The sequence below is a fragment of the Cololabis saira genome, chromosome 17 (genome assembly GCF_033807715.1).
Source record: "Cololabis saira isolate AMF1-May2022 chromosome 17, fColSai1.1, whole genome shotgun sequence".
In the NCBI taxonomy this organism is placed as follows: Eukaryota; Metazoa; Chordata; class Actinopteri; order Beloniformes; family Belonidae; genus Cololabis; species Cololabis saira.
This window is the reverse complement of record NC_084603.1, coordinates 30,188,675-30,260,763: the sequence shown is the minus strand read 5'-3', so window position 1 is coordinate 30,260,763 and position 72,089 is coordinate 30,188,675. Positions and strand designations below refer to the sequence as shown.

The window sequence follows — 72,089 nt, the reverse complement described above, 5'->3', positions numbered from 1 at the left end:
CCTTTGTTGTTACGGAAACCACACTGAAGTCAATGAAATTCAGATTTCTGGCATCATGGGAAATTCTTGGTTGTGCGTGTCCAGTTTTCCAGCGTGTTGGCTTTGGATGAATAGCAGCAGTGTTTGGTCGGAGTGGGGCTGAGTAAACAGTCATCACAGACCCGGCCGCCCTCGGCCGCGCGCCGCTGTGTGGGCTCCGCTCTGCATTAGTGCCACAAGCAACGGGTTAGCAGGCCCTTACAAGGCCGGGCGGGAAACCACTCACAAAACAACACTGATAAGATGCAAAGACTCATTGAAGAGATCACTGATGCACAATTAGTCTTCATGTGGCTGCTCAGTCACTGAAGAAGTGGCTCATTTGCAGTATTTCAGCTGCTAGCTTGCAATAGCAAGTTTTTTCAACAGTGCAATTAAGCTTCTCGTTAGTCATTTTGGTCGAGACTTTTGTGAAAATATGACGCTTTTCTTTTGTGTTGTGACTTGTTTATTTAATATTTTTACTTAATTTCTTCAATATGGTACTTTTTATGGTAGATTTGCACAAAATCATGAAGTTCCTTTTTTATACTTTCAATACACTGGCGTTTTTTTTTTGTTTAAACTTTAGGTGCAGACTGATTTCTGCGATGAGGTCGCCAAGCATCTCATGATGATGTAAAGCTTCTTCCAAATATCCTGTTTTCATAATCTCATTTCCTTTCATGGCATGAAACCGTTTAGTTCTGCATTTTGAATAATTTTAATAAAAGAAAAAGTCCTTTGAAGGGATAAAATTCAGTAACAAGTTGAGGAAAACTGGTTTAATTCATAAAGTACTTTTTTTTCCACAGGGAAAAAAAACTCATGAGACAAAGTTTGACTGACTTGAGTGTTTTGTGCGATCAATGCTTTCTTTCTTCTGTTTTCTTTTCACTTAGAACAATTTGAGAAAAAAAGTGTCAGTCGCCTCTACTCAGAAGAAGCACAACCACAACCACGCTGGAAAAGAGGAAATCCCCTCTTGACTCGTCTAAACGCTTGTCTTGTCACGCCACTCCGTCACGAACAGCATGGTTACACAGAGACACGATAAAAACCAAAGCTGTCGTTTGTGAAGTCGTGGAAGTCGTGGGCTGCGTGGGAGCAGCCGGGCTCGTTTAGTTCCCCACAGGAATAAACACTGACGCGGAGGCTCTTGGGAGTGGAGAGGCCCTTGTGTCGGCTCGGCCCACCTCCCACTCCACGGCAGCACTTCACAACATGTTTGTGTTTGGGAGGAACTCTCCGCCCGCTCATCAACGACTCCCGCTCATTAACTTCTCCCAACCACCTCTGTTGCACAAGCTGCCTCCAGGCCTACGGGCACGACAGCTGAGCAGGGACTGAAAGAACAAGCGGAAAGCGGCTGAATTTAGTTACAGGGTGGTAGTCTAGTGGCTGCAGAGGTGGGCTTGAGTCTGGAGGACCCAGGAACGGCAACCAATGAACCACCTCGGGCCCCTGAGCAAGGCCTTAACCCTAATTGCTCCATGGTGTGTGTGTCTCAGATGATGTAAGTCACTTTGGATAAAAGCGTCTGCTAAATCAGTGTCTCCCAACCTGGGGTCCAGCCCCCCCTGTGGGGGGCGCCAGAGATCTCTGGGGGGGGGGGGGGGGGCGAAACTTTGTCTGCTTTGAAGATATGCAGTTGTAAAAATTATATTTGCGCATGTTAAATAAATAGAAAAATCATAATAACACACCTAATGGAATACTGTAATCCAAGTCTGTATATAAACCCACGTAGTATTTTATTTATTCATACTACTACTGTGGTTGTTGGAGGAAAAATGTTGAAAAATATTGCCGTCATGTTAAAAGACACATTTTTCAGAAAAAATTTTATGTTTTTGTGCGTATTTTATACATTGGTGACACAAAATGAAGGTGAGAAAAAAAAAAAGTCATATCTGTACAGGGTAAACCAAAGAGAAATGTATCAAAAAAACATAATTAAAGTTAACCCATTTTTTCAATTAAAGGTTTGTAACGAATCACTTTACTCTTTTGCTGCTAGTACGTACGGGTCGGGGGGCCCGGCTGGTCTTAGACACAAATAGGGGGGGAAACAAGGAAAAAAGGTTGGGAACCAGTGTGCTAAATGACAGTAGTAGCAGTAGTTTCCTAATGTCTGTGTCTGCGCTCTCGCTTGGGAGGAGCTGGGAGATCCACCTTGAGATGAGCTGGGTAGGGGGGCTGGCGAGAGGCCAGTCTGGGCTTCTTCCACCAACGCCATTTGTCCATTTCAAGCCCTCTTTACCAACAAGCAGCTCTCTTCTTTCTTTTTTTTTGAAACATGTCTTTATTAGATTTTCCACATAATACACAACAATACAAAAACCCCATTTGGCAGCACAACGCAAAAACACACAACCAAAAACAAGACAAGGGCAAGGATATTAAAAAGAAAAGAAACGCATTAACAAAATGAACACAAGCTCGTAACAGAAATCGTAATAACAATAACAAACTCAATAGAAAAAATAAATAAATAAAAGAAAAATAAGAGGCATAATTAAAATGTAAGTATAAATTATCTCCACGATGCCTCTTCAGGTCACCTCACCGTATATTCATGCTTACAAGGCCTTATCAATATCACCATTTTTAAGAAAAGCTTTTTATGATTTTCCCCATATATGACACAGTAGGTGAGCTTTTCTAGAGCCAGGCATGACGTTAGATGTCTCAGCCAGAGGTCTAAGGTTGGACCCTTAACATTTTTCCAGCCCAAGGCTATTGATCATCTATTCCAGGGGTCGGCAACCCAAAATGTTGAAAGAGCCGTATTGGACAAATAACCCAAAAAACAAATATGTCTGGAGCTGCAAAAAATTAAAAGTCTTGTATAAGCTTTAGAATGAAGGCAACACATGCTGAATGTATCTATATTAGTTATAACTGGGGGAAGATTTTTTTTTTTCCATATGCACTTCAAGAGTCGAAATGTCGTGAAAAAAGTCGAAATGTTGAGAAAAAAGTCGAAATGTCGAGAAAAAAGTCAAAATGTCAAAATGTCAAGAAAAAAATCAAAATTTCAAGAAAAAAGTCGAAATGAAAAAAGAAGAAAAAAAAGAAAAAGAGAAAAAAAGAAAAAAAGAGAAAAAAGGAAGAAAAGAAAAAGAGAAAAAAAGAAAAAAATATAAAAAAAAAGGGAAAAAATAAGAAAAAAAGGTCAAACATTTTTGAAAAAGCTCCAGGGAGACACTAGGGCGGCGCTAAAGAGCTGCATGCGGCTCTAGAGCTGCGGGTTGCCGACCCCTGGTCTAGCTCGTAGTAAGCATAGGTCAGCCATTTTTTTTTCCTTATTGGACAAAGCGCAATTGTCCGGGTAGGCACTCATAACACACAATTTAGGGCTTAGAGGAAGTGGGGCGGAAATAATTTGCGAGATATATTACGTCACCATCCTCCAAAATGTTTGGATTTCGTTACATTAAGCAGCTCTCTTTTAATCCAGACAGGGTCCATGTAAAAACCCTGGCGGCGCTGGACCAGGGGACACTCTCGGCTCGTGGTTTGGGTGTGATTTAAACGTAATTACCAGGTCATATCTGTTTTCAGAGCCAGCTTCTTCCAGCTAAGACCCTGTGCCAAAGTAAAACCCTTTATATCTTATAATGATTTTAAAAGAGTGGTACATGCGTTCCTAAGCAGCACAGCTGGATCCCTGTAGTTCTTTGTAAGGGCGTCCAGAACAGTCCTCTCTTTGTCGGCGCTGCCGCTCTGCTCTTAACTGGGTGTATGGTTCCAGTTTTGGCATCGCTTCACTTCCTGTCCACTACACCACGCTTCTTAAAATTAAGAAAATAATCCTTCAAAGAAAAGTGAAACTGATATTGTACCTTGAAAATGAGGTCTTCTGTGGTTGGTGCATCTTTATCTTCCTGTCGGAGCTCTGAGGTGTGAATCAGTCTGAGATCCACTGTTCCTCTTCTCTGCCACAGCTCATCAATACAAAAAAGAACCACCGAAACTAATGTTTTTATTTAAATGTTAGCTCAAAACCTATTTCTACCAACCAGGTTTCCCTTTCAGATGAGCATTGACGTCATTATATCTTGATGTGCATCATTTATATACTGTTCTTTTCATTTTTAGCCTGTAAAACACTTCAATTGTTTTAATTAAATTGCCTATATAAATACATTTTCTTGGGGAGAATCAGAAAATACACTGAATATGGCAGAAAGTCCACGTTGTGCACTAGTCCATAACCATATAGTTATATTATGTTCTATTTGCCCTGGCAATGCATCAGGGATTTGTGCCAAGGTACAACAGACATAATGCAGCAGCGCACAATAACACGCGACAAAGGCGGGCCTCGAGTCAGGACCAGCCCTTTCCTGTGTCAAGAAGACAATACCTTTGTGCAAAAGAAAAAGAAAGAGAGGATATTTGATTACAACAGGAACGTTTCTTTCATATTTAACCCCTGAAAACACATGTATGAAGTCTCTGCAGGATGTCAGTGGAAACAGACTGTGGTCTGACCCACCTCAAGGAGGTTTGCTGAGGGTAAAGTTTGCACTTGCTTTGCATGCAAGATTCTTATCTCACACACGCACTGCACGCGCTCACGGTTGACTTGGTGTCCACATTTTTCTTAACAACCTCTCACTAAGACGGTTCAGTCACTAATTAACAGTTTGACTTTTATCAGTCTGCCATCCTGACAGCAGGAGGGGAACGCATGTCACAGATTGGCAGTTTCTTCCTTATGGGCGAGAGAATTCATGGGAAATCACACTCGCTGTGTTTCCTGCAGGAAAAACTAGACGGGTGGCATTTTCTTAGATGTTAACTGATTATACGGCACTCACAAGCGCTCTTATCTGTGAAGGAAAATGCATTCCAGCAATTCTTCTTGAGATGTGCTGGTTGAAATCTATATTCTGTATCTCTGCTCCGATAACTCGTTCCCACATTTCTCAGAGAACAAATATCACATAAAATAACTAAAGAAATGTTTTTGTTGCAAACACGTTTGAGTTGGTGTTTTGCTCCTTTTCCTCTGGTCATCCATTAATTGTGCAGTTCAGAGTGGATTGTTTAAGAATGTACTGTACGAGTAAAGTTCATCTCATCCCATTTGTAGGATTAACTCAGTCTTTGGTTTAGTTTATAGTTTCATTACTATGTCAGAGATTGTGCTGTGTCTTTTCAGAGTCATCTATACTCGTATCAAGTCCCTGCAGTCCGGAACTAAATTTAACACATCAATTCAGGCCAGCAGAATGACACATATTTTCACATCCAATCCTTGATGAGAAACCCACTAGTTAGATTTCTGCTGCACGCCACAGGGGGGTTTCAGCTGCTGTTAGTGGGTTACTGTGGGTGTGACGCGACAGGACAACTCAAGGTTTGCCCCACTTAACTTTGCAACATTTTCCACACTCGACAAAAAGCCCACTGTGAAAAAATACAGTCTTCTCCAGAGAATGTATGAAAAACATGCAGAAAACATCAAGAGTATTTGACAGACGAGCTTAAAAGTGTGTTAAGTTACTTCAGCCCTGGCGAGCAGAGTCTGGTACGACACACTTGTAGACAGCTGGAAGGTACAAGTACAGTTTGGAGCTAAGCGATAATAAAGTGTGATGATGCCCCCAAAATGACAAAGAAAGACCCACTTAATTATAAAGCTGATCTGTAGTTTATAATTTAAAACTATCCATATTTGTAGGAGGTTTAGGTAAAGGATTTGGTTGAGGTGGGTTTCCATTTTCAGATGAAACATCACGCTGTCCTTTCAGCCATCCTGTCTCTATTACAGTAACGGACCTAAGGTCCACTGAAAAACTAATTGTCAGGGTTTGACACTTCCCCCCAGTTTTTGAGTTTCAGTTCTGTCCCTCCTGTTTCCAATCTGCCCTGATTGTTTGCACCTGTGTCTCGTTATCCCCTGTGTATATCTGGTCTTGTCATTCCCCTTCTCCCGGTCGGTCCGTACTGTTTCTACCTCCATGTGTCCTGCCACGTTTTTGCTCCAGTTTTTCAGATCCTTGTTTTGTGTGTTTTTTGATCCTGCTAAGCAGCGCTTTGTTTTTTATTGTTTTTGTGTAATAAACCCTGCTTTTTTGCAAGTCCTGCCTCCTGCTCTTCTGCGTTTGGGTCCTCTACAAACACCTACCGTGACAGAAATAATCTACTCTGCCTGCTGCTGGACAAAATCATTAGGAGCCATCCTCATTAATGAAGGTAGGGCACTAACAAGAGTTAGCTATCTAAATGCACTGTAATTAAAATCATAGTCAGCTCTATCCACTGATAACTGCAAAGGGAAAACCCACTGCCACAACAGCTGTTATCCAAAGTGCTGTTTTATTCAGATCCTCAATGTACAAGATGTTAGAGGTTTTGTATGTAGTTCCTGTTTTATTTTGAAACCCATGTCTTTGTTTTTCAGTTATGTCTTGACTTCCCTTGCTCCCATATGCTCTGATTGTTTGCACCTGCGTCTCGTATATTGTGTATATGTGTATATTTTGTCTTTCCCTTACTCCCTGCTGGTCCGGACTGTTTCCTTTCTCCATATCAGGTTTGTGTGGTTTTTGCCTTGATTGAGCCTGAATGCTCTTGGGCCCGCGTCGAGCCGGGCATGTTTCCCAGAAGTGGGAATCCTCTTCCTCCATATGTGGCAGAGTTTTCTGTAAACTCCCAGACAGTAATGTATTCTCCTGCTGGGTACATGCTTGCCGTAAACAAACAAAAAGCACTGCTAAGCAGGATTCAAAAAACACATTAGCATAAACGTGGCAAAAACTACACAAACCTGACATGGCACATGGAGTATGGAAATGATACAGACCAGCAGGGGAAAGACAAGACAAGATATACACACAAGGCTTGACAAGACACGGGTGCAAACAGTCAGGGCAGATGGGAACAAGAGAAGTAACTGAAACACAAAGGCTTAAAATAAAACAGGAGCTAAATACCAAAACTATGACAGAAGAGGCCTTTAGTTATCATTTTCTAGATTTTATATAAATGTAATCAGAGTATATTTCCACATTTTAGCCCCCCAGGTTTCATTATAAAATGTATGCTTTCTAAACCTAACTGTACAGTAGTACTTTCCTAAACCTAATCTAGTAGTTTTGGTTCCTAAACGTAACTACAAAGCTTTTATTGTTTGAGCTTAAACATGCAGTATCATGTGGTGGCTGTGGAAAAAAACAAGGGAAACCAAAATTTAAAAGGGAAAGAGGGAAAAAAGGACAAATAAAATGTTCCAAAGACGTCTCCAGTCCCGGGGGTCAACACAACAGAGCACCTCGTGCATATCTCTGTGCCTAGAGCTTGACCAGAAAAGACAGTATCTCAGGAAATGAGAACACGCTGGCAGTGAAGGTCAAAGATGCAAATGTCTGGTTTGGAAAAAAACAGAGAAATACAAGAGCTCACATTTAAATTGCTCTACTTGGTTTTATCTGAACCTCTTCAAATTGATCCGGTTGCTTTCTGCTTCTGTGTTTTGTGTTTTTATCTTTGTTCTTATTGTATACTATTAGGTTTAGGAGGTTAAATGTAGATCTCCTGGCCTTAGTTCTATCATTGATTTAAGTTTTGAATGTGTACTTTGCTCTCTTGAACTCACAGTATCACCTCACGGTCAACACCAGCAGGTCACAATTTCTATCACAAGCAAACTAAAAGAGACAAAGGTGGTTATTTCACTGTGGATGACTTGTAAAGATTACTGTCCCCTTTTATAGCCATCACAGTAGCGTTTCCAGAGAGCGTCTCTGTTTCCCCCTCGGCCCGCCCTGTTTGATCTAAATGTTTGTCCGCGCGGCCTTTTGTTTACATTTCTGAAAATTCATATCCACATGTCCCCGTATTGATTTCCTCCAGGTACTTTGGCTTCCGGAGCCTGAGTGTTTCACTGCTTTGTCTCCGTGTAGCGCTGTCCTGGGCTAACGACCGTTTCTAACCCGTCTCCATGACCAGCGTGGCTCTTGTTGGGTAATGTTTGTCTGTGGCAGCTACGGTTACACTATTTTACCAAGTTTGTGTTTCAGTTTCACTTTTCTGCATTAAAATCCATCTTTTAATAGTTGTTATCTAGTTATATAACATCAGTGGAAGTGCTCCTGCAGCAGGGCTAAAAGCCTTTGATGGTTTGTGATGCTTTCAGGGACTCCCCAGTCCAGCCCTCTGTGCGCCGCTAGAGCTTTTGTAATTCAAAAGTCAATGCCATTATGTTATGAGAGCCTAAGTGTTTTGTTGTGAGCATCAGTCTCCAAAGCGAAATATATATGTACATCCCTGGAAAAAAAAAAGAAAGAAAAAAAAGCAATGCCAGCTTTCAGTTCAATTCAGTTCAAAAATGCTTTATCAATCCTGAAGGGAAATCGATTGTTGCCATTTAAGTCTCCTCAAAGAGTCACGTAGATGTTGATTGCTGTGAGCAGAAAGGATCTCCTGCAGCGGTCTGTATTGTTGGAGGGTTTTTTTAAGCCTCATTTACATTCTAGTAATTTGTGTATTCTTAAATTGAATCTACTCCCCAGACTTTAGGAGTAGCGGTGCAGGATGTCAGTGCACTACAGCATGCTTCCAGTTCCCAGCAGGTCTGACTGCCGATCACCTGAACCCCTCCGTGTTCCCACACTGCCATCAGGTTCGACTTCCAGTTGAAGCTTGACCTGTGATTTAAGCAGCACCATCTTAAAAGATAGCCGAGTTAAGCATCTGTTCTGGTCGTGCAACTGGCCCTCAAAGGCTAACAAGACAAAAGTGCTGACAAAAAAGTCAAACTGAAGGGAAAGCTCAAGGGAAAGCACAAAAATGAGACAAGAAGTTAAAAAAATGAGTTGAAAAACAAAAGGTAAAGATAAAACTAAAGCAAAGAACACAGGAAACCACAAACAATTGATTATAATGCCACAGATCCTTTCATTTTCACTTTAGCAAGGTTTAAACAAAAGAAAATGTGTGTTCTCTTGACTTCTTATTTTAATGCATTTGAAAAATACTCAAAGTACCTTAATTGCAGAAGCATGCATGAATCCATTCTGATGCTCGGAAATTTAAGATTTTATGGCGTAATGAACAGATCCTTTTATCTCTGCATCCAAAGTGAAAACGGCATCATCTTATTATTACACTGACGAGCCAAATGTTCCGAGAAGGGAACTTAGAGTGCAATCTTTCCGTTCATTAATCTCCATCGAATCTCGCTGTATTCATGGGCAGCTAGGAAATGTTAATAAGAAGGAGCCTTACTGGAAAGGCTGAGGCACATTAGCAGACTGACTTGGAAGCGTTGGGACTCTAATGTTTGTGTATTCGCCTGTCAGGGCGCAGATGTGCGTATTGGCTGACGGTGAGTGTGTGAACGTGTGTCACCTGCAGCTCTGTTGTGATTGTGACTCTTGACAAAAGAGCCTTGATGTTGCTCCAGCAGTGATTCATGCTGCGGTCCAGTCGTGCTGCTTCTCTCATCTCCTTCTCTAATCTCTAAAACACAACCTGGCTGTTGTGTTCCTGCTCTGACCAGAACGCCTGGCTCGTCTCTGCAGGCTGCTGTCAGAGCCACACAGTCCGGTCCAACCCACGACCACGCCGGGCCATTAATCTGCTGCTTTCAGTGCAGCTGCTGCGTCTGGCTCGTGTCGTGCCGTACAGTATTTATTGACCATCAGGAACAGTCATTTTAAACGTATTAAACTAGATGTGATGTTGTTTTTCTTCTTCTGCGTCTGCTTTGATGGATGCTTTCAACTGATTTAAGCATCATGTTAAATACATTAAAGAGTCATTTCACAAAAATGACGTGAAACCATTCATTTGTGGTATTTACCCATCTGAATTGATGTTGGTTTAGTCCTAAAACTGCTGTTTCAGTACAACAAAAGCAAAAGTTGGTGATGCCGGTGGACTCTTTTCCTCAAGAAAAAAAAAACATATGAGCATACTGCAGACATTACATAAACATACGTAAATGAGCTTAAAAACTAGCATGTCCACCAAGGTATCGAAAGCAGACTATACCTGCAGCGTTTTCATGCTAAACTGGATACTATTCAAAAATATTCTCTTGGACTGGAACGCCATCCTCCTGTTAGCGACAGTGTTCAGCCGCGAGTGACGGGAGCTGCTCGTCCAGGCTTCACCTCCGGACCTCTGCAGGACAATCCAGGGCGTCTCTGCAGTAAAATAAGAGTGGTTATTCTCTCTTAGGTCTTAATTCAGGCTGTCAAGTTCACTGAAAATGATAAGTGCCAAATAGCTAAAGTGACGACAGCTTGCCATGACTTTTTACCTGGAGAGAACATTAAAAATCTGCCACTGATAAAGGTGGTCATGGATGTGAAATCCAAAGGCCTATTTATGCTTCTTCCTCAAATCGACGCCGTTGTGAATGACACCACCTCCAAAAGTTTTTAACTACGTTTCGAGGCAACGCTGATGACAAGGGCTGTGATTGGTCGGCTGTACTGCATCATTTCCAGGACTTGGTTCTTCTGGTTTGTTCCCTCTGCTGGACCCGTTCAGAGGCTGAACAGACCACCTCCTTGCACATCTTCTTTTCACAATTAAAGCATTTGCTGCTGCTCATCGGTCAGCTTTGACTCCGACACCAACCCCTCTCATCAGACTCCATTGTTTGCTGTGACTGGAAAGTCGAGGGTAAAGTGTACGACCGTGGTGCAGAACGTTGAAAGGTTCCCGATGAAGTCGAGGGGACAGTGTTCCCCTTGAGGCCAGTTGACGAACAACCATAAATCAATCTTGGCTAGTGAGAGTTTAACTTTTTTTTTGGTAAATATGTTTATTTGTGCAGAGAAGTTGGACATTTACTTGCTTCTGAAACGAGCCTCAAGTGGTTGGTCGTGGAACTGCTATTTTCTGTATCTGTTCAGCAGCCCAGATGCTTTCTGCTTGGACAGCATTCATAAATGATATAAGTAAGGCAGGTCTTTTAAGCGTAATGAGGCCACTGTCCACTCGCGCTGAACTAGAGACACACGAGTTACTCTGCTCACATGCCACAACACAATTACACTTTGTGGAACATTTTGGAGACAAATGTGACTCATTTTCCAGCTTTCATTTACTTAATTACACAAGTACCTTATGCACATTGATCAGAATGAAGGATCCCAGCTGATGTTGTCATGACGACGTATGGAAAAAATTAACTGACTTCCTGAGAATGTCATGAGAAATGTTTTCTGACATCTGCACGCCAGTTGTTAGTTTGGACTTGGTCATTTTTAGCCTTTTAGCCTTTCTCCATTCAGTCCCAAGTCCTGATGCATTGTGAAAAAGATCATGGGGGATGCTGGAAGTTTCTATTTTAAACATAACCAAGGGCCCACAGGGATCTCATTGGATAATATGGTGAGTTTTCTGCAACAAAGTGCCTCATCAGAACATAATACCCTTCCTCAACTACATTAAATCTATTACATTATATATAGGCTACTACCACGCAGCTACTTTAATCTCAAGGGGGACGCAACTTCAAGTGAAAGACACATTTACACACAGGGGACTTTCAAATGTCATGCATGAAAACCAAACTAGTGAAAGGGGCTTTACCTCTGCTGTGTTTATTAAGAGGTTCCTCTCCTGGGAGACCAAACAGTTAACCGAGCAAATGCAAACATGAAAACACGTCTTTACATTTACCGTATCATGGGTTTCATTTCCCAGTAAAAACATGATTTCATGGAAACTGAAACTGACGCGCCTGGTTGGGTTTTGACTTCTCTGCCAGTCCCCTTACACAAGTACCATTTCATCAAATTTCCTTCTTCTCTATTTCCCGCCTGTTTCACTCTTAGGGTGATTTCTTTTCACGAGAAACAACCAAAGGTGTTTTTTCATGCTATTTTTCTTTCTGTTTTTTTTTTGTTCTTTTCAATTTGAAGTGCATAGATGTCTTATTGTAACCATAAGAGGAGCTGCACAGGGCAGTATCTTGGTTACTCATAATTTGTCTACAGCAAAGATGGTAAAGTTTTACATGTAAAGGTTTGACTGCTAGAAAAAAGAATTGAGACAACCCACACAAAACCACATGTACTTAAAGAGTACTGTACACGAAACTCCTCCTCAAAGAACAGACTGAATGAAATATCATTAATAAAGCAGAAGTCAGGTGACCTAAAGTTTTGAACTGAAATAAAGACCTGATAGTACACGTTATTATTTATATTTCTATGTAAGTAACCTGCTAACTGTTATAGTTTTGGGCTTCTTGGATTTTCTTTTGCTTTCCTTTTTGTTGCCCCCTTGGACTGAGATCATGACTTGTGGTAATTTGTAATAATAACGGAAGACATCTCCTGTCGTGATTTGTAGAGTGAAAGTGCCACCACAAATTACCCACGCTATTCTAGCAAAAATACTAACGTGATGGGATGATCTTAATCCTGTATGAATGCACATCTGTGTAGTTCAGTCATTGCATGTGGGAGTTTTACCTTTTTTTTTTCTCTCTTTTGTAAAAACGTCTGCTCCTGGCCTTGCTTGCCTCTTTGCCAGCACTGATGCACAATGTTATATTATAAATGTCATGGTCTAGGGGTTTTGTCCTGCCTAGGTTTCTCATTCCTGTTTCACTCCTGTTGTTCCAGTCTCCCCTCTCGTTCCTGTTGTTATTGCACTGGTCTACGCTCCAGGTTCTTGTCACGCCCTGTTTCTGCTTGACCAGTCTGGTCAGCCAAGGCCGCCTTCCTAAAACTGCTTCTCCTCCAGAATGTCCTCGCTGGTCTGCATGGCCCTAAGCTCGCCCTAAGGTCGCCCTCCAGGACTGTCTCGCTACTCCGCCCGGCTTCTCTGTGACTCCTGAACTAAGCTGTCTCACCCAGCCCAGCAGTCATATTCTGTTCTGGTTCAACCTGATCTTTCCTCTGGACCTCCTCCTTCCTCTCTGTCACTGTGATGGTCTAGGGCAGGGGTCGGCAACCCGCGGCTCTAGAGCCGCATGCGGCTCTTTAGCGCCGCCCTAGTGGCTCCCTGGAACTTATTTAAAAATGTTTGACCTTTTTTTTCCTTTTTTTCTTATTTTTTTCTCTTTCTTTCTCTTTTTTTTCCTTTTTTCTTTTTTTTTCTTTTTCCTTTTTTTCTCTTTTTTTCGTCCTTTTTCCTTTCCTTTTTAATCTCAACATTTCGTCTTTTTTCTCGCCATTTCGACTTTTGTCTCAACATTTCGTCTTTTTTCTCGACATTTCGTCTTTTTTCTCGACATTTCGACTTTTTTCTCGAGATTGTACTTCAACATTAATCTTGACATTTTGACCTTTTTCTCGACATTTCGACTTTTTTCTCGACATTTTGCCTTTCGCCATTTGCCTTCATTCTAAGGCTTATACAACACTTTTCATGTTTGTTTTTTGTGTTTTTGGTCCAATATGGCTCTTTCAATATTTTAGGTTGCCGACCCCTGTTCTAGAGTATTTAGGATTTTAGTAGTTGTTTAATTTTGTGGGGTTTTGTTGTGAATTTAGTTCCTGTTTTATTTTTAAAATCTATTTCTTGCTTTCTAAAATTCCAGTTCAACTTCGTGTTCCCATCGAGTCTGATCGTGTGCAACCGTGTCCTGCCCTGGTTTCCATTCTTCTGGTTGATTTTCTTGTTATTTTGTCTCCGATGTTTTGTTTGAGTTTTCTGTCTGGATTTCCTGCCTGTTGCGGCGTTTTTGGTTCATTAAAACCCCCTAATTTGCAAACTCGTGCCTCCAGTCTCCTCCTGCGTTTCCTGCATTTCCTGACGTGTGACATTTTATATAAAACCTTTGCCTTTGTCCGAAGATATAAGGATTTTTGTGGATATAAATAAAGAAATTAGTCAATAAAGACAAATCATTAAGCGTGCCATTGCTATGGCAACTTTAGCACATTGGCCTATAAGTAATTTGAAATATTAGTCATCTGTCAAAATGTGGCGTGTCGTCACTGAAATCAACTGGAGCATCTGCTCAGACATGTTCAATTAAATATTAAAAGTTCATGTTAATTAAAGGGTTAAAGACAAGTGCTTGACAATGCCTGTAACTTGTCATCCCTTAGCTGAACAATACATGCAATGTGTTTCTTTTTCTTCTTTTACACCGTCAATCTGACTCTTATGCAGCCTTTTTGTTCCCTGTTTGCCATGAAGCTGGTTGTTTTCAGCATTATGGACGATGATGAGAGTCGGCACCTTCTGCAAAATCATGCAGCTTTGTTCTGCATCATTAAAGTCATTTAGGTTTCATCTTTCCAAATTACGGTAAGCAAATGGAGTTGCATGAGGTGAACGCGATGATAGCTCTGTTTGACTTTGTGGGAGGTTATCTGTTTATAATAGTGTATTTTCACAACTTTCACAACCTACACCCTCGTCTCCCTCCATTTTCCTTCTTTTGGCCTGTTTTTGCTTTTCTCCATCACTACTCTCCAAACAGCGGCTCCACCCTTTCTCCTGTTGTAGTTGGTACAGGCTGTTGTCATGATTTCTGTTCTTCACTAAAGCCAGCATTTGTTAAAACCTCATCAATAATTCGCAGTCTTGACAGCAATGACATCCCTACAAAACAAGGATGTGAATATAATGCATCTTCACAGGGGTTGAGCCCGGAGGACCACAACCGTCTGAGATCTGAAATAAATAATGTAATAAGGATAATTTAACCTTGGGTCTTAGCATTAGGGAAATACATCTCACTGGGGAAGAATATCCAGCTCTTTTCTTTTTTTGAACCAATTACATTATTTATTCATAAGAATATGGGCAACACTAAGTACTTCCTTACTGTTTCTGTCGTTGCAGCCAGGTGCTGTTTATCAGCTCAATAAGCCCTTGATCCAATAATCATTAGCAGATGTACAGACCTCTATAAAAGCAGACATTTTGGCAGTTCACTGGTCTGGAGCTTTCAGGATTATGTTAATGCAATGCCAAGAGGGAAAGACATAAGCAATGGTCAGAGAAGGTATTGTTGCTGCACTTCAGTTTGGACGGATTTATAAAACCATTGCCAAAACAGAAGTGAGAATGTTTATTCCCAAGTTTATTCCTTCTTCTTTTCATAATTTCTTTTGTGTTAATTCCGATATTCATTCTTATGCCACAAGGCACAAAGATGATTTTAATTTACCGTTTTGTAGAACATGGAAACATCAATCTTTCATCACTTTCAGAGGCCCCCACTTGTGGAATTCACTCAATAAATCTCTTAAATCATCACCATCCTTGCCAATATTCAAAAAACATTTAAAGAACTTTCTTATTGTTTCATCTTTGTAGTGTTCATTATTTGACCTGAGTTACATTTTCTTTGTGTTTTTTGTTTTTTTTACTCCCCCTTGTGTAGCTTTTGTTTTGTTTTTTATATGCACAAATATATATGGAAAGGATTCTATATAAGCCACCAGGCTTCTTCCTTTCCTTGCATATTATTTCATTGTTTTTTCATTTTTTGTTCAATTTGTCTTATATTGCTAAATAAACTAAACTAAACTAAACTAAACAAGTGAAAATCATTCAAGACATTCGTCAATTCATCCAGGGCACAGAAGCAAATTTACCCCAAGGTCAGACAATGCTTGTGAAAAAGCTAAGAGCAGGGAAGTCCTGCATGTTTTAGATGGGTCCCTGCATCAACCCACCTGATTCAGATTGATGGATCATCATCAGCTTAACATCAAGGTCTGCACAAGTCTGTTAATGACAGACGCATCATTTGAATCAGGGCATGTTGTCGCAGGGAAACATAAAAAAAAAACCAGCTGCCTTCAAGGACTGAATTGAACACCCCTGGCTTAAAGGAGCCGTCTGTAAGAAATGTCCAAAACTGGTACTGCAGTCACTTTCAAAATATTGTTGAGCGGCGTGTACCCTCCCCCTCCTCCCCCCGACCAGAGGTTGCCAGGTAGGCTGCAGAATGCAGCAGGAACGTAGGCTGCCATGGCTGCGATAATTAGAGCCGAGCTGGCAACCCGGATGCCGAAACAATACTGACTTGGTGATTGGGAGATAGGTGGAGGGTGGAGCTTCAGAAACAATACTGACTTGGTGATTGGGAGATAGGTGGAGGGTGGAGCTTCAGAAACAATACTGACTTGGTGATTGGGAGATAGGTGGAGGGTGGAGCTTCAGAAACAATACTGACTTGGTGATTGGCAGATGGGTGGAGGGTGGAGCTTCAGAAACAATACTGACTTGGTGATTGGGAGATAGGTGGAGGGTGGAGCTTCAGGCCAAAACAAAAAATGACAACATAAACATCAGTTGAGGGCTGCAACTCCTCTTTTTAAACTGGAATATCCTGGCTTGAGTGCTGTTGTCAGTGACATAAGTATTTGAAATTAACATGATTTTTAAATGTCTGTTGACATATCGGGGTCATTTTATGATTTGTTTTATTATTGCTCTTACATACAGCATACAAGATATAACCCAGGAATTCAGAAACACTTAAAAAAAAAAAAAAAACACTTCATATCCACTGTCAAGCGTGGTCAAAGTCCAAACCTTAATCTAATCAAACTGCTACACAAATGCTGACGCACTTTCCCCAAAACCTCAAAGAACAAAAGTCATGATGCAAAAAAGAAAAGGTGAAAATTCCTCGGATGACGGATAAAGTCTTACAGGAAATGATTGCTTCAAGTATTTGCTGGTAAAGGTGGATCTATGATGGGTGTACTTCACGTTTCCCCCAGTTATTTTACCTTTTTCTTGGTTCCATTTTTATTTAATGAGATAAAAAAATATTTTAAAAAACCCACACAATAACTGATAAATATTACATATTCAATATGAATAAACACTTTCTACTGTTAATTAATTCTATACTATTCAATTATTAATGCATTTCTACATTAATGATTTACTTAATTTCTTCCGGAGCCTGGATGGTAATCATGGGGGCATTTCTAACCTCAGCCTAAATCAGGATTAGTCACCTAATCTATCACTTCTGAGCAAATCCACACGAAATAAGCCGCTTTGCCAAAGTTGTATTCACAATAGGCTCCTGTGATAGCTTCAGGTGGGAGAGCACTGGCAGGCCTGGCGTCAGACGCCCCACTAGTGAGCCTGTTTCCCTGCCGGCACCTCCAGGGCAGGGACCAAAGTCCAAGGTCCAAACTTAACTTCCAGGAATAAAAGATCCTTCCTCAGATAAGTCATTTATTCCTTTGCAGGATTTAAAAGATTTTGGAGATTTATCAATACATATGTACAAAAATACGTATCATCCATAATAGGAATTCAACAATCCACAGGTCACAGTTGTGCTAAGAGTTTGAGCTGTTATAGTTAAACTACAAATTTCACTGAAAGTTTCAATGAAAATCCCCAACTGCTTCATAATGAAAGCGTCTCGAAGAGAAAAGCAGAAGCCTGAAAGCCACTTCCCCCACCTTCTCCCCATGAAAAAGTCACAGTTGATCTCCACTATTAAAGAGTTTAATTTTCCCCTTCATATATTTTTTGTGGGGAAATGTTTTAGGATCTAAAATCAAAGCCAGGGTGATGGTTTGGACGAGAGGTAGAGGATGCTGAAGTTGGAGCTGCAGGCAAGACCAAAGATGAAACCTGGGGGTTCTTGAAAGAGGACATGCAGGTTGTTGATCCACACAAAGTACCTTTAAAAAAAAAATCTACTATGTGATGTTTTAATGTCCCTGTAAAGCACTTTGAATCATGTTGTTGTTGAATTGTGCTACAAATAAACTTGCCTTGCCTTGTTGACATTATTTTAAAGAAAAGCTACTTGCAGTCTGACAGATTATCCTTCATGTTTCCGCTCTTTAGAGACATAATGTAAGATACAAGTATTAACAAGCATGACTGAAATGAATTGATGAATTGTATTCAGGTCAGATAACAACACAAGTTAAACTGAAGTGTGCTGAGTGGAAGATGTTGAAGCCATTCAGTTGCTACTGATGCTAAACTGGTTGGACCCATCCATCCATCCATCCATCCACTCATCTATCCATCCATCCATCCATCCATCCATCCATCCATCCATCCATCCATCCATCCATCCATCCATCCATCCATCCATCCATCCATCCTTCCTTCCTTCCTTCCTTCCTTCCTTCCTTCCTTCCTTCCTTCCTTCCTTCCTTCCTTCCTTCCTTCCTTCCTTCCTTCCTTCCTTCCTTCCTTCCTTCCTTCCTTCCTTCCTTCCTTATTCCGACCCAGGAACCCAGGAAAAAGTAATGTAGGAGTATCTCATTGTGTCTTGTCAGCAAAGACTCTCATCCATCACTGTCTCATGCAGTTTAATGGTTTTACCTAAAAGCATTTGAAGTTCTTCCTCAGGAAACGCATTTCAAAGACAAGAATGCTTTATTGTCACATTCAGAAGACCTTCAGTGAAATTAAATTTCCTCCAATCTATTAAGTGTGTTTTTTTCTTTTGAATAAATTGAAATAAATGGGCTTTTGAATTGTTCAGTCTAATTAAAAATTCCTTACACAATATTGACTTTGTATTGGACATATTAAGGTCCAAATTGTTGTTTGATTTTTAGTAAGATGAAGAAATGCCTGCTTTTTTATTTTAATCCAATAATTTGGCATCTATACCTCATTCCTCACCGACACTAGGATTTTGGGGAGTGTTGAGCAAAAACTTCATCCCCTTTCTCTGATCTTTAGACCTGGAAGCCGTAGGTGGGTTTGCTGCCGGGAGCGTCACCACATCTGTGTGAAATAATTATTTACCTTTTTCTGCAGAACAACTGTCAACTGCATCTTCTGTTAAAAGTGTTTTCTTGGAAAGCATGTTTCACAGGGAGATGACGTCATGAGTTCAGAGGTCTTGTTTACAAACTGATTTCCTTGTTACACACACAGCCCCGGACGTAGACAACAGGTCCTGGAAGCAGATCTAGTGATTCATAAAAGAAATGAACGAGTTTCGCGGCAATCATGTGTTATTTAGATGCTGCATCGTCTGTGTCCCGCTGTGCCCCGTTCACTACCGTTATATGGAGAAGCGGCTCGCTTGTCGGTAGAAATAAAAAATAGGACCTTCTTCCTGTGAGATGGCTGCACTACCAGCTGTGCCACTGTGCTCTTTATTATTGCGCCTTTTAAAGTCTTAAATAATATAATATTTTCATACTTAGATTTCTTTGGTTCGTTTCATTTTCCCAAAAACTAAAAAAAATAAATGGTTATGTGTGTAAAGAATAAGACATGGATGGATGGATGGATGGATGGATGGATAGATGGAAACAGACAAAAGCCATCACATATCACAGCGCAGCCACATACTGATATTTTTGTACACATAACATGTTAACACCTACAGTATAAAATTCAAACTTTTTTTGCTATTTACTTGAATCCCCTAAATGATAACACATTAAAGAAACTGAGACCCGAAGGGAATCATGTGAAAATGTCGGAACAAATAACAACAATAAGCTGGATTTGATTATTTGGTTAGACGTAACTGTAGCTGTTATGGAACAGGGAGGAAGCTGCAGCAGCTCTGGTTCAGCTCTGCTGATCTCATGTTTCATCCCTCCTGGGCTTTGGTCAGGAGTGCAGCGGGAAGAGCTTCCTCTCAACAAAGACCTTAAGTAGACGCTGCTCCACCCACTTGTGTGTGCACTGCTGTGAAGAAGACCGTCTCCCGTGGGAGCGCCCCACCATAACTGGCAGTGATGCCACAAAACCTGCCCAGCCACTCACACAAGACACGACGCCTCAATGAAATAAAACAACATACGTCATTCTGGGGAGCTGAAAAACATATTAAAACTTGGAAAAAAATAGTATATAAAATATAATACTGGCCCCGTGGCTTTCCTCTCTTTATCATGTAATCATGTTAATCTTCAGATGTCATTACTAGAGTAAATAAAGTGGTAAAACCTCTCAGAGCCGGCCGGCTGTCTCCTCATTAACACCCACTGTGAACAAGGTTGTAAGGACATAGAAGAGCTTCTCCTCTAGCAGAGATTTTATCATCATGTCCTCGCTGTCCAGCAGAGACATCAGTGTTTCCTGAAGCTTAACTGATGAGACTTTATGTTTAGAGTAATAATCTGCCTTCTGCTGTTATTCCCACATTTATTCAATTATTATCTGTTTTAATGAATTTGACCTTTTCTAACCCACTAGTGAATGTAGTCATGTAAGTGGCTTGAATAGTGGAACATTTGTATTAATCTAGGAGGTAATACTTGTTCCTGTGAGGGTGACTCAAACATTTAGCTTTATCTTGGTAATGAGCCCATTATCTGCATTTGTAACTCCCCACGCTGATTACGTTTTGTTTTATTATTTTTTTTGTCAATGTGCCATGACCTATCCAATGCTGATGTCAATGCTTTTAGGTCATAGAGATTTTATACAACTGTTTAGATTAATGTAAATAGAGAGACATTTTCAGATCTGTGTTTCGGAAAAAGAAACACAAACCTTTTGCTTTACGTCAACTGATTTATTAAAAGCTTTTGGGCGTGTCAGATAATAGTCAAGCAGCAAGGAACTTCCATCTGTATCATGCATTCTACTCAGCCCATCAATTCATTCATTTCTCTCCATAGCTTAATAAAGTGTTTTGAATTTGAATGTAGAAATGGACAATGGGAAACTCAAAGGATCTTGTACCTTTTAAAACCTTTTAATGGCCAAGCGTGCAAAACTCATCCGTTTTGTATCTATACCACCTAAGATGTTGCACATCAGGTTGGTGGGTACAGAATATAAAATAAGGCTCTAGACATCACAGGGTTTCCTCATTGATCGTAGCAAAGTTAAAGCATCACTTGTTGGGAGTGAATACTGCAGCATTTTAGGATGAGTAAATACAAAATATAATATTGTGATTTTACATCCAGCAGAAACAGTGGATACAGAAAGAGTTTGGGGACTTGGTTTAGTTGTCATCAACCCCAGAGTTTGATGAAGAGGGTAAATAGTGCTCTCTCAGGTTGACGAAAGTAGATTGCTGAAGAGGAAAGACCATGTAAAATTAGACGAAGCCACCTCACTACTGCACATTCTCATTTCAGTGAAAGTCCTCCAGCTGGTTGCGGTGATCGTGCGGCCCAGAGACGCAGCATTTCAACTCACAATTCTCAGAAGCAGAGCTGCAGATTTGAAAAGCTGATTGTTAACTATGCACTGATGAGCTGATAAGCTTCAACGGTTTCTCAGACGCTCTGACTGCATATTACCTAGCAACAATTACCAAGCAATGACTGCGTACCAAAATACAGTTGTTCTTTTCTTTGTGGTGCTGGAAGGTCTGTGAGCGTCTACGCCACCGATTGTAGAGCACATGGAAGAGGTTTGTGTTGCTGCCGAGGCGTGGCAGAGCTGAACACACCACCTGAGAAGGTACTTTCCAAGATGTTTAACCACTGAAAACCCTGCCTGTGATGTTGGGGAGGTGTTGCGGTGAGATGCACGGCAGAGACAGGATAGACAGCAGCTGCAGCTCCTCTGCAGAACACAACTGTGTTTTCAGCTCCAAGGGAAAACACCAAACACATACAGTAATAGCATTTATCATTAGTTGTAAAGAAGAAAAGCTCCCTGTTTTAGGTTGTGTTCATGTTGACGGTGGAATAAGAGTGCAAATGCATCACTTGCAGAAGATACTTCGTTAGATGCTGTTTCCTGTTTGCGGTTGTGGTTTTTATGAATTGAGTTCATGACAAACTGACTGACATATAACTCTGTTTTTATTTATTTTCTATTATAATTTTTGTTCTTTCTATTTTTCTTATTTGATGTTTTCCTCATGCCTAGCTGAGGCCTGGTCGAACATTTGGTAAAGTTTTCCATCACCCTCCACCACCATTACCGTCCTCCAGCTGCTGCACATTTCAGAGATGTGAGAATTGTCCGTCTTCCTTTCCACTCAAGTCTCTGCCTCCAAATGACAAGTTGCAAACGCACACGTGTGCACGCCACAGTGGAGAGCCCATCCAGGCTAATTGCAGAGCTTTCAGGAGCGGGTGGAGGCCCCAGATGCAGACAGACGGTGGGGCAGTGGGTGGTGTCTGAGGAATATCCTGCACAAAGGACACCTCTATAAGCAGGAAACAGTGAGATTAAGGCCCTGTCCCAATACTACCACTACCCCTAGTTTTCAGCCCTACCCCTAAAGTGTAGTGGCTATGAATCTGTCCCTACGGAGCGAGGGATTTCCGATGCTTACTAGTTGATCTAGGGCCAGAAAAATTTCCCAGAATGCTTTTCGTCGTCATTTGCGGACTGAATTAAAAAAAAAAAACATGGCGGACATTTCTTATTTTTTAGTGAACAAAATCAATATTTTGAGTTAGTTTCTGCATAAAAATGCATTTTGATTACATTTCTAGCGAGAAATACATAATTTACTTTCATAATATTCACTCAGTGAATACATAATCACTCGTTTGCCCGTTGTTTGCGAAGATCACGCCAGAATAAAGGCTGATTTATGGTTGAAAAAATATTAAAACTTAATAAAGTGGCATATTAACAGCGCTACAGCTGAAATTAAAACAGTTTTTGGCTCTCAGCTTCCTGATTTTAGTGGTGGTGCTGAAAGTAGGGGTAGGGGGAGTATCGGGACAGGCCCCTGGGAAGATTTCAAGAGCTCTAAAATCTGTCCCTTCTTTTTTAGGGGTAGTGATAGTGAGGGACGGCTAGTGGTAGAAAGTACGGGGTGTATTGGGATTGGGCCTAACGTGCTTGTTTCCTTGTTTTCCTAAAGACACAGAGCAGAATAAAGAGATGAAATAAAGAAAAAAAGCAATGATTATGAATCAGAACAGCTGTATAGTTATATCCACATCGTTAGAGGGGGGTTTGGTTCTGAATAGGTAGTTCCCATCATGCTTTAACTGTGTAAATTCTGGAAAATGTTTAAGAACAAATGAAGATGCTGGAATAAGTTAATCAGCGTTTATCTGGGGAACAATTACTGTGATGAGTTGTAGCAACGTAGTTTGGATCAGGTCACATTCATTTTTATCAATGCCTTCGCAGGGTCTTTATATCGTGGCTCATCGGCAGAGTGGTCATCAGTGATTAGATTAAATCCCAGCAATTAATGAGACTGAAATGATCTAAAGAAACCGTCATATTCATGGTGCAAAACGGAGGATAAAGTAAAGATTATTGTCACATGCTGTATTTACATTTCAACCCTGTGAGGAGGAAAGTCTTTAAGCCCCACTGCCTCTTTTTTTTCTTTTTTTTCTCCCCCCTACTGATCAGATCAGATCTGCAGGCCTCTGCAGAGCTCCATCAAGAGCTGATGACCTGAATCAGGAGTGTCGGAGCAGCAAGATCGGGATACGTTGGCCTTGAACAAGACGCGACTTGTTAAACTTCAAACTCAACTGTGCTCCACAGCAAGTAGGATAGAGGCCTACCTCGGCAGTGATGAGACAACACTGACACGGAAACCTCGTTAATGGACGAGAATTCATTAAATACCTATGTAAACAGTCTCCTCTTCATTTTGAGCCAAAAAAACAAGAAAAGGCAGCGGTGGAGCTGCTGTGGAGCTGTGTAAACATGCAGACTGAAAAGCTTTCACTCACAAAGCTCCAACCTGATCAAAATGCTCATGCATGTCAGCACACATAGTTTGCTCTCCAAATAAGGAGAGCTGTGGGTGCCAAGTCTTCCCGGGAACACTTAGCAGAGAGAAAAAGTGCAACAATATTTGCATTTCTTGTCCGTTCAAATGAAAACAAGCCAAAAGCTTTTGCTAATAAGTTGCAAGCCCCTAACGCTGGTTTGTGGAGGTTAATAATTTATCCCACCATCATTCCTGCAACATCCATCAAGGATGTCCTTTGGTTAAAAACACCTCTTGTTGCCACGGTGACTTGTCCGACCGTATACACATGAGCTGCTGCAGTTTAATGAGGTGTGATGCAAATGGCGTCCTCTCTAATCTTCCCATCTTTGTCTGTTCCTGTAATGAGAGAAGCGGCATCAGTGGGAGCATCGGCCTCAGCGCAGGATCTCATTTCAGCGCGTTGCTCCTGTCGGCCGAGATGAAGACTGAAAAACATGAGTCACTGTTCGTGACTGGAAGTTAATGTGGAAATGCAATGTGAAAAAAAGGTTTCAGAAAGAATAAAAAGGAAGTTGAGTCATCTGATGTACTGTACAGCCTTGAGCAACGTTTTCAACATGATTTTACCTTAAAATGTCATCTAGTTTGTTTTTAGTTTTACTCTGCAAATTTAACATTTTAAGATTTTGATGCTTCTATTTAACATCTTTCACCTCAACAAGAATGCCCACGAATATCATCACGCTTGACAAAGCTGTGATAAAGAGCGCGTTGAAATCTCTCCACACGTCAAACAGAACATATCTTTAAGTTACTAAGTTTGCTGTTAAACGTGGTTCTGCAGGTTGGGGTTCATTTATTACATCATTCCCGATTAGATATACGGCTACTAGTAAAGCTTGATCCAACAGTGTACGTACACCGCAGTAGGTTATGAAAAGAACTCAATCTGGTATCAGATCCCTATGTGATGTCAGTCATGTGACCTCTGACACGGATTTAACAGGATATGGGTACATACGTGAACTCTGGCATGTTCTAAAGGAGCCACATGTGTCATAAGTGATCATTTTGACATGGATTACTGAAAGCATTGTGTAGGCCAGGTGTTGCTTAACAAAAAAGAAGAACTAGGACACGTCCACCGGATATGTGACCGACTTTATGGAGCCACACTCGCTCAGTCAAACCCAAATGTGGGCCAATAAAAACTGCAGACATGGACCAAGTTTGGGCCAAACATTCTTTGCTGATTGGGTAGCTATATATCGGCTGTTTTGATCTTTAAAAAAATATCACAACTGGTATCAAAAGTATCAATCACCGGACCTCATGCTTTCCTGTTTGTTTGATACAAGTCAGTTTTAACAAAAGATTTTTCTTAATCAAAGGGAGTCATCGGCGTGACCCTAACCAGGAAATTATAAAAATGAGAGACATATCTCACGGTACACACAATTTATTTTAAAATATCTACCCTCATATCGGTCCACTGTCAGGTTATCTGGGGATTTTGCATAAAAGTCTGCCCAAACTTGAAAAAGGCCAACTACGGGTTAGGATGTATCAACTCAAACTGACAACTTTCTTCTTTTCCTTTTCCATCAGTTTACTTTTTGAAACATCCATTTAGTTGCCAGACAGTGAAGAAAGTGTCAGTTTGAAAACCTTCACAATGCAAGAGAAAATAACACAAAATGCATTACTTCCCATTATCCATACATGTAAAATTCTTTAACAAAAAAGGGTGTAAGCAGCAATATCAAGCCTATAAGCCTATAATAAGCCTGCGGAATCTCTCACATGTTGCTACACATGCAAGCTAATCAAACAAATCAGCAAAGCTTCGCCTAATGTTATAGTTCAACACTTTTTAGCAAGCAAAACTGTCAGCTAGTAGTACATTCAAACATAACTGGCTTCCATGGAAATGGCCAGTACTTTATGATTTCCCCTTTTCAGTCTCTTTTCAGGCTCAGACACTGAGCTCTCTCAGCATGTGCTCACAGCTTCCTCTACAGTTCTCTGACTCTCCACTGCTGATGTAAACCTGAACGAGTCAGTTTCCTGCTTCAAAACAAGAGTTATGTTTCTCTTATTTCAAAATAAAGTCCCTGTTCTTCAGAAACTGAAAACACATACACACAGTCAAATACAATTGAAACTGAAGCAATTCATTTTATTAAGGCTTTACTGACTCCAAGGGCTACATTTTCAAATTGTACTAAGGTAGTTAGCATCTAATTCATCCATCCATTACCTAAACTCACTTATTTCTATTTAGGATCTTGGGGATCTGCTCTAACCCAGCTCTCTTTGGGGGAAAGCCAGGGATGCACCCAGGAAAGGTTGCCAAAGCCTCTGAACTGGCAGCTGCAGCTGAAACTTCAGATGTTTTATCCAAGGACTTAGGTGATTTAGGTGTTGGCCGGACGTGTTTCTCTTATCCGCCGAAATAAAAGGGAAGATTCTGCTTATTTTTACCAAGTTCTCGACTCTCACTTCTGCTTGTTTTGCACCTCAGCTGACTGAATACTGATCATTCAGAAAATGTGATTGGTCCAACACGCTCACACGCTCAGTATGTCAAAACTGAAGTCATGTGAACCTTCACACTTTGTTCACATCACATGACTAACTGTGGTCAAACGTTGGAAAGGAAATCAGCAGATGGAAATGTGCTTCCTCGAAAACAAGTCTAAACTAAATGAGATCACAACTTATTCCACAAAAAGGGACATTTCATCGTCAAAGCATCACTTTGCATGAATTCAAGACCAAATACATTGAGTGAGTTTTAAATTTTATTATTTAGTGCGATGAATGGAAAATTAAGCCTCTTTTATAAAGTTCAACATTACTAATTATAAAACATTTTCTGCACATAGAAATATGGTCATTTAATCATATGATTCGGTTTTTTGAGCAAAAAAGGAAAATAAACGTCACCGTTCTAAACTTAGGCTGAGTTTCTCCGTGAAAAGCAGCGAAGCAGAACACTGTGTGCAGCGCTGCAGTTATCTATACTGTTGTCAAAGCTAATGAGTTACAGTTTAACCGGTTCTGGGAACATATTCTCTCCTGCCAATATTGACCTTGCTTGGATTAAAGCCTCCACTCTGTCGAGCACACAGTCCAGCTGAGCAACACGTTAGATCCCGAAACAGAAAGTGCACGAACAAATACTGAACTCCTACACATGTGAACTCTGCACATATTTAATCGTGAAGAGCAATATTATCCAAATAATGCTACTAAAACAGGTGTCTTCTCTCTATACGTTATAGTTACACCCAGTACTCGAGTTGTAAAAAAAATCAGGGGGGATGGTGGAATTTATCATATGGGGACAGATAATTTGTGCTGATTACAAATAATATAATATATTACAAATAATAGCAGTGACCAAAACACCTGCAGAAATACTGCAGGAATGACAGCAGTTAAATGAAGCCTTCTGTAAGCTTTAAATATCCACTGGGCTTACATCAAATACATCAAAATACAACAATAAAAAACAGTTTTCTGAACTTATCAATATGACTCTGTCCTTCACAGGATAAGTAAAATGGATCACTGCAAAAACTCAAAATCGTAACAAGAATATTTGTCTTATTTCTAGTTAAAATGTCTCATTTTAGTAAAAAAAATCTCATTACACTTAAAACAAGAATCATCACTGGAAAAAACTACAATTTTCACCTGTTTCAAGTAGATTTTCACTTAAAATAAGTCGAAAAATCTGCCAGTGGAACAAGATTTCTTTGCTTGTAATAAGAAGATAAAATCTTGTCCCATTGGCAGATTTTCCTACTTATTTAAAGTGAAAATGTACTTGAAACAGGTAAAAATGGTCAAATAAGTTATTTTTCTGGTGATGACTCTAAATGTTGAAATATCAGTAAAACCACATTCATTGATGAAATGACATAAGGGATGGAAAGGGGGGATGGCAGTTTTACAGGGAGGATGATTTTGGCCGTTTTTATTTCAAGGGGGATGCCATCCCCCCTCATCCTCCCTCAACTCCAGTACTGGTTACACCAGAATTCATGACACCGTTCATGATTCAGACGACTAACGTGTAAAATGAACTGAGCTAGAGGATGTCGTGATATCGTATTTAAACAAATGAGGGATTAGGTGTCAGGCACATATTGAATTAATAAGGCCTTACTTTAGGACCATTTTAAACCAACAGCAGTTGAAAAGGACACGTCGGTACCATCGAACCATTTTCTTTTCAGTACATAGTTGAATATGATCTTCATTGCAGATGCTGAAAAGACTTCCTCAGAAGATGTATTAGTGTCTCACATCTCCTACAAGCCTCCTCACTCCTCGCTGCTCCACCAGTCCAGAGGAAAGAGTCATCTGAGGACACAAGGATGCAAACGTTACTCCTCAATTGAACCTAAAGTCCGACTTTCCTTTACTTCCATCCAGCCGCTTTATATATATATATATATATTGATTTAGTTATGAATTTGTTTTGTTTGCCATCACCATCTAATGTTGCAGCAGCTCATGGGAACCGGTTGATATTTGACCTCCGCTAGTGAGTTCTTCACACCCGCTAACCTCAGTGACTCATTTCCACAGTCTAACTAGTCATTGTGTTTCTTTTCTGCACCGCCCCAAGGCTGTCAGCTCGTTTAATAAAGCCCATGTTTGTATGTTTATTTGCATATGAGAAAATATTTACTAACAGATTAACTGAAGATGCTCTTAGGCGAGAAATTCAACTGAAAGTCCAAAGTCCAAAAATGCTAAATCAGTTTACCTGCCGAGGAAAAACCACAGCGACACGGACAAAGGTGAGATAAAAGACAAAGAAGACCAGGAGGCACAGGAGCTGAGACAAATCATTACAAATGACCAATCATTTGAGACCTCTGCAACATTCAAGGTTAACTTTATTTGTCTTTTCCCCGGTTTTGCAACATACAAAGAAACAAATGTGTTTCAAGTGCAAGTGCTCTTAAAAAGGAAGACAAAATATGATTAAAATGATGGTACGATACTTGTGGTGTAACGCAAACAAGGCAAAGAGCAAAGTTAGTCACGATGAACCTATGTGTATATTTATGTATGTGTATGCGTATGTATGCGTATATATATATATATGTATATATATTAAATATAGTAATAATGCACATATATATGCCTTAGGTTTTTACCGGCATGGTATCAATCGTTAATATGTGTGCAGACAAGGTAAAAAAAGTCACGATGAACCTATAAAAAAAACATTTAAAAAAGTTGCCACAGACATAATGATTTTATCTGATATAAGATCCAACTGCTCTAAACAATTCATGTTATCTTTTCACCTTTAGTACAGGTCACAGATACAGTGTTATAATGATAAAAATGAAAGATACGTGGCAGGCATCCAACATCTGCAACACTGTCACTGGAAAAGACATTTTTTCTATTCTTAAGAAAATGTTTACTCTTTCTATTCTTCTCATTCATTTAATTTCAGCATGACAGGATTAAACAATCCCAGAACAAGAGAATATACACTTCCAATGATCCGTTCCTGGAAGCATGAACAAACTGCTTTTTTAATCACAAGGCTGGTCCTTGAAGCAGCAAAGCATTTATTACAGGAAGCGGGAGGGGTTAAGATCCTGCTTTCATCTGACAGACGTGAGTTCGTCTCCACCCGGACCGCCCTTGTTCCCGACTCTCACACCGAGGACCGAGTTTCCCTCCACGTGAAATCATCTCACAGCTGTTTGGTTCCACGTACGTGGCGAAGCCGCTTGGTTAGGTTTACAAAACTAAATATCTGCTAAATGGTTACATAAAAACAAACTCAGACAGTTGGGTTTTGCATGAAATAAGAAGCTTATGTAACCTTCACATTCCTGACAAGCGTGTGACGTCGTGCCAGAGATGCAGGGCTCTGGTGGCAGAGCAGCGTAAACATAACCACTGACTGCGGGTTGGAGAAACATTGGCATCAGCTAGTAACGCTGATGCGGTTTATGCCATCTAAATTAACAGTCAGATTGAGAATACATACTTTTGTGTGTGTGTGTGTGTGTGTATTGCTACTCACACAGCTGTCAGATCTACCATCACGCATCACAGCTAAAGAGGGCTTTTCTTGTGAGAGAGGAGCGAGCCGACGGACGGCCAGGACCCAAAGTCACAGGACCCAAGGACATCGCTGCCAGGATCTGGGCAGCATGCTACAAAGCTGCTTTTGTTACTCCAAGAGGAACCCTGAGCAGACAAATGACAAAGAATTACAGCCAACCCCTTCCCCTTTCTCTTACTGTAGCAAATGACAACAAAAAGCTGCTCTTTCAAATGTCTGCTATCTTTGAAGAATGAAGTCAAACTAAACTAATTTGCACTAATTCATTTTCTGCAACGTCATACTGTACATGCCGTCCGAGCAACATCTCTAGGTCTGTGATACACAAACCTCCCTACAAAAGTCGTTGGCCGTATATAACGTGGTGTTGCACCATTATTGAACATATAACAAACCCGACCTTCTCGAGTAAAGGTGAAGGCCCTTTCTTGTAAATGATTCTGGTGTTTTTGAATTTTAGTCCTCTATTGAATTTTCCTCATAGCCGGAGATAAAACAGATCCATCTGACTAAAAAAAAAATCATTCAAAACTAGAGTCCATCTCCAATATACAGCGAGGAAACTTCTAAAATGTAAATATGAATGTGTTTGTCTTAGCAGCGTCACATTGCTGGAAGCCACAAATCATGAGGCAAATCAGGATTTACTCAGTTATGTTTCAGTTGATGATGGATGGTGGTGGACTTCCGAAGAAACGCGGCCCCTCCCCTTCCCATCGTGCTGGGAGACACACAGGTGGACTCTGTGGACTCTTTCCGCTTTCTGGGCATTACCATTACCAGGGAATTGAAGTGGGAACTGAACTCCACGGCCCTCCTGAAAAAGGCCCAGAAAAGGCTGTGCTTCCTCCGTCAGGTGAGTAAGTTAAGGCTGCCAAGGTCCATGATGGCCCAGTTTTACACGGCCATCATTGAATCCCCTCTCACCCACTCCATCATCACCTGGTTCCCCGCTACAGCTGCAGCGCGTGACACACTCTGCAGAGAGAGTGATTGCCCCTTGCCCTCCCTAAAGTCCCTGTATGACTTAAAAACTGGAATATAACTTACTGTATATGCCTGCACTTTATTTTTTGTTTACTCCCTCACTGTGGTGTTATGTGCCTGTTATCTATTTATTTATTTATTTATTTGTGAAAAATATACCGTACTTTCCGCACTATAAGGTGCACCGCATTATAAGGCGCACCTTAAATGAATGACGCATTTTAAAAATGTTTCCATATATAAGGCGCACTGCATTATAAGGCGCACTAAATATCTGGTAAAATACCGTACTATAGTGGCTGGAGTTGAGTTACGTATCTACCTGATGGAGCTGCGCTACAGGAAATGCTACAAAATCCTACAGCAAATGCAAAAAAAAAAAAAAACAAGAAGAAAAGTACCGTATGTCAAACTTTATTAACAAAATAAAAACCAGCTTTGCTCTGTCTCGTCAAAGTCGCCATTATGCGAGTCAGCGTCGCTGCTGTTGTCTTGAACGTCTGTGACGAAACCAACTACAGTAGCTACAATCCCCCTGACTACAGTAACAGAAATTACCGTAATGATCATATATAAGGCGCACTGCATTATAAGGCACACTGCCGGTTTTTGAGAAAATTAAAGGCTTTTAGGTGCGCCTTATAGTGCAGAAAATACAGTACTGAATGCGCACTCTGTTACCACTGTAACACATTCCTATGTGTTTACACAAATGGCAAATAAAGTAATCTGAATCTGAATCTGAATCTTGAAGAATGTCAGTTCAGGAAGGAACGAAAGGTTCCCATTATGTAACCAAGTACTCATGTACTGGACATTTTCTCAAAAGTGGTGAAACATCTGGATTCTTCCTGCACATGGCAGATTGTTTGCAGCCTGTAAACGATGATCTCCAGTTTGGTGAACTTATGGCGTAAAAGCACTTTCTAGCGTGATAGAAATGACTGAGAGAACACCACAAAGACCTCACACAGAATCACCACCGGCTCAGAAGCTAAGCAGCTGCACCTCGTGTAAACAAGTTGAAATGTATATGTCCATGTGATTACAGAGCATAAACCTAGAAGTCAAACTTCTATGAGTTGATGTGTTTTTCTATGGTATGAATGCAACTACCACACAATGTACTGTCATGTACTGTTAATGCTGATATATCCTTCATATATTATTCATAGCCTGACTTGCCTATCAGTCAAAACATAAGTTTGAAGTTTATTAAAATGTCAAATCACTGACGTCTAATCAGCGAATGCTGGAATATTGCTTTAATGTCTTTGTTTTGACAGATTCTGTTAGATTCCTAACGTTTGATTCTTATTTGGGTTTTTGTGTGAATGCTGAATCTGCATTAATTTTTACATTTGTTTATTTTTTCAAATTTTTTCTTTCTATTTCATGCCTGGGTTTTCTGACGCACCTTTTGTGCAGCATTTATTTAAGAACCTGTCCAACGACCTCCTGTGATTTACATTTGGTTCCTCATCCTGTTGAACACATGATACTGATCAAATATGAGAGGGTTTGGCCAGTGAGTCATCGAGCAGCATCAGGGCGTGTTTTCCCGTGACTGTAACCGCAAAAAAGTACAACTCTTTGTTTTCTTCCCTCTCCATAGAGAGGCCGTAGGCTGTGGCTTTAGTTGTCCTGTATGTGTCTGCCTTCGTGGTGTTTGTTTGTGTCTGGTTTGGTCATTACAGCTGCATTTTCTCTCATATCTGCTCTGGGTTACATTCATTTGGTCTCTTGTGCACCTATCCTTTGTGCTTATATTCACATGCTGTGCTAAAGCTTCAAGTAGAAAATATCAACATAAAATCCAAATGTGTTTGTTATAATTGGTAAACTAACATCCAGTACCCACACAGAGCCAGATAACGCTGTGAACTACAGATAAACAGCGGAGAACTAACAGATATTCGCTTCATCTGACGCAGAATGGAAGATAATGTCGGACTTATTTTAAATGAACCGTCTATGTGACTCTGAATGATCAAGTGATTCTACCAAATTGTTTATATCAACTTAATGGGTAAAAATGTATGTAATAAAATTAAGCTTACTGCTACAAAATGTTATTTTATCAACATTATTTTAATAACCTAGAGCACCTGAATAGATTTACTGTAGTCAATGTTCATAACGCCGCTATCATGAATAATAAAAAGTATGCTGTTTCCAAATAAAGTCAAGGGGTCAACTTATCACAGCGATTTTCATTTAGTAATCACTTCAGGTATACAAATGTATGCAATCAAGAACAGAAGAGATTAGTTTTCTTAATATATCCCCATTTAACATCCTCTTTTTTTCTTTACTCTCGGTCATTTTTTTTATTTTGAGAAAGAACAAGTTAATTTTTAGATAAATCTGTAAGCCTAAACCTAACTTTATTTGCATTTAGTTATTTAATGTTAGCTTTCCTTCAAAGATACTTACAAGTAAAGAAAAGAAAACCTCCCGTTTCAGTACGGTAAGAAAACAAAAGTAGGAACACTGTGTTTAATCAATGTGTGAGGGGAATGTTAAAGGTGCCATAACTGTAAGGATGTGTTTTTAAAGAAATAAATAAATTATGAAATGCTAGAAAGACCTAAAACTAACCCCCAACAAGTCCTAAAGGCCAAAGAGCACAGAGTACTGCCAGTACTACATTAGTTTTTTTTTTCTTCGATTGTCATTATCATTCTTCATTACCCAGCATGCATTTATGTTACCTAAAATAACTAACACTTGCCGCAGCTTCACTTTGCAACGAGATCATCACAGATCTCAGAACATCTCCACAAGCGTAGAAACCAGGGTGTGACGCTGCTCTCATTTGCTCTTGCAGGTTTTTTTTCAGTTGGCCATGACAGGTTGCAGACATCTAACATTTCACATTTTTGTCACTTGTTGTCACAATAAGCATTTTGTTTAGTAAATAAATGGTTTCTGATGTCACTGATGACACACACAGGAGTCAAACAAACTTTTGCCATGAATCCACAGAGCAATAAGTCACTCATTACATGTACATATGGCTCCGGGCGTAACTTCATGGGTCATTTCTGCAGTATAATCATTGATTTCCTTTATCTCATCTTACAAGTGAAATACAACTAACCAAAAGAAGCCTGGCAAACATTTGAAGTTGAAATGTCTTGCTTGTGTCTTATTTTAAGAAGCACATTTGCCACAGGGATATGTGCTTACAAATGTATTTTTATGGTTTCCCAGCAGGCAGTGTGCAGGGGATTTATAACCTTTTTAATATAAGTACAAGTGTTCCTCAGATAAAACAAGGAGACATCTTCTTGTCTCATTGCCAGCTGCTGATAACATCTGATGTCATCATGTTCCATCATCATTTTTATTTCCATGGTTCATATTTGGATGTGAATGTATATCACACACATTAGATGATAAACCTGTGATGGGACCTGTGTACGTCTCAGCGCACGGTCTTTATTGTTGCTGCAGGCCTTTCTCTGTCGGCCTCTGTGTCTTACAGGAAGGGTGTGCATGTATGAGTTTGCAAAAAGAGCCCACAGGGCTGGCTGTCAGCTAAACACAAAGCATGTTTACATAGCGATCACATATACAGACACAGTGGTGACGTTCTGCCTCCACCATCGGGCTGTGCATTCACAGTCACCCCACGGAGGCACAAGTGTGCACACAGTCAGTCCGTTTACATGCAGCAAAGAAATCGGATTTCTGATCGTATCAGATAAAGACATCCAGAAGACCGAATCACTCGTCTGAGTTTACATACTGTTCAGAGAATCAGATAAATGTCCAGAGCATGGCTGATTCCGTGACACTATGTGGCGCTGTAACCTTTGGTAACCATCTCAACAAAGAGCCACTTCCGGTTGACGGTTGTTTGTTTGGCGCCAATGTACGCCTTACGTATATTTTTCCACTTTATTTTGATCTGCTCCGGTGTCCTGATGAAGCTTCTGCCATCTCTTTCGCGATCTTCATGTTGGTGTTTAAACAACTATTTAACAGGCGCCGTCTCCTTTCACTTCCAGGGGAATGCCCCAGAGGAAATTCTCCAGCATGCGCAGACTGCAATATCCGATGTCTCCGTATACATGGCGTTAAAATTCCGACTCTGAACGAATTATGTAGGTGTTACTATCCAATTATTAAATGTCCGATATAGGTCCGATATAGGTCCGAAATAGGTCCGAAGTAGATCAGATTAAGGTGTTTACATGCAGTTTAAAAGTCCGAACGATGTCTTATACGATCAGAAATCCGATTGAACTGCTGCATGTAAACGTCCCTTTCCTCCACTCTGCCGTCCACAGTCAGAACCGACGGCTCAATTGGTCCGTCCTGAATAACACACGTACCCCGTCTCCACCAAACCGGTTCCAGGGCTGGTTCTGGGCCAGTGCTGAGTTTGGAACCGGGATTTTTGTTTCCACTGACAAAGAACTGGCTCCGGGCCAGAAAAAACGGTTCCAAGGTTGCACCAACTCTTTGCTGGGCTAGAGGAAAGAACCACTACGTAAGCGGAGGGGGAGGAGTTGTTAAGACCAACGGCAATAGCAAGACTGCGAGACAGCAACATTTTCAAATAAGCTACGTATTAATCTGGATGCAGCAAAGCAGCAGTGGTCTGTGGAGGAGACACCCTGTCTTTTAGCGATATGATCCACGAAGGGTGCTACATGGATCAAGTCCATATTAGAGCAAATACATTGTTGTGGCTTCAATTTTCACGCCAATGCAAATGCAGCAACGTAACTGACGTTTGCAGTGACGTAATGACGTGGCTCCCCTTAGCACCCGAGCTGTGGAAAAATAAACCGTTTCTCAGCTGGTTCACAAGTTGTAGAGTTGTGAACCAGAACCAGCACTGGCCCAGAACCAGCTCTGGAACCGGTCTGGTGGAAAAGGAGTAAGAGTGCAGCCATCCTCATTCCTACTTTACAACTTTTAGCATTGTCAATTGACACAGTTCCCCTTTCGTCACGGCACTGTTACCACATAACAAGGCCGACCACAGCCATGACAGCAGCAGAACGAAATGTTATGCCATTCAGCTTCCATGTAAGCTGAGTCAATTAAAATGTAATTCCTACAACCGAGAGGGCTTGAATAAACCACACGGATGCCCCCGTCAAGATGACAAAAGGGCCTGTCAGTATTTGGCCAGTTCCTACTTTTTCTTAATCATTTATTCCATTTTTTAGACCATGTCAGTGTGTTCTCGTTACCACTGTACCAAAAGAAAATAACTGTTTCTCAAAACATTTGATTCATTAGAGCGCCAACTCTTTAATCCTTAATTCTTGTGGTCTTGGAGCTCACCGACACACTTTTGGTCACGCTTTGATTGAAACCCGATACACGAGCAGCTGGGTGGCGGCCGTATAACTACTCTACCAGTGGCTCTGCCCTGCAGACACCCTGGAGTGATCAAATAATCAGCAAACAACAGCTCAATGAGCACCTGAGCCTCCGGGGCAGACAGAGGAGACATCTGAGTCCTGGCCGTCTCCGCTCCTGTTCACACCCGCCGCACCGCGGCCGGTCACCCTATCCCGTCTCGTTTCATGCCATTTGCCCGAACAAGCACCCTGAGCTCTAACCCGGTGACATATTGCCCTTTGCCACCAAAGGAGTCCAGTGCTGGCTCCCAGTCAGTGACTAACTTAGAACCAGCTTTTCTTTTTTTTCTCTTTTACCAGTCAGCTGTGAGGAATCCCCTGGTTCAGACCCTGAAAAGCTGGTTCTACTCTGGATGCCAGAACTCTACCGGAGTGGATGCAAGGTTGGGGTTGGGTCGGTTGCACCATCACCATTGTGACAGCCATTGTTGAGTCACATCAGGTTTCAGCTCACGACAACATGACTCGGAGGCTCGGAGGTTTCATTGCACAATGACCGTTGACCAAAGCGCAAAGCAAAAATTGAAGGTGCAACGATACATGAACAAGTCTGAAAAAAAAACATTTTGATCATTATATTAAAAGCAAAACTGAAGTAAAAGCAATGCAGCCTGTCGTCTGCGTGCTACCTAACGATCTGCTGGTGTTGTTCACAGTTTTACAATGTATTATATATATCCTTTATTTAACCAGGTAAAACAACTCATTGAGATTAAAACCTCTTTTTCAAGAGTGACCTGGCCAAAATGGCAGCATAAAAAGAATACAACAATACATACATACAAACACAGACAGTCAGTCACACATTCCGGGGAAACAATAGTAAAACAAAAACAAAAACGGGGCAGTCACAAGAACCGAGAGAGCTAATTTCTCTGTCTTTTAAAATTGATTTGAATTTACCCAAGGATACAAGCTCAACCAATTTCAAGTCCTTCTGCGCATCATTCCAGGTTGAGGGGGCAGAAAACTTGAATGGCTGTAATGGCCATAATGGCTGACGTTTCTACACATGTGTAGATAGATATAGATTTTTGGCATAAAACAGATGAGGGTGGAGGACCTTACAATGTTTTTCTATGGATCCAAAAGCTGCAGGTGTCAGAGCTCTGGTCCCTGTGGAGGTGATACTCACTCACTCATCTGTGTTTGAGGAGTGGATCTGACCAATAAGTCAATTAAAAGCAGCAGTGAAAAAGATCCTTAACGGTTTTAAGCTTTCACAATAGCCAGTTTAAGCTGAATTTAAAAATGCTGATCTCCACTTATAACATTGTTTGGTGTTTCACCATCACTCCACCCAGATCAGTCCAGACATTTCTGTTTCAAGTGTCGCTACTGAATGGAAATCAGGAATGAATGCTGCCAAAGCTGAAATGAGGACTGCTCCTCGGTAATCCCCTTCACTCAATCCTCTGCCAGCAGTATATCAGCCGGTGATGGTACAGTAGCTTTATCACTTGATGCACTGTCGCCACAAGTGGGCTCCCACTTGGAAGAGTCCTGAAGTCCTTCCAACTGCGTCAGTCGGTCCAACCTGGAGGAGATGCAGAGCTGCCGGCAAATAAATGCAACAATGGGGAACTGTTTCAAATGTCATTTCAGTACCAAAATCACAAATGTTGTTCTATAGGTTCAGACGTTGATACAGTGCTAAGCATTAAGTTGCAAGTATTGATGAGGAGGCAATAACTGTTAACCATGGGTCAAGCTGGATGATAATCAAAACTGTATGGCCCAAATGTATTGGTTTAGGTCACTTTACCTGATGTGTAAAGTGAAAGGAACAAAAAAAACACTTCCCCGTACAGTTGACATGGATGTGAAATCCAACTCTGGGGAACAAAACTGAACCATGAACTGAATGAATTGAACCATATATAAACAAATATGTATACTTCTGTTTCAAAGTTGGACATTTTAAAATGGAAGTCAATGGAGACACAAGGAACTGCAACGTTTCCTACTTCCTGGCTAAACTCTTTGTTGTTTTTTTTTTTTTTTTTAATGCATCGTGAGACATATTTATTGTCACAGTCAATATCTGCAGCAACAGGACAGTACTTGTGTGGGCTCCCCCAAGAATGAATCCTGCTGCACGAATCTTTGATGCCAGTTTTAAGGAAAATAATCTTTGCTAAAAAGTTAATTACTGCTTTCTTTTCCCACGGTCAGTTTCTCTGCCATGTTTCATGAAAAAACGACCTGCACCCATGGTAGTTTTTCTTACAAACAAACAGACAGAAATGGGTGCTCGGAGAGTCGGGAAAGGGATGTAAATAAATCCACAGAAATGTATATTTTTTTTATTAATTTTGCAGAGAGGAAGTTCTGAAAACAACACAGCTTTGGTTCTGGCCTTGTGAGTAGGATTATAATATATGCATCTGTGGAAATGAGGAAACATGTCATTGAAGGTATGACAGGGTTTCACAATGATGTTTCCTAATGACAAAGGATCACGCGATTGAGATACAACTGCTGTGTGTCGGATTTTGGCCTGTTTTGCTGCTGTCATGAAGAGATTCCCAAGTTTGGTACATTTTGATCCTTGAACATGTTCATTTCCGCAATAAAATAAGAAATGTAATTGATTTAATAACAGTCTGAACATGTAAAGTTTCATATCAAGTATCGGATAAGCAACAACTCACTTCCATCGCCCCAGAGCTGCAGAATTTCTAGTCATCTTATTTCACTGGTTGGTATCTATTTATCTTCCTTTTTTTGTTGCTCTGAGGTCTCAGTATTCTGTACCTGGAGACCAATGACTTTACTGTTTTGTTCACTATTCAATTTCCTTTGGAATGCAATACCGGTTTATTACACGCATTTGACCTCCTTTGCTTTATGAGATACTCTGGGGAGATCATAGAATCTAAAATCAAACAAAAAAACTTGAAGGGGCAAAAGTAAAGACATCATTTTCAGTCATACTACAGTATGAGTACATAATAAACTCATTCAGCATATGGACCTTGAGATGACAGTTTATGAGAAAAAGCTGGGGGTCCATTGCTTGCATGGCAGGACCAGCTGTGGATCTGTTACACAGAAGGATGAAAAGCTTTCAGCTCGTCACGCAGCAGACACCCTTTGTCCCGGCCCCTGTCATTAGGAGCAGACAGGCCCAGGACGAACCCCCTGCTGTTTGAAGACCCAACACCCATCATACATGATCATGTCACAAGCAGCCCCACACAACCGGACAACTTACATCAGTTCCTCATCTCTTCATGTACGGGGAAGAAATCACGCATCTCAGTTCCTGAAATTGGAACAATTCACACTAATGACGTCCAGGCTCTGAAATTGTGGCAATGCTACAACGTATTTAATAAATGAGGTATATGTCTGAACTCAATAGAGCTAGACAGATACTTTAAGGACTGTTTACTGTCAGCTGACTGTGCACTGCAAAGCCAAGGAAAGGGGCCGTCTTAAGTTGCAGAATGCATTAATGCTTTGTGAAAAGAACACCTTGGGGGAGGGATATTACGCCTTCCTGCAATCATTGTGAACGGAGAGTGGAGGCGGAATGAAGGCGGCATCACTAAACGTGGCTTATTCGGTATCTTGATCCGATAGTCTGCAGAAACCACATGCTCAACAACCTGCAGGCAGGCATGTGTCAAGATGAAACTGGATGGCACAGTTTCATTTTTCACATGTCATAAACTGAAACCACTCCAAACATCTTCCTCTGAGGCTTATCATGATGAGTAGCTTTAAAAAGGATTTCTCAATGTGATTGCATGACAAGTATGTTGAAAAAGAACTGTGTTGGGCAAAAGCTTTTCCCCTGATTTTCCCCAACAAGGACCTCAGCACAATAGTGGCTATGGCAATGCTGGCAATGCTGAAAAGTTTTATTGCCAATAAATTGGTATAAACTTCTCTTTTAAAGGTGTTTCCACAGAGAGCCGTTGGATTCAAGCACAGCTCTAAGAATTGAATATATATATATATATATATATATATATATATATATATATATATATATATATATATATATATATATATATATATATATATATAAATATATGGGGGGGGGAGAAGACCTGAAGAGAGGGACTGTGGGGGGTCAGTCAGTCAGTGTGCAATAACCAGGACAGTAACTTTGTCGAATATTACATGACCATAATTCTATTTTATGGCACTGCACTTTTTATTTTTATTTTTATTTTTACTTTTATTATTATTTAATTTTATTTATTATTATATTTTTACTCTTCATTTTTATTTTTTATATTTTTATATTTATATGGGTGTTTGGTTTTTGGGGTGTTTGATTTGTATATGACAGTGCTGAGTGAGTGAGATGGAGATGTTAATTTCCCAGAGGGAACCTCCCAAAGGGATTAATAAAGTTGTCTGAATCGGAAACTGAATGAATCTGAATATATATATATATATATATATATATATATATATATATATATATATATATATATATATATATATATATATATATATATATATATATATAATATATATATATATACAATATATATATATATATATATATATATATATAATATATATATATATATATATATATAATATATATATATATATATATATATATATATATATATATTCAATTCATAGAGCTGTGCTTGAATCCAACGGCTCTCTGTGGAAACACCTTTAAAAGAGAAGTTTATACCAATTTATTGGCAATAAAGCTGTGTTGTGTTGCGTGCGCAGGGGAGATAAAGCCGTGCCCTGGCCCCGCCCCCGTGCCTGGCTCCCAGCCCTGGCCCCGCCCCCTGGTCTGGCCCCGCCCCCCGGACCGTCGGGAGACGGTCCTCCAGACAGCAGCCCGGCCCCGCCCCAGCCCCGCCCCCCGGGTCTGGCCCCGCCCCCCGGACCGTCGGGAGACGGTCCTCCAGACAGAAGCCAGGCCTCGCCCCCAGGTCTGGCACCGCCCCCCGGCCCTAGCCCCGCCCCCCGGGTCGGGAGACGGTCCTCCAGACAGCAGCAGTCCGTCAGTCAGTCAGTTGGGAGGAAACACAAACGCCGGCGGACGCACAAAAGAGAAGATAAAGAGAAGACGACGTGTTGCCGCTGGGAAGAAATATGGATTTATTTCACTTCTCCGTTTCTGACTGACGAAGGACGGAGCAAGTCAAGTAAGTTTCCCCAGCCAGAGAGAGTTTGGTGTCTGCGGGAGATATTCCTCGGGATTAAGTGGTTAGTGAGCGGTGGTGAGTTCACGAGAGTCGGGCACACCTGAAGGGCCAGAGCCCAGGGGACAATAACAGAAACTAGAATAACACACACCTTAAAATAGAGAGAGAAAACTCGGGGGATTACAAACATGAACCATATGGAAATTTAAAGTAGTTTCAAAACCTGTTGTTGTTGTTACCTTTTATGAACAAACTACACCGTTACAGTCTTGAAAAACTGGTATTACATGTTTGACTTATTCATTGATTTACACAAGCATGTAGCTCGTAATAAAGTGGGGGAAACGCTATTCGGATCCCATATTTGCTGACTGTGATGGAAAAAATACATGAGAGGAAAAAGTGAAAATCTGATTATGAAGAAGAAAAACGAGGGCGTTTGAAGGCGTCACACAAGTGCTTCCCTGTAACAGGATGTCCCACAATTATCTGCTGTTTCCCCCCAAACAGTTTATAAGGAAAACCTACGAGAAGACCAATCAGTGGGGAAAACAACCCATTAGTTACAGCCCTTGCTCGTGTAAACACGCACACAAAAAAGCCCAACATGGAAGCGTAGTCGTATAAACACACGGGGATGAAACACTTGGGAGGCTGGCTTTGATCCTGTATTCAAAGGAGATAATTGTTACCTTTTTTATTTTGGAAAAGTACCCGCTATAAACCCAATTAACTTTTAGACAAAGTAGCCTAACTCTTCTCTGCCTCCCTGTCCTCCTCCTCTGCCTCTAATACCTCATATGGTCTCCAGAATTTTTGTTTATGATCACATGAGCAAAATTTTCCAGAGTTGGTGCTTAGATGAGTGTCAGCTATGAAGCCCTACTATGTTTAGACAAGACTGTCCAAGAAACTTATTAAAGTTAAGGTTCTGGGGAGGCAAATCCTCACCAGACTGTGAAATGTATGAAATCGATTATTGATTAAAGAGCTTGTGTTGGCTATAAAAGTGAGACACGTTATTCTATTTGCAAGTTCTCATCTGTTCTCAGTTAGGGTTTTTTTTGCAGATTTCTCTGCAAATCCTCTATTTTCCTCATACTCTGATATGGCTAATTACTGTTTACCCTAAATGTAGTTCCTGAGATGGTAAGCATGCTTTTAGTAACCAGTTCGAAAGAGAGGAAAAACCCAAGACATGTATTCACTGGCATGTGGTTTTTATGTTTTGGGGATTAGTTTGCAGCTGAGTTGAGTACCGTATTTTCGCGACCATTCGGCGCACCGTGTGGAAAGGCGCACCCTCATTTTTGTGTGTCATTTTTAGATTTAAAACATACATATGGCGCACCGACCCAAAAGGCGCAGTCTACAGAGCAGAGCTGCACACACGCGTGCCGCAAAACACGCCGGCCGGAAAACACACACACCCGCTGCAGAACGCACACACATGCAGAACGCACACACAAGCACACAAGCGCTTATTTAAAAAATAGAGCGGGAGCAAAACCTCTGTTTCTGCATTAAAGAGCTCCGCTAATTCAGCTGCGCCAGTCCGAATTTCCTCGGTGTCAGTCACTTTCTGCACAACAGTAAATAAACTTTTCATACCCCGTTGTGCGGATCCTCCACCGCGCAGAGCCCGTCTCTCCCCAGCGGGGTGGAGCAGCGCGCGTCACAGCGGCTTTAACCGGGAATGTGACCTGTTCGGACCGGCTGGGACCGAAGCCACCCACCTGTATGGGAGCAGGGGGTCCCGGGGAAAGACCAGCGGCATTTCGGCCGGATCTGCCCCGGGGATGGTGCGCCCTGGCCCGGCAAACCCGCGGCGGGAGCCTGGCGGCTCCTGAGCGCATCCTCTGCATCTTGGTTAGGCTACCAGAGATCAAACCGACAGATTTGCCTGAAAATCTCGCAGGGTGAAGTTGTTCCGACCTGGGACAGACCCCTGAATAAATAAAAGGTAAGAAAATAAACGTTTCATACCCCGTTGTGCTGCGTTGTGCTGCGGATCCCGACCGCGGCGGGATCCGCAGCACAACGGCGGAGGGACGCGGCGTCCCGCGTCCCGGGTCCCGCGTCCCGGGTCCCGCGTCCCGCGTCCCGGGTCCCGCTCCGCGCTGGTCCCGGGTCCGCTCCCCGTCTGCTCCCCCGCGCTGGACCCGCTCACACACGCGCTGTCGGGGAGCCGGTACCGGGGTTTGTATCCGACAGGAGCTCCAGTCCGAATTTCCAGACCTGTCTCAGCCACCTGATCATCATCATCCCTTCATCCAGCCCCCCTTTCCATTCGTCCTTATAATGACTCCGGCTGGAAACGTCTTATGCAAAGTTTTTCTTTTAAAAATCACCATAGGTTTCTGTCCATCAGCTGCGCCAGTCAAGCGCTACATAAATGAGAATCTGTGTGTGTCGCCGCGAATACACACCCGCGCATGTCGGGGTCCGGTACCGGGTTTGTAACCGACAGATTTGGCTGCAAATTTCGGAGGGTGAAGCTGATCAGACCTGAGACAGACCCCAGAAATCTCTGCTCGCAAAGCGGCCGGGAACCAGGTCGATTGGACCGCTTGGGGAACCAGGAAGTCGGGTTGCAGCAGCGCCCATCACCGCGCTGCTCCAGCCGCTGCTTTAACCGGGGAAAGTCACCGGTTCCGACATGCAAAACACACGCGCGCTGCAGAACAAGTGTGCTTATTTAAATAGAGCGGGAGCAAAACTTAGTTTGATTGTATTTTATTTCACTTTACACATCAAGCAAATCCTTAAAAGTTTTCATCTTCTGTTTCGCATTAAACAGCTCAGTGGATGGTCTCATTCAGCTTCACCCGCCCCCTTCTCCCTTTACCGTTCTCATGGCCGGCCTTACATTACCGTAATTCAGGTAATAGACACGGCGCACCGTTTCTTAAGGCGCCCGGCACATTAAAAAAAAAAAAAAAAAAAAAAAGTTGCGCCTTATGGTCGCGAAAATACGGTATACATTTTTTTGTTTTCAATTGTAAGTTTCCCAAAGCATATATTTTAATTTGTACCATTTTAGCAGGCTGTGAAAGTTGCATTCAAATTAATTTCAAAAATGCTGTATTGTAAGGAAATGGTAGGTTGTTCCAGTTAAAAGGAAGTCATTTACAGCACAGGGGGAACCTTGAAGCAAGACGTCAGTTTAAGAGAACACAACCTGTCTTTACTTTAAGCCCAGTCTTTAGAGGATATAAGATCCCAGACTTTATTTTACTGGCCAATGTTTTAGCAAAGTTGAGCAAAGCCTGTGCAAACCACTTTTTGATGAAGTGCTTTACCGAGTGGGACCTGATGAAAGCATGCCAAGCTTGTGCCTAAAAGAAGGATCAGTACCATCTATTTGCAGCTGAAATGCAGAGGACCGAAATGTAATTATTTGGGAGACAATCTGCCATGTGATTATTTTGTCCTTTGCAAGATTAGCATTTTAGCATGTTAGTTGATAACATTTGGTACATACTGATCATGTTGCATGATTTCCAGTGTGAACTTGTATATTTTGGTCAGTCTGTCATTGTACCAGATTCTCCTGGGAGAAAACTCATCTTTTCAGCGATGAAAATGCAGATCATTTTAGAGTCTTATTAGTCTCAAAAATGCCTCTCCCTGGTGGTAGACTTTGCTATTCTGAGTTGTAAATATGTGAGTGGGCTACTAAAACGTGGGCAGCTGCAAGTTTACCGGGGCAGCCCAAAGCACATATTAGCATTTTGTGGGAAGCCCTGCTTACTCATACAGTATAATATACTTTTAAAAGCACACGTACCCCGAGTGCTATTAATGTTGACATTTACATAGTTTGCATGGTTGAACAAAGTAGTATCGACAATCTAAAGATGTACACACCACACAGGGCTGTGAAGGGGGAGAATAAATTAGGTCTTAAATATTATTAGAAAACTTATTTTCATAGATTTCATTTATTTTTTTTTGTTTTCTTTTTTAATCACAGTATGTATTTTTACTTCGAATGTGATGTTTTCTGCTTTGGGAATATTAAAATTGAAAAGCAAATATACACAGAAACGAGCTACAAACTGATCCTAAACACATCGTCGTGAATTAATGTCAGAAAAAAGACTCAAAAAATTTCGTCTCCAAAACAGCTGATTACGGGTCTTTTAATGAAGTTTATGTTCATATGCATCCGTGATCATTTGATCAATATTTGCCTGTTACCCACTGAGAACAGGTAAATACGGGTCAACAGCTCCAGCTGGATCCAGCACTGCTATATCAATGCTTGTCATGATGATGATGCTCATAAACATAGTGATTATTAATACAGTTATGCCACATTTTATTCACATGTGCAATTACCAAACTTTATATTTTCTTTAAAAAATCAGTCCGAGTAGATAAGATCTGCACTGATTCCAGTTTTCTAAAATGATTCCAGGTTCAGGGACCTTCTGATTTTCCTTTTCGAAAAAACTACAATCCTGAGTAGTTTCATTTTCACCACTTTTTCAGTATGACAGGTTTATTTCTTATTTGTTTAAAGCTTCATATGCAGATTTGTATTGTTTAAACAGGGAAATTGTTCAACATTACTGCTGCTTTAAAGCCCTTGAGCGGAGGATGACTCCACTGATGATAAAACCTCCTACAGTATTAGTTTCCACTTTTTTTTCTGGAAGGGAAAACCCAGACTTTCCAATCATCTCACTGTCAACCAGCTCAAAGTTTCCCCTGGTCGGGAAATCTTAGTGGGATATGTGTGGTGATCACAGTAGACAAGGCCAGCTATATTTCCTCCTGCTCTTCATGTGGAACGTCCACCTGAACGTTCATGTGGTTTCATGCAACGTGACGATACCGAAAGTGCACAAATTTCAGTTTATGAAATGATTCATTACTGCAACCATCCTGAATTCCCTGTACCACGTTTTCATGATTCCAGATGTCTTTTAAAGAGTGTCTGTTTGAAAGGAGCTTTAGTTATTTTTCAGGGTTTTTTCATGTCAAGAGCATTTCATCCGTCATCAGAAGCGAATGACTTACTTTTTTTATGTCAATTTTCCTTACATTCTGATTCATTTATTCAGTACTGTAAGCAATCTTTAGATTTCACCTTTTTCTTTTTAATTTGAGAAGTTTGTGTAGGGTATCGATACATTCATCAAGCGCAGCCACCTTAATCTTCAGCGACGGCAAACCGGGTTTCAGTGTTTTGAGTAAGAGGAGTCAAAAGACTTCAGTTAATGTTCAAGGTTTCCATAATGACTTTCAAATACAGCAGGGACACTCCAATTAAATCAAGAAAGAAAAAAAAAGTCTACTAAACAGTGAGTACTTTAGTGTTTTGAATAGAGTAGAAAATAATTTTGAACTAATTTGTGACCTTGAGAAATAAATAGACTCATATTCCACCTAAAACTTTACGGTACATCCCTAATATAGTTTTGTTTTCTTCAGATACAGACCTGTTGGATATATTTCATTGGGTTAATAGATTACGATTTAATATTTATTTTTATTTTTTTTAATCAATGCACTGCAGACAGGTTGGATAATGGAGCTACTTACAAGATTAGAAAATGCAGCTTTGATGGTGTAAAATATTTTATAAGTTAAACTAATTTCCGTCTCATAATTTTAAATAATTAATTTCATAAATTGTGCTATAAGACGAAGAAACCAAGGCATTAATTTGATCATTCTGTATTGGTCACCAGCCGAAAAACAAAGAGACAGCAGATAGTTTGAGGCATACAGAGATTGCTCTTCTCCCTCTCGCTCTCTTTATGAGTCTTCTGCTTCAAGGTCAATCATTTCATCACATCTTAAATAGAAAACATGGTGATCCCCAGGGGAGCTGCTAATTATGGGACAGTCTCATTTAGGCTGAACTATAACCACATTGTTATTAACACAGTTACTGTATGTGTGCTGGCCTGGTTCAGACAGACACGGCCACCTTTTTATAGCGGTGCTGTAGATTATATCCAACATTGATTGCAGTGTACCCTTTCTTGGGGCCACTTATTCTTACTTCTCATTCTATGTTCAAGTCACTTATTGGCACAGACGTGGTTACTTATCGACTCCAGTGTAATTATAGAAGTCAGTCCACTTAAAATTCCACCTGATAACCCAGCTTCAGCCAACAGGACCACCTTAAGGCTATCCGTACGTTTAACCCAGCCACTCCTGCTCCTATTTAGAAAAGCTTCCTGTATGCAACTTCCTAGGTTTAAAGTTTAATGTTAAAACAGCATTGCAACAATACAAAAGGGCAGTTTCTTCATTAAATACACAAAGTGACCTTTTGAAGTGTTCCTTTCATTGTTTCCCCCTCTTCTACAGGCTGAACCAGACTAGCTGCTCTGGATCTATTACTAAACGAGATGTTTGAGGGTGAAAGCTGATCTCAACTTTATTCCCTTTTTTTAGTTATTAAAGCTGCTGGGAACATTTCCAATAGGGTATGAAGTTGTATTGCATACTTTTCTTAACACTTCTATTTAAGATGACACATCTAGCTTATAGGCTATATCTTACTATAACTTTTAAAAATTGATTAATTGTTCAAAACCACAGTGTTTTCTACTAGTATTTAGATTTTAATTGCTTTAACAGAAGCCAGTCCTGAGTGTCTCAATAGTCAGCTGTGTTGTTGGTTAATGCCATACTTCGGTTGCAATACAAAGTCCAAGTCTTTTCAAGCATTTTCTACACATCTGTTATCCTGTTTGGGATAAACTTAGCACGTGATCTTGGATATCACAGGGCGAGAGGCTGGGTATGTGTTGGATAGGTCAATCTATGTAAACAAAGCAAACACACTTTTAAGATGCTTGTTCTAATTTCAGTTTTTAGAAAGGCTGGGTTTTTGTTTGGGAATTAAAGATTTACACACATGAACAAATGTTAATCTGAACAGGAGTACACATGCTGGGTCTAGTATTACGTTAGTGCCTTTAGCTCAGTATAGTCATGCCATCTTGACGAATTGACCCGTATCTGACACACATTTTTACAGGTTTTAAGTTATGATGTAGAATTTAATTTGTTGGCTCTGCCTGACTCTGTAAAATGTCCACACTGAAACATGAAAAACATTTTTCTGTGAGCCAGATTTACCGGTCATGGGTCATAATCAGCATATTCCAGTCGCCAGCTGAGCAATCAGTTCATCCATAAATAGATCTGTTTTCTTTTCTATACACAAAACACCAGCTCGGTCAGACTGAGGTGAACTTTTCTCATGAAATACAAAGTAAATTATGCCGCAAGCCATGGTGATGATGTCACGTAAATTTACTGCGCCTGTTCACTTTTAATGTGTTTTTGTTTTTTAATAATCGGCTACACATCAGGCCTCAAAAGTGAGTTTCCACTGGTTGATGCACAACTTTGGCAACATAGGCCTATTTGGTCATTAACTGATTAACTTAAGCTGTTTGCACATTGTTTTGATTTGGTTGTAATATTTCATTTAATTTGTTAGTTGAGAAGTTGTACTATATTTATTGAGTTAGATATTTTGTTGACTTGTTAAATTGACTGGTCAAAGAGACAGTTCCTCACTGTAAGCTTTCCACATCACAGACAAACTTTGGATGTTTTTAATACTGCAGTCAAATAGCTAACATACTTTATATCTTTGAGGAGCTGAAAAAGGAAAGTGGTTGAGTAAGGTGCCACAAAGAGCTAGAGCCAATGAGAACATAAAAAACGATGTAACAAGAGGGGGAAAAACTCGTAAAAGGAACACAGCAGACAGAATGTGAGCATTGTGTAATGATGACGTGAGTTTGGTCTGGATGTTCTTGTCCAGGCTCAGATCGGTGTGTCCGTGGTTTGATGTTTCAGTTTAACAGACTGAGAGCAGACGCAGAGACTTGCTGTCAGTTCTCTTCACTTACCAGATGAACACGTTGATTCACAATAGCTGCTTGTGTCATATTGTAATGTCGATGACAGTCCAAATACTAATCTGGATAAGTGCTTAGAAGACAGCTGATTGATTGATTTAAAAACCAAAAAGACGAGAGTTGAGGCTGATGTGAAATGTTGTGTGAACTCGCTTCTAAATAATGACACAAAAAATCAATTGTTCTGAACTTTGTTGGTCTTTTATGATAAACAATGTCTTCATTCTCTTTTGAAAATAAGATAGACAAGAGTTCCACTTTGAAAGTATTTGAAAATCAACCAAATGAATGCGCTTTAGAAAACTGAAAAGAAATTGACACCACGTGAAACATGTATGTGCTGCTTTCATGGACAAGGCACTAAAAATACTCCGCTGATGAGTGGTGACGCACAGGAAAATCTTGTAATAACACTTTGTCCCACTAGAGGAGCGTTGAATCCATCTTCAGACATACAAATCAAGAAGATGAAGTTAATGCTGGGTGCAGGGGGGGGTTATCACTGCACATTGCAACGTCTAATACCAGGCACTGACTCTTTAACTATTTCATAATATGCCACCCTTGTTTGGTCCAGAGTGGTATTACTTTTGTTCTCATATTGGGAGGAAAATGTAAAATCCACCTTGCTCATTAGTAAATAAACCAGTAATATATTTGCTTTTTGCTCTAAATATTCTTGCTCCACTCTGTGTTTGATATCTTGTAAAGTCTAGAAACGTTGGTGTTCAACATAAACTCTCTCTTCTTTAGGCATCGTCGTAGTTTGAAATCATTCTCCAGCCTTGGGCTACTCCATGATTTACAGTTTCTTCCTGTACTGCCAGAGAGGACAGGAAGTAAATGTACCTGGTCAGTGTATTATAGTAGCTCTGGGAGTGTATTTTATGAGGAAATGGACTCTAGAGGTGTTGGTCTGTTGGACACAGTGTAATATGGGAACAAGTCGTCTCTGAGAAGAGAAATGTCAAGACAATGACTTTGCCCGAACATGATGACAGTTAATCTCACACATTTGCTTTCATTAACATGTTATTTCTAGAAGACTGGAAACTTTTTGCCACAGTTTTACCTTTTCACTCGGTAACAGAACAACCTGTAACTTGGAGTTTAGCCAGTGTCTCTGCTTCACATTTTCTGTCATTTCATGTCTAAGCTAGGAAGTGATGCACAATATCCCATCCATGCTATCGTTGGCATATTATAATACAATATCTTCCTCTGAGCAGAACAGGTGCCACACTGGGCAAACCAGGATATGCAGCAGAGTACCAAGTCTTTAAATACATATATTTGTGTATATATAAGTATTTAGTCTTTAAAAATTAGAAGGTAATAATCATCCTAATGATGTAAATGGCAAGAAGACCTTTCTGAGCCAGCTTTGGCTGTGGCGGCTGTCATGCTATTGATGGATTGGTTCTGATTGAGGTTTAATGTAGCTAACTTTAAGAAAGGTCCTTAAGGATAACCAAAACCAGCAACCTGCGTGGACCATCTGAAGCTGAATCCTTTCTGCCAGATTTGGGAACATCAGCCATCTCGTAAATTGAAATGATGCGTGCACTCAAGTCTTTCTCCTTGTTTCCCACAGACTCACTTCCTGCATCTCAAACTTATCCTCCCTATCTGCCACAAATGCTCTTCCTGCACTCAGTTCCTGAGTACGTTTCTGCTCATTATGTCAATTGTAGCTCATAATCCAAAAGTAATGCCGGATATGCCAAGGCTAATGTTGCTTAGGGAGATGTATACCCAAAAGGCTCTTCATTCATTCAGTTGCATTAGTTGCATTTACTACATTAGTATTGTATTGAAAACAAAACCATTGTATCTGTTCTTTTTCCTGAATAACAAACTGTCTGACTGTCTCACTTCTTCTTATTTCAATACAAGCTGTGTGAAAATGTCTTGTCAGAAGCCCATAAAGACATGAAAATGTGTTTGTCACCTAAGAGTAAGAAATTGGCAGATAGTCACAAGACTTACAGACTGGAAATACTAGGGCGGTGCAATTGATCAAATTTTGTTTGGGATATCAATTTAAGCGGCTAGTCATAACAAAAACAATGTAATGAAGAATAAAACAATTATTTTCCTCAAGTAATGCTTAGGTCAAGCTGGTGTTTTTGGTTAAGAGAATATAATAATATTATATTATATTATATCTGATCACACTGTGGGAATATCGTTATGGTAGAGTTATTCCTTAACTATGTATTCAGCTCTGTAGTACAACTGAAACTTGCTCATAACCAAATCTTTCTACACTTGTTTTCATTTTTTCTCCGTCTATGAAGACATTGGGAGATATTTTGTGTCTGATCAGAAGTTAGTGGTCTAAAAGTATCGCTGTTAAATAATGAATGAAAGCAGTCTTTTATTTGAGAATATTGAACCTTTTTTTCCTCACAAATGGTCATTAACGGATTCTGTAAAAACTTGTGGGTTGTTGACCCTCCTGTTGCAGCACTACAAGAGAAAATTATGGAGTAAATTCCCATACTGACATATACAGTGTTATTGCAAATATCATGTTTAAATATGGCATGCAAAAAACAGTAACAGCCCAATTACATTGGTATATAACTCTGGAGTGTTTACTAGTATAACTTGTGAATACTACTGTAATTGCTAATTATTGATCTCTAGATAACCCATCTCGGTTTCGTTCTCACTTTATTTTCTTATTTAAGTTTACAGTCATTGCACTACTACTACTTTTATGTCACTGTATTAGTATTTTTTTATTTTTATTTATTTACTATTTTTTTTTTAAATTTTATTGTTATTATTTGTTTTATTTTTTGTTTATTTTTATTTATTTTTTGCTATTCCCAAAGGAAATTTAATGATGATAACCATGGGGGGAGGGATGGGGAGAGGGAGAAAAAAAAAAAAGGTATGTTCATCTGTTTTGCTCTGTATTGTGGAAACAATCTGCCAATAAAAACATATTAAAAAAAAAAAAAAAATATGGCATGCAAGTGAAATATTCTCTTCTGAATATTGAAACCAGTTGAGATATGATCCCTGCAGTTTTAAATCTTGTTAAGATGAGCCGTAATCGACGATACTGAGCACTGACAAGGACTGTTTTTAAAATTTTGATTGCGACAAGTGTGAGAGAGCGGGTCCTGGTGACCTTTAGTACGTGGACTCAGTGATAAGTGGTTGTTGATGTGGAGAAATTCTGCTGCATTTTAAGGGTTTGTCCATTGAACCATTTTTTTTCAGACAATAAAACTTTTAACCTTTTGTATTACAGAACATTGTCACTTTACCAAAAAAATAAAGTTCATTATGTTTACATGCTTGTTGATACAGAGAAATGAGGGTTATGCCAGTATGTTGTAGAAACATCCTTATCTGTGTGATAATCCTGGCCAACAGGAAAAATGGCAGAGTCATCACTTAATTCCACTTGTGTGTGGAAAGTTTAAAAGGACTAAACTGGTCCTTGAGCCCTTCTTGAATATTGCAGTTGACTGTCAGCGTCTGGTTGGCAGACTTCCGTTCAGCCTGCGCTCTGCGGCGCAGCTCTCAGGCTATTTATGGTGCTCCTCTCTTGCACCATGTTGCTGTTAGGCCGTCATTCCCTCGTGGTGTAACATGCTCTTCTAATCTGACTTTTGTCAAGTAGCAAGCAAAAATACCTCCTCGGTAGTTATGGCCTCCACGGAGGTGGGAAGGACAATGTGTATAACAAAATCCAAAACAAAGACAAGGAGAGATTATAAAGCATAAATTAAGAGTTCAGGCTGCTTTTCGAAACGCGTAATGGGCACAGTGAGATAGAAACGTTCAGCTGAGATAAAATGAAGATAAATGACTTGTCTATAACTTTTGCTGCCTCTGATAACCAGAGCTTGGAGAGCGACCAGTGAAAAACTGTCTTCATGATCACGTAATCATCGTGACAGGAAAAGATAAAGATAAAACTCTGTTGCTCGTATCACCAGGAACTCTACACATTATGTAGGTCATTTGTGGGGCGTCTATTCTTAGAGAAATCTCCAGTTGTATATTAGGTTGCTACAATTTCATTTTTTAGGGTTTAGTGACTGGTATGTTTTTTACCTTGTGTTTTTATTTATATATAAAATTATGTCATTTTAGAATCCACTATTCAATTTAAGAAGTACGCTACAAGAAAAGTAGATCAGCAAAAATTAGGTTAGCCAATAAATATCAACGATTTCAATCGTCAGAGGAAAAAGTCACCGAGTTGAATCACTTTAAAGTATTTTTTTCTTTTTTTTCTCTTTTAATTACATCACAGTGCACAGGACTCTGGATAAAAGCAGAGTATCTTAGTTTCTTCTTACTGTTTAATGTTGATGTTTTTTTTACAAAAATGTAGCAATACAATGATTCATCTTTTTTGTCTTTTATAAAATAAAATACATATTCCATCAAGTGCATTGAGTTGTGAAACATTCAGATTGAATTGTATAATAAATCTAACACAATTGATCAAATGATTCAGAAAGGTTCCAAGTGTAAATGTGGGGATGATTGACTTAACGGTTGTGCTGTGCATCTTTGCTTCTGTTCGGGGAGTCGGGATACTTCCACGTCCTGCTACAGGTCAACATGTAGACTCCTGCAGGGAGAGAAACACATGAACCACTTCAAATGTGCATCAGTCATGACATTAAAAGTAAATGGGACTAACTATATAAACAAGTTCAGAAAGTTCAGTTTCACTTGCTGTGAGGTTTGGCTGGTGTTCCAGTTTAAATCCACAAAAATTGTTTCACCTACTCACCTATTTTGAACTGATAACAGCAGAGCACAGATATACCTTTATTCACATTTTACTTCCTTTCCCTTGTTCATGCAATGCAACGATCGCTCTTCTCCTTTTTTGGACAATGGTCTTGACTTATCTCTATGTGTGTTAGAGCCATATCTTTGACATGGAATCCAGCTTTACCATCAACAGACTTTGTATTTGAGGTGTTCTATCTCAACCAATGCAGACCTTGATTGGTTGATTGGTGTGCTTTAGACCACACCTGATTTGCAAATGTTTGCTCTTAAAAGGAATTTTATTTGGGTTGAATAATTTTGAAACTGCAGTGGTCATTAAAAGTGGCATGTTGTGTTGAATTCAGATACTTGTCGTATTAGTTGTGTTGAGCTATTTAATTTGTTCTTATTTGATTTGTTTATTGCAAACAGATTGTAGTTTGTACATTTTGCCATTAAACCTAATTTGCAGTAGGGGTTGGGTAATTTTGATTGCAACTGTATATACGTACAAATACGCATTAGATTACTCGCTGTTCAGTATTTCACTCTTGTTTGCATCGTTTTTGCATATGTTTGAACTGAATACTGGCCAGCAGGCATTGACATTTTCCTTGCAGAAAGGCTGGTGTTGAAAATCATTACAGCTCCATTAGATTTACTTTAAGCTGCAAACAGAAACAGCACTTAGCATGACCTTGTCCCTAAAAATCACATTTGACACTCTTTTGGCCAGGAAGAGTTACAAAGTAGTCAAGTGATGGGTGACGAGGGGAAATTAAACACAGAAAAAACAAGCACTGCACACACATTCTTCTATGTTTTTGGCAGCAAATAGTGATGATTAAAGATTGCAATAGGTTTATTATTAAGTTGTTCTTGATGGCATTTGTTTCTGTGACACAGGTTATCTTTCATAATACATGTATGACTGAATCTGGCAGCAAAATCAGAGAACCAAGAAAGAGTTGCTCATATAAAACAAAAGGGTCAGATTCTTCCATCTTAACAGCTCCAACCAGCATTTGCCAAAGGTTATTAGACTTGTCGTATAAAATTCCTGGAAATTACTTCAACTGGTTTTTCTAATCAATAATTTGCAGCAATTGGGCTCACAATCAAACAGAAGTTTTAAAAAGATGGACCTAAAAGCAAGATTCCTGGATTTTTATTTTTAGGAATAGGAGCCAGGAAGGAAAGGACGTCCTTGAGCAATGCCAAGCACAAAAGTAAGGGAAGTTGAACAAGCAAGAGTTTTTTTGTTGAATTAGCTTCTCTGTGTTTACTTTTTCAGCATTTGAGTTTTTGGCCATCTTCAAGTGAATCATTCTTGATGTTAGACCATTGAACTTTTCAAATCCTTGTTATCTGCAGACTCCTCGTATCTAATCAGCACAGCCTTTATCTCGGTTTATGCCTTTTACATAGATCACTTTATATAATTATCTGTATAAAGGCAAAACCGCCAAAGTAATTAAGGGATTTCCTTCTACAGTGCATAATATAATTAAATCATTTAGAGACTCTGGAGATTTTTCAGTGTATAAACGGCTAACCTAAGTTTAAAACCTGTGAGCTACGATGCCTCAGATGCAGCTGCATCAAGAACCATCATTCATCAATAACTGATATAACCTCATGAAAACATTATTACTTTGGGAAGTCTTTGTCAAGCATTAAAATAAGGAACCACATTCATAAAGTCTTTACTGTGCAAACAAGAGCTCTAGTATAACTTTTTAAAGAGGCGGTAGCCGTGTCTCTGAGTTTGGAGGCGTCTGAGGTAAATGATCACACAGGTGATGAATCTAGGCTAAAGCAACTGTTCAAAAGTCAGGTTTTTTTAGGTGTTCTCTGCAAAGACTATTCACACTTTAGTGATGGCTACATTAATTCAGAAAAGTAGCTTATGTCATCTCCAAGATTGCATTTTCTTTCAAGAATATCCATGTGTTTATATAAATAAATAAAGCTTCATCACTTGTTATCCTCGGTGTCAGGGTGTCTTTATAGTATTAAAAGCTTCACTGTTTCAATTTGTTTTCAAGTGTTGTTTTTATTTTTATTGCATATCCACCTTATTCAAGTTTTTTCTTTTATAAAGATTGTCAGCACTAGTATTCATGAATGTGGATGCCAAATGAGATGTTGCCATTTACTGGGGTGGGGTTGTGGACATGCGCTGCAGAAAATGCCAGTTTGTACAACAGATGTCCCTTATTTCACTTTGCCGATGGATCCGGAGGTGCAATAGCACGCCTGCCTCAAAAACAAAAGGCTGACAGGGAAAAATAACAAGTTTCCTCCCAGTAAAGTAGTCAACATGGATTATTTGTATCAGTCTGTATCATATTTACTAAATGCTGGCTCAGTGTCTCGTTTTAGATAATCAATGTTACCCCCGAGCAAAATATCTCATTGTTTTTGTTTCAGCGCTGTCTGTATTTGTTTTGCTGTTAATCAGGATGTTTATCTGTAGTGACATGGCTCCAGAGTTTCCGCAGTAAATAGATTTTTGCCTCCCACTTGAAACCTGGAAAATTAAGATTGATGATCAGAGCAATCTCTTTATCCACTGGGAATATCCTGGACACAGGTAATCGTGTTTGGTATGAATGATTGACGGTAAAATGCCAATGACAAATTGTTCTTTTCCCTCTGGCTGCAGCGAGGGAGGAGTGGTTGTTTTATGGGGGATTTCAATTTGACTCCTGATATGACACTCATAAGAAGATGATTATGCTTCCATTCATACCTGACCTAAGCAAAGGCCTGATTTAGTGTTTTGTGTGTGTATGTGCGTATATATATATTTATATAGTTATCACTGTTGCATGCATCTGACAGCTGTAATTTACTACCATCTGAAAGAGCTTTGTCGGTTTCTACATTTATGTTTTAATGTTTGGAGCTCGAGCAGGAAATGAACATTTCCCTTCACTGTGTCTGTGTGTTATATAACCAGATGAAAGGGCTGATCATTGTCGACTCTGCACTTTGTGATGGCTTTAGGTCGGCGATCACGCTCATCTTAACAAGATTTAAAACGGCGAGGATCATATCTCATCAGAACTGGTTTCAATATTCAGAAAAAGAAATTGCAGGATGCAGAGGTTTGAGTTGAACCTGTAGTGTTGACTTGAAGCCTTTATATTCAGGCCAGTCAGGTGATTTCAGCTGAATCTGCAGGCAGAATTGATCCAGATTATGATCCTGCTGCAAAAAGATCCTATTTAATGTTTTGACTAGATTAGCCATAATAGCCTTAGACAGATTTATTGGGTTCAAGTCTATATAATGTAAGAAATGTTAGAACAAATTTCTCCAAACACAACTGAATCATTTAAGATCTAGACCAGCCGCATGCAGGCTTGTATGTTTGGGCTGTAAAAGGATTATTTCATCCGTCAATTTTCTTCATTTAATGTGTGGAAATTCCACCCACCAGATGACTATACATTTACTTGTATAACTGAAACTTTGCTGACTAGATGTTTTAGTTTATTTACCAAGTAGTGATCAGTGATCGCATGGTCCTGCAGACTAGGTTCAATGTCCAACAAAACGATCAATAACATTTTGTCCGGAATATTGCACCTGGCATTATCAGGCTGCAGAGTTTCAGGTTATTGACCACAGATCAATGATGTGAGGTGAGGAGTCAAAACATTCAAAGGTGTTTATCTGACATTTTTACTAACAATTGCACATAAAATTCAAAAGGTGTTCAAAATTGGTGACACAACTATTCTCTTAGACGACAGGGCGTGTGTAATATTTTTACTTTTAATGTTATCGAGTCCAACTACAAATGTTAACCTTCTACCTGTGTTTAGTTGATCGTTGTAAAACCATCTTCCTCAGATCTTCTCAGCTGTTGACACACCGCTCGCTTGTTTCATCTATTTTCAGGGCCTTCCTTCCTCCGCTCCCCGCCCTCCAGCTTCCTCCCTGCCCCCCATTCCCCATTGGCTGCTGTCCCCGTAGGTGGCGATAAACATGGGGTAAGGCACTTGGGACGAGACGCCAAGACAACACAAGCCGAGGAGGCCCACTCACCTGCACAGGTAAGGCTGTGCAGAACACACTTTAAGAGGTTAATCCTTTGATTGGCTGAAACAGTGTGTATTTACATTTATTTTACTTATTTCTTTTTTTTTTTACCAAAATGTGTTCTCAAGGATTTCTTTAATAGTTTTTGAGTCTGCTATTCTTGGAGTGGGCAGTCAAACTAAAGACGAAAGCATCCATAAACTTGATTACATGGTATTTAAAAGGACCTAAATAGGACCACAGAACTTTGTCCTGCTTAAATGTGATCAAATGACGCACAAAGAGAACTGCTATTGTTCCCTTGTCCTTCGACACCCATCCCCCTCACAGGTGCGATACCTCACTTCTCCCTTTATCATGCGTAAACAAGCATTCAAATGCAGTTTGTCAATGACAGGTGGTTCGCTGATGCATCCTGTGTATCAGATTACATCTCCACAGCTTTCCACTTGGTAAAAACTCACAAATAAAACGTACAAATGAAAGGTGAAAAAGGCGACTAATTGAAGGAGAATTAGATCCTCAGTTTAAAAACAAAAATGATGGAATTAAAAGAAATCCTTGAACGTTATTCTGGGTTACCCTATTTACCTACAGATATCTAAAAAAAACAATGTTTATGAAATATCATATAAAGTATTGTGACAATAAAAAAAAAAATCTGGTCTTTAGCAAAGCTTACAATTTTTAAATGTCTTTGGTGGGATGTCCAGGAAGACTGGAAGCTGTCTAGATTATTGTTCAGGATGTTTCTCGCTGTAGAATGAGTCCAAATTGTGTAGAAAAGACACAGCCTTCTATGTTTACAGCAACAGCTGCTTCTCTAAAATCATTGCTGATGTCTTTCCTCGAAGCCGTTGTGCTTCTGACTAGCAGACTGTCAAACTCCTGCGTTCATGGAGGTGAAACACTTCCTGATTAATTAATTAGTCAGGTGCTTTGATTGGCAACACCTGGCTGCTACTTCCACCTTAAATCCTAAGTAAGTAGTACAGGTTCTTTTGTATTTTGTCTTGGTTTTGTCTCAGTAATTAATTGCAAATTATAATTTGTCATGTGTTTATTGCTACATTGGAGGTTGTTTGGGGTTTTAGCCTTTTAGGAACCTATAAATTAGGATTTTGTTGTGTCTTGGTATAAACAATCTTAGAAGGGAAAAAAGCTCATACTTTCTTTTTCACATGGAAATGCAGGACTGATAAACCTACAAATCATTTACTGTGACATTGTTTAGTTGACTCTGTAAATTGAATTGAATATTACTTTATTAAACCTAAAGGCCATTTCTGTTGTTGCAGTTTACATCACACAACAAGAAACTAAAATATAAACAGGAAATGTGAAGTGATGGATGAAATCCGCAGAAATCATCAGATATGTGAGCTAAAATACAAGCTTTACCACAACAACTGTGGGAAATGTAGTGTAGATAATTGATTACACAATACTTTTAGATGCACATATTGGTCTTTGCTTTGTGTTTGTTTGGAATGGATTAAAAAGAGGAAGGGCAGCAGTCATGCTCGTAAATCTGGGTTTAAAGAAATCCCCGTAAACAAACAACGGTGTAAACATTTACATCTATTGTATTTTATCATTATCATTTTACCATTGAGACATTTGAAAACCTCCATGTGTGAACAAAGTAACAGTAGTGACATACCTGACAGTTTACACACCGCAGTCACTGCAGTTTGTGTATAATAATCTTCTTTCTTGAAGATTATTATCAGTATTTCTAATCTCTTTCTTTGCAAGAGCCAAACTTTATTTTTTTTCGTTTCCCTGATTCATCGGACCACCCATTTAGTAGAAACTGAAGGATTGATCACAATGCACTGATCTTTCTTAATATTTTCTTATTTACTGTAGGTCAGAACCCCTTTTCTAAATAAACATGCAGTACTTCCTCTGTGGCTACTGCTTTCTTTTTTCCCCTCCTCTCCTTGGGGACTCTGTATCTCTGTCTGGACTGTTCAAAACATTAAGGCACTTAAAAAGGAAACTTTTTTTAAACATTTTTTTCATGTACTTTCCTTTTTTTGTTTTTTAAGCCTCTCTTGAGAACCAAGCACAGTTTGCAGGTGGATTTACCCTTTCTGAATGTTGTGTATCTATTTAAACAGACTGACTCAATATAGTTTACATCTGGATCATTGTGTTTTACTGGGGAATGTTTTGTTGCAACTGATCAGACCGATAAACGTAAAGTGCATAAATCTTGATGTTTTCTTTTATATTCACTTAAAGAGCATCTTCATGCACTGTGCTGCATTTTGCAGCACTTTGCAACCACAAGTGTAACTGTGTACTCGGTAACGTGTTGCCTGGAAGGCTCTCATGTCCGTATATCTACTCTGCTGTGTTTATAATCCAGGAGCTGTGGTAGTTGTGGAAGTCCCCTTGTCTGTGTGGGATGCATTTAAGAGGAATGCTTAATTATCCATGAGAACATGTAGAAGAGCCCATGTCTGCCGGTCTCACTAATACACCGCTGATGTGCCACCAGCATTCTGGATCAGTGTCCCCTGTTGCTGTCAGGTTTAGGGCTTACATCGGCACACATGATCAAAATCAAGGGGAGTGAGGATGAGCAGGGGGCGCGAGGGAGACGGTGGGTTGAGTGAGGCGTAAAGACGAGGAAACAGGAGCAAGGCAGCGCAGTGATGTTGCCAGGTAGCTGAGAGAGCAACAGTAGACCGAGGCAGGACGGATGAGGTTCCAGGCACATAGGAAGGAGAACCCACTAATGTGTTTTAACTTCACAGATTAACTTTTGAATCTGTTTATATTACCAGTTATTGTAGCTCTATTTATAACTGCGTCTGCTGCAGTTGACTTTGCAGCAGGAGACGACAAAGGCTGTGTTGTCTCTGGCATCAGCCACGGTCGTACACTGGAGCTTACATAAGCTACAACGCACACGGCACGCAGCTCGCCGCTGTCATTTATATATACTTATTAAACATGTGAACTTGCTAAAAAAGAAACCGACCCACTTTGACCAGCTCCTAAAGTCAGATATTTATAGTTAAGACTTGGGAAATCTATTTTATTCCCACCAACCCAAGCCACAGGCTGTGTATACTTAAAATAATAAACTTGTAATGAATGAGCCTGTGGTTCAGAGTAAAGCTCGTCTCTAAGACGTTGTTCCGGAGCCAGAGACCCGAGCAGCCTAAACAGGACATGTCAGTGACATTTATCTGGTGAATGTCCTGTTGTTGAGACAAAATGCTGTCAAAGCCTCTTTTTATTTTTGCTTTTTTAATCTCTCCATCTCTTCTGTCTTCATTGCTTCCATTTATTTGTACTTTTATACTGGTTGGTCTGTGGTTGAGTTGCAAATTGCAAAGGTTAACACCAAAAGTGTTTTAAATGAATTCATGTGGCTACCTTTTTAATTCATTTAATGTTTCAAAAGCTTTTATTTTTCCCCTTTCAAAATAAAAGCATCAGGTGGTAGGCCAAAAAGCCGGAGGAAAAAGACAGAGCACACACTCTTCACAGAGGTGTGATAAAGACTACATTATCAACAAGGACATGTGAGCCGCCAAAATAGAAAGCCGACGCAGAGCCGGCCCTCCTGAAAGGCTGCATTGTGTGTTCAGACTCACATGTTCTCCTCATTTCTGTTTTGGTTTACTTGACGCAGGCAAAGCGGGACCCGATCCCAGCTGACTCGTTTGTATGAATCTAATGAAAACAGCGTTTCAGTAGCATTTAATAACTGTTTCACCAGTAGAAGGTGAGATTCCAGGTCGACTGCCTTTCTGAACGTTTGGCCCAAAGCGATATCGTTATTTCAGAGCAGGATAACTTCCTCAATGATTTTTAATTGTATTTACTTTGGAAGTTAGCCAGAACACTCAGTACATGGGGGTTTTTCCACTGATGCCGCCGATCTTTATTTAAAGATCAGAGTGACTAATTGATGATTAATTTATGCCAGAAGCAAAAATGATTAAGTCAAAAACCTTAAAGTAACATTTAACATTTTTTTTCTTTAATAAAGGAAACATTAAAGAGGGAATTAAAACCTGAATATTCTCCTAGGAAGTTAGTAGTTGTTTTTCTTACAAAACCTGTCTCTGGCATTCGGATCCACAACCGGCAGCCTGGCAGTTTTATTCAGGGCAGAGACGAGTTCATTTTCCAGACCAACAGGCACTTAAATGGTTTAGTATGCTTATCTTATGCTGGTTTATTTATATAAAAAAAAGAGTGGGATTGGTCCGATGCATCGGTTGACTTCTAACTTTAAGGATCCGTCTTGTCACAGTCATGACTGCATGAACAAACACTCAAAGCCGCTCTTTTTAAAATGACTCAGTGAGTAAACACAAATACACAACTCTCTACTCATAAAGGTGATTTAAGTGGGTCATTGGAGCCGTGAGAGCTTTCAAAAACCCGTTCCTCGTGCTGGTGAGCACCTCCCCTGCCAGGTCTGCCTGAGAGAGACTGTTGTCCATGACATTTACCGCCTGCTGCTCGGTGCTCGCGGTGAGACGACTCTCAGCATCACCGCTGAATGTCTCGCGAGCATCGTTGACGCCCGGTGACAGCCGGGATACGCTCCAGCAGGATTTGGTGATTTGGACTCTTCTGAGGTTTCCTCATTTGACATTTGACGTGTGTGTGTTTGAGCAGAAATTAGCTCTTTTATACAAAGTGGAGTAACGGATGTTGTATCTTCCAGTCAGCTCCATGTTGGTGTTATTGTTGTAAAATGAAGTTTGACAATCAAAACATTGTTTTCAGACAAATGGTGAGCTGATCAATGATATAGGCTTACTGACAGAAGTGAAACATTAGTGGCAGTTAATAATCAGAAAATATAATAAGACGGCGTGTTCCTCTCCCAGAGGTGTCAAGTAACAAAGTACAAATACTTTGTTACCTTACTTAAGTAGAAATTTTGGTTATCTATACTTCACTGGAGTAATTATTTTTCAGACGACTTTTTACTTTTACTCCTTACATTTTCACACAATTATCTGTACTTTTTACTCCTTACATTTTAAAAACAGCCTCGTTACTCTATTTCATTTCGGCCTTTAAAAAAAACTATCCAGTTAAATTGCTCCATCCGGATAGAGTGAATTTGGTTGTGGTTGTTTCAGATGTTCTTGTCCAGTTTTGTTCTTACATCCGTTACCCTCAGATTGGGCAATCAGCTTTTTCTGTAAGAGCCACAAAACAGTGGAATACCTTACCTGATACTGTAAGGAGCAGTAGCTCTCTCAGAGTCTTTAAAGCCAACCTGAAAAATCTGTTAAAAGCTGCTCAGCTCTGTAACCATTAATTTGGGCTCTCTACTGGGTGTGTGTATGTGGGATAAGGGATGGGTGGGTGGGGGCGTGTCGGGGTGGGGGGATTGCACGCAGATGTGTGCAGCCATGTTGTTTTAAATTGTGTTCTAAATAATCTGTGTATTTTTCTTGGTATTGTATTACTTGTTACTGTATTTCTTTTTTTATTGTGACCTTTCAAGGGACTGCAGATGCAAATTAGCTTAAAGCTATAATCTGGTACAGTGCATCAGATGGCAACATTTATGTTTTAACTGTACACTGTCCCTTTTTAAATAAAATTTAAAAAAAAAAGATTCCTGCAACTAAACTTGAATGTACATTCCAATAAAGGTTAGGATAAATGATAACAAGCCTCTGAAGTTTGACTTTTTGCACCATTACAATACTTATAGGCCACTAGTCATCATATCTCCTGCTCTCTGAAACACATGTTAATGCTCAATAGTACACATATATGGTTCTTTAATATATTTGCATTATACTAAGATGCATTCATTTTCATTGTATTTTTGGCTTTTGTCCTTAATAGCTTTTTTCCCCCTTACATTACTTTTACTTTTATACTTTAAGTAGTTTTGAAACCAGTACTTTTATACTTTTACTTGAGTAAAAAACTTTGATACTTCAACTTCTGCAGGAGTATTTTTAAACTCTAGTATCTATACTTCTACCTGAGTCATGAATGTGAATACTTTTGACACCTCTGTCCTCTGCTGTGTCTCTGCTCAGGTGGTGTCGAGTGCACAGCTGTCATGGCGCTGCGGAGGAAGCTGAAGATCACGGTGACGGTGATGATGGTGAACCTCTTCATCTTCATCCTCATCTCCCGGAACGGCAGCCAGGACAAAAATGCGAGCCGCAAGCCCCGCGTCCCCTCCAAGCCCTTCTGGGCCAGGCAGACCCCCAGCCCCGCTTACTGGAACCACCAGCAGCAGATCCGGGACTTCCAGAACAATCCCGTCCTGATGTCCAACTACAGCGGGGGGGACATGCCCGACTGGCTCAACGACACCAGTCTGGGCTCCGACCCCTGCCGGCCCAACCTCCGGGTGACCACTCAGGTGAAGGACTACAACTCTCTCCCGGACCGCTTCAAGGACTTCCTGCTCTACATGCGCTGCCGCTCGTACCCCGTCAAGAGGGACCAGCCGGGTATTTGCGAGGAGCCGCCGTTCCTGCTGCTCGCCGTCAAGTCCCTGGAGCCGCACTTTGACCGGCGCCAGGCCATCCGCCAGTCCTGGGGGCGGGCGGGCGTCCTGGCCAACCGGACCGTGGCCACGGTTTTCCTCCTGGGCAACGCCACGGCGGTGGACCACCACCCAGACCTGTCCCGGATGCTCAACTACGAGAGCGCACACCACAAAGACATAGTTCAGTGGGATTTCCGGGACTCCTTCTTCAATTTGACTGTTAAGGAAGTGCTGTTCCTGGAGTGGATCCAGACGCGCTGCTCGGGGGCTCGCTTCATCTTCAAAGGGGACGACGATGTTTTCGTCAACACCCATCGCATCCTGGACTTCCTCAAGGGCCTATCGGGGCCCAAAGCTAGGGACTTGTTTGTGGGGGACGTTATCACCAACGCGGGGCCACACAGAGACAAGAGGGTGAAATACTTTATCCCCGAGAGCATGTACGTGGGGGGGTACCCTCCGTACGCAGGAGGGGGGGGATACCTGTACTCCGGTGACATCGCCGCCCGCCTGCACAACGTCTCCAAGCACGTGGCGCTTTACCCCATAGACGACGTCTACACCGGCATGTGTATGCGGAAGTTGGGGCTGGCCCCCGAGAAGCACAAGGGCTTCAGGACCTTTAACATAGAGGAGAAGTACAGGTCCAACCCCTGCGCTTACAAGAGCTTGATGCTGGTTCACCCCAGAACGCCGCAGGAGATGATCCAGATCTGGTCGTGGCTCAGCCGAGCAGACTTGAGCTGCCAGTGACGGCGGCCCAGCGGGGCCCGGCTGAAGACACGCAGATCCCCGAAGCCAAAGTGACAAATATTTCCCTCGTGAGCAGGGTCCCGGCTTCCACGTTGGCAGCTTTAAGTTAGGACATGGGTGGGATTGTCACTCGGAGCCTCATCTCGGCACGGCTCCATCGTGGCCTAAAAGTAAGGATGGATTCAAAGTTGGCTCCCCTGTTTAGTTTTTTTTTTAAAAATCTAATCCTGCTTCGCCGTTGACCGAGCTTCACCCAAAGTGATTGTCACATATTTATGTCACAACTATTTATACAGCCTTTTAAATGCTTTAACACTGTGTATCGGCTCCGTGGTGGAGATTCTTAATGCTGTATTAAACGATGTAAGAACATAAATCCTGGAAGTGTTCACCAGTTACTCCTGTTTGTTTCAGCAAAGCTCACAGCATCATGAAAGGTTTTGGTTAAAGTGGGTGGTTTTCACACGCAGACGGATATTTCCGTCGGCTTCAGTAGAAGTTGCTGGTGAACACTTCCGTTGAGTTTTGCTGGAGGCTTCATTCGTGCTGCTATTCCCATCCGTATTCCCTAAAGTATTTACTTGTGACTCACTCCAACTGAACTGGTTTCTCTCCATGAAGACTCGTTCCCCCGTCTTTGACTTCAAATTACAAACTGTTCACTCTCTCGAGCGGGAAAGTTTTTCAGTTTATTCTCAGTCACTTAATCCTGTTTAAAATTCTCTGATGCGCCGTTTAAGTCGTGCTTTCTGTCATTTTGGTTCAACTGAACTTTAAAGTCCTCACACGGCTTCACAATGGGGAGGTTTGGTGGAGTGAACACAGTTTTTCTTTCAGGGACCAGAGAGAGATGTTTAGTTCAGCTTTGCTGGACCTGCTTTGACGTGGATGGAGAAAATCCAAATGCTGTCCGATCTGCTTCAGGTCTGCGAGGAAACCTGCTGACGTAAACCCCCAAGTGCATCTTCAGACACGTGGGTTTTGTCCGGCTCCCTGAGCGGAGCTGCATCCAGGTGCACAAGTTGTCTGCAAGTGTTTAATGCTGCTTCCCAGTGATTAAAGTGCTTTTTTTTAAAACAAACAGGTTCGGCAACAACACACCACTGCTACATCGCTTCCATTTCATCACAAATCTGCCTCTAAAATGTTTACTGTTAACTTAGATGCCTTCATTTAAAAAGAAGAAACAAAAAAAAAAGACTACATCTGTTTAAAATAGACTTTGCTCCCTGTTTTAACATCCGTTAAAATCCGTTCTGCCTTCTTTTGAGGACCCGTACGTCGATCAACATTTTAAAGTGAAGGATTCCTGTATTCTGTAAGAGTTGGTGACGTGGTTTGTTACTTTCTATCCGTGTAAAATCAGGCACTCTAAATGTACTGTTTTCAAGACTCAGAGGTAAATGACAACAGAGAGATATTTATATCAGAGATGGGTTTTTACCTCATTTAGAGATGATTCACTCTGATTTATTCACTCATATCTGTTCAGAGACACGTAGGAGCAATCCACCTTCAGTATTTTGACTTTTGGTTGGAGTCAGATGTTTGGTCTTTGTGTTTTTTGTTTTGTTTTGTTTGTTTTTCTAAGAAAGGAGAAGGTGATGTTACAGCTTTGTTAGAGCTCCTCCTGCTGGTCGGGATCGGAAGTTCTGGCCTCCTTATAAACCATGGTCTGTGTGACTCAAAGCTTTAATCCAGAAGTTATTTTAACAATCCGTGTATTGTTTCCCTCTTTGCCTCCTTTGCTAAATGATCACTCAGGCTAAGTTCTCCCTCTACCGGGGACAGGAAGCTGGGGTTTCCCACATTCGGAGGAGGTGAAGTTGATTGGCAACTCTTGGATATTAATTGGACTTTTTGAGACCATCTGTCTCCACGTTGGTTTAAACAAACACTAATAAAAGGAGGTAAAGAGTTGAGGGGAGCGGTTTATTTAAGTTTTGTCACACTTTCATGAGTTTCTCTGTAGTTTCTTGACCCTCCCAACATCAATGCGTTACATTGACTCACTGCACTCAGTTTGTCCACACGAAGTGTTTACAAGTTTATCTTAAGTCATCACTTATTTTTTTTATAATCATCACTTCTTTCTGAATCAGATTTGTTTCCTGTTGTACAAATAAACTTCACATTTCGCCTTGACATGCCATCACTTCATGCTCAAGTGGAACCTTTCGCCGTCAGCTGTGCCTCACCTTGTAATTTTCTGAAGCTTTTTAATCATCGTGTAACTCAGCCGTGTGTCTGAACCGTCAGTGTTTTCTTCTGTACATGTTCTTGAGCTTCTGTAGTTGTTCCTCCCACCAGGAACGCCGTGGGCTGAATGTAAACACGGTCTCATCAACTCCATGACTTCTTTGTCTCATGTCCGTGTCAGCGGGGGCACAGTGCTAGACGGATGTTGATCAAACCTTTAATCTGGCTTCATTAGCGTCTATTACTGATGCCGATCATTGTTTTACAGCAACTGCACTGGCCTAAAATGATTACCAAATCTTTGTCTGATATTGTACTGTATGTGTAAGAATGTCTTTTAACTGTGTTAAACATAATTGTTTAACATAACTTGATTGTCAATAAAGTTCTATTTTGTTGTTTTTGTACACTTGTTCCACTTTTTTATGCAATACCAAATTTAGGTTGTTAGTTTTAAGACCGAAAAATATTTAGAAACATTTAAAAAAAAAAAATGTTCATCAGATACCAACAAGAATCTTCTTTTCATGTCTGAGAAAAGTCTCATGCCGACATGAAGGTTTAATCTCTCGTTGGCTCGTTTTGATTACAGTAAGATTTTATTCTTATTTTTAGAAAAAAATGACCCATTTAGTCTGAGTGAATGAATGAATTTATTTCGAACATGTATATAAAAAATTTAAATAAACAATAACATCTTTATATGCACGGTTTTTTTTAAAAAGGAGTAGGAAGAAGTGTACACTTATTCCTAGTTCCAACCCCTTTATAACTATGAATTTACATTATTAGGGCCCGAGCACTGACAGTGCGAAGGCCTGATTGTATCTGTTGGAATTTTTTTCTTTCTTTCTTCTGACGAAAGGAAGGCCTTTTTGCCCCCCTAAACGTGCCCAAAAAGTCACCAAATTTTGCACGCAAGCCAGGCCTGGCGAAAAATTGGATATTTAATGGTTTGCATTAATGGGCGTGGCAAAATGGCTCAACAGCACCCCCTGGAGAACTTTGTGCCTCAAGCCCCACTATACAGTTTGATGTACATGAACGAAAATCGGTACACACCTGTATCATGTCGCAACTTAAAGAAAAGTCTCTTGGCGACATGGCCGAAACCGAACAGGAAGTCGGCCAATTTCAATTAATCGTGTAATTTTGGCGCAATTTATGCCATTCCTTCAGCAGTTAAAACGGCCTGAACGGTAACGTGCACCCAGGTGTGTTATACATCAAAATGTGCGTCTCCGTCCTGCAACGACGCACATTACTTTTCTCTTTGAAAGTGTTACCGTTACAACGCTAGTTCCCCAAAAGTCACCAAATTTTGCATGCAAGCCAGGCCTGGCGATAAATTTGATATTTCATGGTTTGCATTAATGGGCGTGTCCTCACGGCTCAACAGCGCCCCCCGGAAAACTTTTCTCTGCCATAACTTTTGAAAGGTTTGACATAGAGAGTCGTGGGTGGTGTCATGGGACTCTGTAAGGAGTCCTTGACCTTCATTGGCCTGAATTAGCCCCGCCCCTTCTTCTGATTGGTTGTCCCTATTTTCTGCTATAACTTTTGAATGGTTTGACACAGAGAGTCGTGGGTGGTGTCATTGGACTTAGTTTTGAGTCCTTGACCTTAATTGGTGCAAATTACATGCACGAGGGCCTGTTCATCGCTGCTTGCAGTTTTAATTATTATTATTATTATTATTATTATTATTATTACTCAAAGCTGAATACTGCCTCTCCAGATTTGGTTCTGATTCTGGGGACACAGAGCAGACGTTATAAACGCATACTACAGGTTTTAAAAATACGTTAATTGCCAGCAGTGGTCTAGCCTCTTGGATGCACACGCGCACTGTAACGGTCCTAAATTACTGTAAATAAAATATATATGGCACCTGGAAAGGTGAGACATAAATCAATTAATACATCAGTCAATTAAATAAAAACAGTAGAAAAGGGTTGCTTTAATTGGTCAGTTTGGGTTAGTGACGTCACTAATCCGGTGCAACTGAGAGAGAATTGCATGTACCGGTACTTATTTTCAGCGTGCTGAGGTGGTGGTTTGTTGTTTTAGAGAGTTTCACAAAAAATATTATAAAATACAGGAAACCTTTACAGTAAATTGAATGAAAAGAGTCATGTTCATCTTTAACTGTCTCTATCATTTCGTCTTAATTGGATATTTTAATAAACAACATCAGCTGCAGAGTTTTGGAGGAACTAGACCTTTACTTACATCTCCATTAATCATTTCAGCTCGCTTTATAAAGCTGCCGGAAGACAAATAACCGGAATTCTGATGTTTATAATATCTTAGCTCTTGTCTTCTTTTGAAAAACATCCCAAAAGGTTGAGTTGGGTTGACTCTAGTTGCAGCTTGGTGTAACAGTTGAGTTACGTCACATTAGATTAGACTCCGGTCGTGAACCTGCAGGGATGCGGTGTCACTATTACTAAAGACCAACAAAAAAGAACGTCATTGAACTTCAACCCTATCATTCAGAGAACTAAAAAAAGCTGAAAAGCGGGATCTCTCTCTCAGGGGTAGAGTTCTACTTTCAAAGGCAGAAGGCATATCACGCCTTACATATGCTTCTATATCTCTTAGTATAGACAAGAAACTCATTACAGAGATACACAGGCTGCTTCTCAACTTTGTTTGGAAAAAAAGAACTCACCATGTAAAGAAATCTGTTCTACTAAATGAATATGGAAATGGAGGACTACATTTTCTTGATTTCTGCACTCTAAATAACACATTTAAGATAAATTGGCTTAAAAATGTATATAAAAATCCCCACTCCATATGGAATTTCATACCCTCTCATATTCTGACAAAATTGAGTGGACTGAATTTTTTCTTGGCATGCAACTACAATATTGACAAAATCCTAACAAAAATGTCATCATTTCACCGCCAGGCCTTCCTATCATGGTCTCTCATCTTCAAACACAACTTCTCTCCCCATAAATATATTATATGGAACAACAAGGATATACTCTTTAAACACAAATCCCTTTTTATTGAACATTGGTTTAAAAATAGCATAATATTTGTGGCTCAAATGTTTGACAGGGTCGGTCGTCTCTATTCTTACAATGAGTTCTTAGAAGAATATAATATCCCTATATCACCTGGAGACTATGCAAAAGTTTTTGGAGCAATCCCATCTGGAGTTTGCATGTTATTTAAGTCTCAAATTAGAATGGAAATCTGACAATTAGCCTTGCTACCTTTGATTGATACGACAGTTGGCAAAATTTGCCTATCCTGCAACCATAATAAGAATAATAAAACAATTAGAACTTTATTTAAAAGGGATATCTCTGCAGTTCCATACGTGATCCCGTATTAGAATAAATATGTAAAAATATTAACTGGAAGAAGGTCTGGCTCTCACCCAACCAATACCAGGTGACAAACAAAGTTAAAGAAATTTAATTTAAGTTAATTCATAAATTCTATCCTACAAATGATCACATTGTAAAAAGATTCAAAAGAAATATCGATTCAAAATGTACTTTTTGTTCTGCAAATTCGGAAACAATGACTCACTTATTCTGGCTGTGCCCCATTGTTCAAACGTTTTGGAGTGATATGTATAATTTTGTGAAAGCATTGAAACTGATTTCAAATTATTTTGGAAGGATGTGTTGTTTGGTGTTTTTGACCATGTAAGCCAAAAGAAACATTTATTATTAATTTGTTAATTATCCTTGCAAAATTCCACATCCATAAATTCAAATTCTTACACAAAAAAAACTCTTTTTTTACTTTTCATTGTGAATTCAATCAGTATCTGGACTCTATTAAGTTTTCTACAAATTCAAAAGCAATCAAGACCATAAATGTATGTAAATGTTTTGGCTTTTTGTTATAATTTCCTCCCCCCTGGCTGGTTATAATGTGTTGTGCTTTTTGTTTTGTATTTTATTTGATTTATACTCTTTATATGTTATAGTTCAACTTAACATTGCATAATGTGAAGATATATGAAGATGTGTAATCATTGTACTATTTGCAAATGTTAAATAAAAAAAAATAAATTAAAAAAACCCTGCAGGGATGCACTTTCCGACGAAACACCGGTAGTTTCAGCCATGTGCGCCTGCGCGAAGGAGGATGCGTTTCTCAGCACGGGTGCACTTTCCGACGAAACACCCCATCCGCGCTCCATACAGAGGAAACGGAATATTCAAGCAGCTTTACAGACTCTTTAGAGTTTGGGACCTGCGTTTATTTGACTGACTTGTTCATTACAAAGCATTACATTCATTCTAGTGATTTTGAGGTTTCACGTTTATATTAAATTTGGAAGAAAATCGGTTGCGCCGGAACGGCTGCATCAAAGAGATGACGTCACTGCACGCAAGTAGCGGGTGACGCACGCAAAGTTCTAGTGACGTCAGCCCTTGATAGGTTATATAAACTCCGAGTCTCATTCTGGCCGTTACAAACTGAGACTCGTTCACCGTGAAAACCTACCACGACAGTTTGTATCCGTGCATCGTGAAAACCTTTCAGAAATGCAGCAAAACAATAAGAATAACGTAAAACCCCTCTTTGAGGTGGAGCTCAATGAGGTTCTCCCCGGTAAATCTTCCAATTACGCACTGGAAGGTTTGCTGGGTGAGGGGGTTTATGGAAAAGTGGCCAGGGCCAGAAATCAGACTACAAATGAACTTGTAGCTGTTAAAATAATAAGAAATGATTGTATACAAGCAGGAATCCAAGAAGCTATAAATCTGAAGAAAATCAGAAAGCTTGAT

The 72,089-nt window shown here is 40.3% G+C and overlaps 1 protein-coding gene across 2 annotated transcripts; it reads left to right on the top strand.

Moving 5' to 3' along the window:
• The first annotated feature begins 41,021 nt into the window (after positions 1–41,021).
• On the top strand, positions 41,022–67,730 carry b3gnt2b (UDP-GlcNAc:betaGal beta-1,3-N-acetylglucosaminyltransferase 2b). 2 transcript variants are annotated; one of them, XR_009784350.1, is made up of 4 exons: positions 41,022–41,151; positions 57,723–57,877; positions 63,911–65,294; positions 65,962–67,730. XR_009784350.1 is itself a non-coding variant. In XM_061744944.1 (3 exons), exon 3 carries the CDS (start codon positions 63,934–63,936, stop codon positions 65,122–65,124), a length of 1,191 nt encoding a protein of 396 aa, XP_061600928.1. In that variant the 5' UTR covers positions 41,022–41,151; positions 57,723–57,877; positions 63,911–63,933; the 3' UTR covers positions 65,125–67,730. The 2 variants fall into 2 exon arrangements, 1 of the variants encoding a protein (XP_061600928.1); XM_061744944.1 differs by having other exon boundaries at positions 63,911–67,730.
• The last annotated feature ends 4,359 nt before the right edge of the window (positions 67,731–72,089 follow it).

Coding starts and splice junctions, on each gene's coding strand:
- b3gnt2b (XM_061744944.1), top strand. CDS start 63,934: ATGGCGCTGCGGAGGAAGCTGAAGATCACGGTGACGGTGATGATGGTG.